General features: G+C 34.3%; 3 protein-coding genes across 3 annotated transcripts in view; all 3 read right to left on the bottom strand.

Moving 5' to 3' along the window:
• Window positions 1-788, bottom strand: part of LOC124938945 (F-box protein CPR1-like) — a 1209-nt gene extending 421 nt beyond the window's left edge. Inside the window, exon 1 of the mRNA XM_047479466.1 lies at window positions 1-788. This exon is cut by the window's left edge and continues 421 nt beyond it. Coding sequence (XP_047335422.1) covers window positions 1-788 — 788 coding nt within the window.
• A 13074-nt stretch (window positions 789-13862) lies between these two features.
• LOC124938947 (F-box protein CPR1-like) lies at window positions 13863-15110 on the bottom strand. Its single transcript, XM_047479467.1, has one exon. The coding sequence runs from the start codon at window positions 15108-15110 to the stop codon at window positions 13863-13865; it is 1248 nt and encodes a 415-aa protein (XP_047335423.1).
• A 12440-nt stretch (window positions 15111-27550) lies between these two features.
• LOC124938948 (F-box protein CPR1-like) lies at window positions 27551-28774 on the bottom strand. The gene has a single exon (XM_047479468.1). It carries the CDS (start codon window positions 28772-28774, stop codon window positions 27551-27553), a length of 1224 nt encoding a protein of 407 aa, XP_047335424.1.
• Window positions 28775-72089: the final 43315 nt, after the last annotated feature.

Raw genomic sequence — 72089 nt, forward strand, 5'->3', positions numbered from 1 at the left:
CTGTTCAAATCCGCGTCTATCGAGATCCAGTGCATCGCTCCACCAGCTACTGAATTTCCAATTCCACTCAAATCCGGATATTGGTTAGGAAATTTATCTGCCGTATGCCACAAATTTGATCTTAAACTATAAACCTTAACCTCGTAATTTATGACAACATCCAGAAGAACCGCAACTCTCACCACTTTGTAGTCGTCGTTGGTGTTATCGTAACCGAATCCATATGTTCTATATTTGTCAAAGCGTCGCTCATCTTTGATCTCTATCGATGCGGAAGGTAGTTCTATAGACTTTTTCGTTGAAGGATTCCATAAAACTACAATGTCTATATAATCTATAACCCAGATCGATCTATTATTTTGGTGAATGTTAGAATGATTTGCATGTCCTACAATTATCCTCGTTGATGGCTTCCATGAAAGGATAGCTTCCTTGGTATTTGACAAACAGAGCAATCCGTCGCAGGTTCCCCAAATACGGTTCTTATAAAGATGATGCCTCAAGGGATTGTCATTGATCTCTACCGGTTGAAGAATGTCATCACCCTCGACCGAATCTAAATCCAAGCGACAGAGTCTGGAAAAATTAAAGATACCGGGACTGACGCAACCCAGGATGAGATTAAGGTTGTTCTTGGTTTTTACTGATTGTTTCAGATGCGATTTGATGAAATTGGGGCTACCGATTAGGGTAAGCCAGAATCGAGATATAACCCTAAAACGGAGCAGAGTTTTGACAGGCAATCGAGAAAGAATTTCGTATCGAATATCATCCGGCAAAATCGACATCTTTTACTAACAGTGACAGAAGAAGAAGATGAACAACAGCTTGTATGAAATTTTGATTTAAGATGAAGGTTGGAGTGTTTCTTCAATCTTGGTTTTCTTGAATCTTAGTGGCGGTTATAGAAGTTGCACTTAATTTTCAAATTCTCAAATTCTCAAATTAAAATTATTCAAAAACAAGTTAGGTTTGATTATTTATATTTATTTGACATAATTACTTTGTAATTATAATAGTTAACTTATGATTAACTAAGCTATTAACTTTGAATCAAGATTTTTACTTATTAACTTTGGGATCAATAAAATAATATGTTTGCTCTTTCATTATCATAATTTAATTTTTTATTAACATTTTCTTGAGTGAAATAAAAGAAAAGGTATTCATCTTGGATAACTTGTTTGATCTATTTAATGTTCTTTTTGTGAAGATAAAAAATTAAATTATTTTAAATTTTAAATGGTTTAATTATTAAAAATGTATTTTTATATTTAAAAGCTAAATTTAATAAAAAAAAATAAAGTATTAATAGTTTAGTTGAAAGATAAATAAATTAATGTTTAAAATGATATTTATATAATAAAAAAGTTCTAAACAATTGAGTAAAATTACAAAAATAAATAATAATAATCCCATATTACACTAGCTATGAGTGTTTGATTACTTAAAAAAACAATGATGTCTTTTATCTAAATCAAAATTTATTGTTATACACTACAACAAAACATATTTACAGCGAGCCAGCGACCCTTATATGGCAACGCATATTAAGTGTGAGTAAAAACTAAAAGAAAATTTTTTTTGCCAACCTTTATATCTTTACCACCACCTTTAATTTTTTTTATATACAATTTTTTTTTTAAAATCTTATAATTTAACTATTTTAAATTTTAATATTTTTTATGTTTATTTTTAAACTTTATAAATATTTTATTTCACAATATAATTTTTCAAATTAAATAAAAATTTTATTAACATTGGCAACTACTTTTTGCAAACAAAATAGTCTTTTTATCTTAACAGCACATTTTAAAATTTAATTATTATTTTTTATATAATATAATTTTTAAAATTTGTATAGCATTATTAATATTTTTATTAACATCGTCTTTTATTTAATTTTTATTTAAATTTAATTAAATAAAAAATAATATAAATTAAAATAAATTAATTAAATTTTATATTTAAGAATAAAAATTTAACTTAGAAATTTTTTATCAGTCTTTTATATATCTTTTAATTCATATTTTTAATTATAAATTTATTATTTTCAATACTAATTTTAACTTATATTCTCTCGTGTTTTTTTTCTTGTTGCTGTTTTCATATCTTATTTTTCTTGTACGAAGGCTTATTGTTGTTCTAACATGTTTTGCTTTTTGAAGTGACAATGTCGAGACTGCAAAGCCTTTGATCTTTTGGGGATGTCCTATCTGTTCCAATTCATGATTCATGTTGATATCAGTTCACTGATCTAGTTTGCGTGTAATCTATATCATGGAAAATCTTGTGCTAAAGGAACCTTTGATTTTCATTGGACAAAGAAAATTTTCTTGTTTGAAGTACAAATTGGGAAAAAGAGTTGGTAAAATTATTCAAAGCCCCTTTAAGAAAGCTGCAGATAAAGGCCTGCCAATGGTAACTAAGAAAAAGATACAATTTTCATGGTTACTTACCAAATTAGCCACCATAATTAGCTATTATACCCTTTGACGGTTGTGGGTGAAGAAAGTGAGAAAATTGATTCCATAAGTCTCAACATATATGAATAGTTAACTAGTGGAAAAGCTGTTCTTTATTGCTAATACTTTTCACATTAAGCTCCTTTAAAATTTACTTTCTCTTATTTGCTTATTAGTGAAGATGAATTCAGGCGTGTGGCATAATGAAGTCCCTGCCAGTGGCAAGAATATTGTTAAGGTAATCAATCACATTAAACTTCGTAAAGCTTATTGTTGAAGACATTAATTTGAGGGTTTTGTTATGTAAAATTTATGCTAAAGGTGGTTATTTATGTATTTTTAATATTATGTCGTAGCTTTTATAAGTCATAATTAGGATCTATAGTATTATTTTTTCTATCAACTGTCTTCTATTTTAACATCTTAACTTTTTTTCAAACCTATTCTTCGTTTTTTGTTGTAAAATTCTCATACATAGACACACCTTTGAATATGGAAGGGTTCCATATTCTTTTCCTTTTATTGTACTGCTGTTAATTCAATGTTGATCTAGTACTGCTAACATTCCATTTTTTTATTTGTTGATGTGTTTGGATTGTCCAATTTATTTGGCTCTATCTTATTAGTTACTATTTTCATCTTAATTTTAATATCACTTGCTCGATTCTTGATATTTACTATTTTGTTCAATTGTTCTTTAATGGTTTGTCTTTTGTCACTCTGATTTTCTTTGTTTAGAGTCCTGATCTTCTTCTTTATCGTGTTGGTATGTCCGGTTTTTCTATTTTTTATACTGATTATAAGCAAGTCTTTTAGCTCCAGTCTTTTGAAGTCTTTAAGCAACTTAAGTTTAAGGAGGAAGTGTTGAAGATATTAGTTCTGGTCTAGAAGTAGTTAGGGTTCTATTAACATTTTTTATTTTGATGGACTTCTGTTTCATTTATTTTTGTGCTTTTAATGGACTTCGTCAGATTTACCATGTACACCAGATTATGGGCAACTTTCTAATACAAGCTTTTTGTGCTGATCCTTTACTCTATATCTCTACTTCAAGTTCTTGCATACTTTGTGATGTGTTTGTTTGAGAAAATTCATTAACCTTTTACTAATAGTAGGAATGACAACCTAGAATATATCAGTTATTTTTTCGTTAGATGCCTTACCTTATTCTACTAAAATGGTACTCATGAATTTACTATAATAATCTGTCTGAAGGCCGCAGGTGGTGGTGCATTCAAGTTTGCTAATCTGTTCAAAGACAAATTCGATATTGTCTTTGACAAAGTAGATGAAATGGAATGCCCTGTTTCTGGTGCAAATTTTCTCCTTAAGGTCGGTTAATACCATCTATTTTGTAATGGTAGATGCATATAGTTCTAGGCATATGAATGGGCAACATTGTCCCTTTTACACCCATAAGTTGTTTTTCTAAATTCAAGGGTTTTTTAATATCTTTCATTGTTTCTAGATTGCTTATTTAGATTAATTAGACTTTACTAGTTGAGAAGTTTCCAAGTAGAACATATTGAGGTAGTTGTTATGAAGTTTGTGGTGTTATATTCATGTATTTCTATTTCGTATAGTGCAAAGAGTCCAGCCTTGAAAACTTAGTATGGGCTTTTGTCAAGATGTTTTGGCAAAGACTTAACTCCTTATTTTTGTTTCTTACACTAGTTTCTATTTTTATTTATATCCGCAGAACACCTTGATTTGGAGTTGATTAATGATGTTGGGAGAAAACAAATTGATGCAGTAAGTAGTTTAACAAGATTATTGTCAATATCGAAATTCCATCTTATTAGAACTTGTCTTATTAAAGGTAGTTAATCGCCTATCCAAGGAGAGTTAAATTTTTGTTGTGTACTCATCTGACATGAAAATGGTTCTTGTTACAATTGAAACCATTGTCAACATTTGTGGTGTAAAAGAGGTATGCATGCCACTTTGTTTTCTAATAGAAGTGCCATTGCCAGAATTTGTTGTGTACTTATTTGACTTGAAAATGAGAATTGTGGATACATTAACCGAGGTTGAGAAACAATTTGAGAGAATTATTGATACATTAATAGAAGCTGAGTCAACTATACTAGTACTCAAGTAAGCACTCAAATTGCTAAAGGATTGAATGAAAGTGTGACAGAAAGTATGAAAGTTATTTCCATGAAGGGAAATATTTATTTGAAATTTAATGTATTTTATTTAAATAAATAGAACATTATATGTAAGTTAACTAATTAATGTTCTTTTTCATTTAATTATTTAAGTTTTTTTTATTATCTTTGAAATGTTGTTTTATTTAATTTATAAAATAAAATAAAATATTATAATATTATCTTAAAGAAGGTAGAAATATAAATAAAATTTTAAAGGAATTGTTAAAATAATAGTTTAAAAATAAACTAGACTTTTGCCGACGTTTAAATTAATATTACCAACGCTTAAATAAGCGTCGTTAAACGTCCTACCTTTTGACAACGCTTAAATTAATAATACCGACGCTTAAATAAGCGTTGTTAAAACTTGCGCCCACCCTGCTTTCGGCGACGCAAGAATAAGTGTCGGTAATATCTTTGGCGACGCTTTTAAAAGTTGGCAGAGATCTTTTTAAGCGTCGCCGTTAGTCTTTTTTGTTGTATTGATAGAATTTTCTTGTTCAAAAAATACTTCAAATTTTTTATAGATTCATTTGTTATATATATATATATATACTCTCTCGATAGGTTTGATAATTAAAATGGAAGTTTATCACAAAATTAAATTATTAAATAAGTTGTTTTTATTCGTCCATCGAAAAATGACTTTAAAAACAAATAGTATAAGAACAATTTTAATTTCCATTTATACTCGTCCAAACTTCCTAGGATGAAAGAGTCTATTGCCTCTCAAGTTTTGGAAAATTAAGTTTTAATTTACTTGACTAATGAATTTAGTGAATGTAGTGTCAATAAGAAAGTGTACCTTCACATTATTTAGTACCATCATAATTAGCAATTGTATATTTGTATTATGGGTAATTGTCTTGTTTTTTTCTTTTCTAAAATAGTCAATTTATATTAAAAAATAATAATAAGGATGGTTTATGGAAAAAAATAAAATTAGAAAATAAAATTAAAAAAATATATCACAAAACAGTAAAATAAAAAATAATACAAACACGGTATACCCTAGTTATTTGTATGTTTATAGAATAATTATTTTACTTACCACTCAATAATTATTCCATACACATAATAATTTATAAAAAAAAAACAAGACTTATAAAAAAATTTAATTTTAGTTTTTTTTATTTTGTATTTAAACTACTTCTTATATATTATATATTGTATCAAACGGATATTCTCAGCCTCCGTAAAACCTAACATCTTCTTTAAAATATGCATACAAAGTCAATAACTAAAAAGGTCAAAGAGGACTCAGAGAAAGGTTAGAACGCCTAACATCCTCTTTAAAACATGCATACAAAGTCAATAATTGAAAAGGTGAAGGAGGACTCTGTTAGGGTCTAAAATCAAGGCCTCGGTCCTAGAATAAATTCCAGCAACCTTTCTCGGCACCCGGTCTCGGTCCTATGGTGCACATGGGCCAGATTTCTGTTTTGTTGTTTTATTATTTTGTTTTGCTTTCCTTTTCTACTTTACAAACCGAATTCTGTTATTTTCTAGTGTTTTGTTGTAACCGAATATTATGGGGCAAGACATCACCTATATAAGGATGATCTTTTTCCCTAAGGACCCATGAATAGAATGATGAAGATGTGACTTCGCCCCTATTCGTCTATTATTATTATGGACTGTTTGGTATAGACCAACAGTAATTCTCTTCGCACCCTTGATTCTTCTATCCCTTCCCCCCCCCCCCAAATTCTCTATCGAAAACCTTCCGCTGCCCTTTGATTGTAGAATTTCCACCGGTCTTATAGATCAAGAACTTGATTCTTGAACCCAAAACACATCTTACGAAACAAGTCGTAACAGACTCATAGAAAGGCAATAATTACTTTTCCAATAAATTAATTTAAATAATTCTATAAGGTAGCGTTTAGTAAGTGATACTAGTTATATAGATATAAATTATAAAGGGGTATAAATTGTAAAAAGTATTAAAAAGTATAAATTATATAAGTTATAGTGTTTTGATGGAAATATAAAAAATGTATAAATTATATAGATTTTATTATATTGTTTTCGGTTGGTAGTATAAGAAATGAGTAAAAAGTGTAAAAGACTCTTTAACCCTTATATAAATTATTTTTAATTATTATTTTAATATTTATTTGAAATTAATAATAATAAAAAATATTATTGTATAAATATATTTTTAAAATAAATAATTATATGGTTTACATTATTTATATATAATTTAACTTAAATAATTATATAAATAAAATATATTTATATATTTATATATTAATTAATATTTAATAATTAATTTCAAAATTTATATATTATTACAAAAAAAATTATATTTAAAAAACATATTAATTATTTTTATAAAATAATAATAACAATTTTATAGAATAATATTTGAAATTAAAATGTATAATTATATTTAGATTCAAAAATAAATTATATAGATATAAATTGTATTAATTAATAATAATAATAATATTTAGTTATAGTTTATTATTATTATATTTTAAAATATAATAAAGAAATTAAAATTTTAATAAATTTATATTTTTGATTAACATTATTTGATAATTATACTTCAAATATTTTTTTCTAAGGAAATAAAAAATTTATTTAACTGCACATTTATTATTATTATTATTTAAATTAGAAAATCAAACACATAAATATTAGTTATAGTTTATTATTATTATATTTTAAAATATGATAAAATAAATTAAAATTTTAATAATTTTATAAAATTAAAGGGTAAAAGAGAATTATAAAAATTTATAAATGTTTATATATTGTGTAACAGGTATGGGTAGGTATTATGTTTATACCATATTCAAGGTATAAATAATACTTAAAATAATATTGTACACATAACAATTAATAAACCAGTTATTGTAATTTAATGTAGATAAGTTATACTTTATCTACAGTCTAATATCCCATACCAAACATAGCTTAATAATAGAAAAGATTATGATGAAAATGGAATATGAACCTCAAGTTGTTGTTGAGGAACTCAAGATGAAAACACCCTGAATTTCAAAGCTGAAATAAAGAATTTTAAGGCCGAAAAGAAGAATTCAAAACCGATATGAAGTTTGAAGCTGAAGTTGAAGATAAGAAAGACAAAAATACAAAAATTCAAGTTAAAGATAACAAAGGTAAAAGCCCTGAAATTCTCAGAAACAATTATTTCTATGAAATCAGAACGGGCTCGTACAAAGAAAGTTAAAAATGAGAAACAACAATACTTATCATCCTCTTCAATAAATCTCTTTTTATTGTTAGAAGAAGAGGAAGAGGAAGAACAAAGGAAAGGGGAAGGGAAAGAAAGCCTCTCAATGAAGATAGATGGCATGCAAAAATCCTAGACGAGCGGGATTGTTAGGTTTGAACGTAGTTTTTTCTGTTTATAATTTCTGTTTGTTTAGAATGTATGAATGTTACTAATTAATATTTTTAGGGTTTTTGATTGTCATCTTTAATCCTAGCTAGGAATTATCTAGCTTTGATTTCTGACCCTCACACTTTTGAGATTTTAATGAATGTTTTAACTGTTTTCTAAAAAAAAAAAACTGTAATTTTAATATGATATTATATTTCTTAATTTCATTTTTTTGATTTAAAAATTATAAATTTAATATTTTTTTTTCAAATAAAATATTTTATTATTTCATCATTACATAATTGTAACTTAAGGAAATCTACACACGTCGGGCGCGTGGTGTGGGTCCAGGGTGACTCTAGGTTCGATGGTTTCAACATTACTTTGCGTGTAAGACATTATTCAAAAATAAAATATTATTTTAAAAAATTTTGATAACACCTTACCACCTTTTAAAATTAATTATAAAATAATTAATTTTATTTAAATTTTAATAATATGAAAATTTACAATAATCAAATGAGGATTTGATTTTTATGAAATCCTAGTTTAAATTAATTAAATATAATTAATTTAAGAAATATTATTTATTTAAAGACAGAGTAGCCAATTAATTTTTTAAAAATCAATAAAAATGTGTACGTGTACAAACTTATATTTCACTAGAGTTTTGTTTTATTTGAAGTTTGGTGATACTTGAGAAATGACTTTCGCGCTTCATCCTTGTACCCGTTTTAAAAACGGTCTCTACTTATAAACTTGGATTTTGAAAATCGGTGGTATAATATTTGAGTTTTAACCAATTATTTTTCTGATCCTAGTCATGTTTCTAGGTTTTAGCATTATTTGAAATATTAAAACAATAATATTTAAATGCTGATATCTGTTGCTTGTTGCTGATGATAACTAATGAGAAGTATACCTGAAGAACATCAGTTATTTTAAGGGTGTTATAGTTTAGAAATAAACATTAAACAAGCCTTAGTCAAAATATTCTTTTGTGGAATTAACAAAAAATATTTTGAAATCATTTTCTAATCAATTGAGATTTTTAGAAATTGGGGTTCCAAAATTAAAAAAATAATTTTGGGTTTTGAAAAGTGAAACCAACATGCCTTAGGATCTAGGTTGAGACTCGAGATCTTCGGTCGGGGTGCCAAAGTCCCTCGGTCGAGGTGGTAAGGATTCTTGGTCCTTGGGTAAGATCCTATTTAAATATTTTTTTAGTGTACGCGTTTTCAAATTGCCTCTCAATAGGATAACCAGTTATTATGGGGATTGCAGAATTGAAAGAAGCAAAATCCAAAACTTTTTCATTTTCAATCTTCCTCTTTAAAGCATGATCATACTACTTAACAAATTGTTTCAATAATCTTTTAGAATGCACATACTCATCAAAAAAAGCATCCATACTTTCACTTCTCTGAGATGTAGACATACATGCCCAAACTTTATCTTTCACAAATGTAAGCATCCATTTATTACGTACTTCATTCAAAGACTTCAACCATACATTATTCTCTAAGTTAAACTCTTCAATCATACTCTACCAATTCTCATCACACTCATCATCCGATAAGTGAGTTATATGCAATGTTCTTCATTTGTTGCTTTATCATTTTATACTGCGCAAGACCACCTAGTTTAGCTGGAATTTTTTTCATTATATGCCAAAGACATAAACGATGATGAGAATTTGGAAATACCTCTGCAATTGCAATTGTCATTGAACGACAGTGGTCTGTGATTATGGCCTTTGGAGCACGTCCAAACATACATATAAACAAAGTTTTGAACAACCATATGAATTATTATGTATCTTCACTAGATATTAGTCCACATCCAAGTAGAATAGATTGATCATGATGACTCACTCCAACAAATGGAGCGAAAGACATATCATAACTATTAGTGAAATATGTTGTATCAAAAGTAATGGCATTAGAAAAATAATCACATGCAACTCTTGATCTAGCATCTGCCCAACAAATATTTCTAATTCGAGATTCACCATCTAAATCAAGCGCGTAGAAATTTTTTGAGTTCCTACTTTGCATTCGACAAAAATAAGAACTCAAAGCTTCAGTATCTCCATTCCCTAATCTCAACCTTCTAACATCTGAAATATAATTTCTACAACATCTTTCATCGTATGACAAATTATCATAGCCTACAGCCTCAACTACAAGTGATTGAAAACTTTTGCTTAAAGTTATTCCAGCTTCATCATTTAGTTTCAATCTTCTCTTTGTAGCTATATCTAATCTTTTATTAGATCTAAAATATCGTGATCTTCCTAGGCTCAATATATTGTTATGTTCAAGGTGTACACCACTTATTACAAAATTTGTATCACCTTGAATAACTATATTAATCTTAGCTTTACAATTTGTCTTAATCGAAGGTCTTGGATTTAGTAAATTTTTTAACCTAGATACTTTGTTACGACTTTTAACACATCCAATGGAAAAATATTTTTGTTTTCCATGGTCTCCATTTCTACTACTTAATTTGGAAATACCGAAACCAATATTCTTCGAATAAGATTTATAAAAATTACGTACTTCATCTTTGGATGAAAACGACATTCCAATTTCAGGAGGATTTACCTCTTTTAAATGTGTCGACCCTTTTAAACTTAGCGACGAGTCTTGATTTGCATAGTTATTATTTTGAAATACCTAATTTTAATCATTTTTTATTTTTTTCATAATAAGTCTTTACCTAAATTTATTAAAACATGCAAATTGCTTTTCTCACCTCCTCCCATATTCCCACCCCAGCCCCACTCCTTAATTAACTCCAAAATTATTTATTTATCCCTATCATTTTTATATATTTACCTTTCTTATCTTATTTATTTTACTTATTTTATTTTATTTTATTTTATTATTAAGTTTTTTATCATTAAATATAATTAATTAATTAATTTTTAATATTTTTTTCTATTTTATTTATTTAATTAAAAATAAAAAATATTATTATTTTTATATTATAATTGTTTAAAATATATAAAATATTAAAATATGTCTTGATTTAATAAAATATAAATATTTAATATTTTATTATATTAATTATATATATATATTAAAATACTTATAAAAATAAGTTGAATGATTTAATTTTTTTTATAAAATAATATCGATTAGAATTTGTATTTTTATATTTTTATTTACTTTGGTGTATTTTTATTAGAATTTATATTTTTAAATTTTTATTTACTTTGGTATATTTTTTATGACATGTAATTTTTTCTAAATCGAGTTAAATAAAGAAATCTAAAAGATATATAATTAGTTTTAAATATTATATATTAATAATAAAATTATAATAAATTAATTAAAATAAAATAATAATTTTATATAAAATAAATATTTTAAAAAGTTAAATATGAAATATTTTAATAAAAAATATTATTAAAAATATTATGCAATGTTATCGTATATATTATTAAGTAAAACATTATATTTAATTTGACTAATTATTAATATATAATATATTAAAGACTTTATCTTATTTATTTGTTAGATAATTTTATTTATAAAAAAAATGTTTTTTATAAATATTTAATATATATATATATATATAATTAATATAATAAAATATTAAATATTTATATTTTATTAAATTAGTACACATTTTAATATTTAATATATTTTAAATAATTATAATATAAAAATAATAATATTTTGTATTTTTAATTAAATAAATAAAGTTAAAAAATATTAAAAATTAATTAATTAATTATATTTAATAAAAAAACTTAATAATTAAATAAAATAAAATAATTAAAATAAGAAAGGTAAATTTATAAAAGTGATAGGGATAAATAATTAATTTTGAAATTAATTGAGTAGTGAGGGCAGGGTGAAAATATGGGATGGGGTGGAAAAAGCACCTCCCTTAAAACATATATACAATTATTAAAAAAAAAGTAACCATAATATTTTACCAAAATAAAAAAGATTATTCACTACTAATATGTTGAGAAACTAAGTTTGATATTTATCGAAATAAAAAAATTACTTCAACTGATATGTTGATAGTTTGATTTTGTTTAAAGGGTTATAAATTATGAGAAATATTAAATAAACATTTATATGTCATAAAAAACAAAATATTCTTAAGTCGAAATAAAAATAAAAATATAAAAAAAGGACGAAAAAAATATTTAATAAATGAAATAATTAAAAGTCATTCAAATAAAAATAATAAAGAAAATATAAAGAAATTAATTAGTAAATACATCATATTATTTTTTATTTAAAGATATTATTAAAATATTTAATGTGAGATATTATTTTTAATTTTTGAATTATAATATTTAATGTGAGACATTATTTTTAATTTTTAAGTTATTTTTATTTAAAAGTGAGATAAAAGATAAATATATGAAAATCAAAATAAGAAACAAGAGAAAAATATAATTATTATTTATATATTTATAATTTAAAAAATATTTTCAATATTTATTAATAAAAAAACTTAATACTATAACTTTAATGATATATATATATATATATATATATATAAAATAAAAATTATAATTACTCCACCTAATTAAATATAGGTTATAGACTAATTAAAGAGGAGGGATAGAGGGAGAGAATTTAGTGAGGGAATTTGGTGAGGGACATTGGTTAGAAAATGTAAAAGTGGGAGGAAAGAGAGAAAAAAGAGAAATTATTTGATTTTTTCAGCGAATAAGATTATGGCACATCATTCCCTCACAAAATTCTCTCACCTAATCATTTCTCCTAATTAAATATACTTTATAGATGAGAGAACAGATTAATTAGTCCTAAATAATTAAAAAATAAATAAATTATTTAATAAGGGAGATAAATTAAGAAGAGTGATAGGGAAGGGAATTTGAGGAAATGAATGGGGAGAGAATGATGTGTGACTATATCACTAATTAGAAAAGTGATAAAAAGTGAGGAGAGAGAGAAGAGAGAGAAATTTTATTATTTTTTTGGCTAATCAAAATTGCGTAACATCATTCCTCATGCATTCCTCTCCCAGTTATTTCTCATAAATTAATTAGTGAGAGAGAGGGTAAATAGAAAATAATTAATAAAATGGATAAACAATAAATAAGTTAATTAATTGATAAAGAGAGTGAGAAAAATTAATTAACAGGAAGAGATAATATTCCGTGTTTAAACTGAATATCTAATATTCACATATTTTCTCGGCCCAAATTAACGTCCCCTCTCGTTACCCTATTAAAAATTAAATATAAACTCTTCCTATTCTTTTTATAACTCACTTCAAATCAATTCTTTTATGATGTTTTATAATGGACTAATTCCACAACTCAAATCACCCGATAACTTGGGCCTCGTTTGATAAAGGGGTTTTTAGGATAAAACCTAATTTTTATCCCAAAACACAAACATATTTATTAATTATCAAATTAAATAATTTTATCATTTAAATATCAAAATTACTCTCTAATTTTATCTTCTCTCTCTAAACTATCATTCTCTCACCTACACCATATCTTCTAAAGTCAAAGGGCAAATTAGTCTTTAAATTTTAAAAACCAATTTTTTCCTACTTTTTATCAAACAAGGATTTTTTTTGGATAAAACCCAGACAAAATCCAAAAAACCCCTTCCTCAAACAAGGCCTTGGAGAGGAAAAAATACTTACTCAAATGTAAATACAAATAAAAAATTTAAATTGCAATTAGAGAAATCATGGGGATGTATTAATGTCTAAATCTAATATGATGAGATATATCTTTTAAATGTTCCAATACTAACCATGTCTTTCTAATTCAAAACTACAATGAAACCTAATGCAGTAATAAATCAAAACATATAATACCATTAATGAATGAATTCTACTTTTACTTTTTACCATCTCCATCATTGATCTTAGTTAACCAGCTTCTGCAACATCAACAGATACTAGACTTTCCAAACAAGACACTATATCTTCAAGTGAATCTTCCACAGAATGAATTATCATCAAATCTTCAAGTGACCCCATTTCTAAGTTATACCAAAAAAGATTAAGACCCATCTCCAAAAGTACTTTCTTACCATTTTTGGAATAAGCAATACATCTCACAAAATAGTCAGACATATCAGGAATATTTTGCTCCGCCAATATAATGAATCTCGACCAAGATTCATTCGCCTCACCATATTGTTTCAGCAACCATGTATCCACGTGCCCCGAATAATGGTGACAAGTTAAAGATAAACATCCTCCGAAACTAGTCAAGTACACATAGAATTCAAGGTCACGGCACACAGGCAGTTGAATTACTCTATATGTCTCCAACCCGAGATCAAATGCAATAATGGAACTGTTTAAATCTGCGTCTACCGAGAACCAGTGCATCGCTCCACCAGCTACGGAATTTCGAACTCCATTAAATTTCGGATCTTGGTTAGGAAATTTATCTGCCGTATGCCATGAATTTGATCTTAAACTATAAACTTTAACCTCGTAATTTCTGACAACATCCTGAACAACCGCAACTCTCACCACTTTGTAGTCGTCGTTGGTATTATCGTAACCGAATCCATAAGCTCTATTTTGGTGAACGTGACTATATTTCGGATCATAATCTTTGATCTCAATCGATGCGAAAGGCAGTTCTACAAACTTTTTCGTTGAAGGATTCCATACAACTACAATGTCTATATAAGCTTTGATCATAACGCAGATCGATCTATCATTTTGGTGAATGTTAGAATGATTTACGGGTCCTACAATTATCCTCGTTGATGGGTTCCATGAAAGGGTAGCTTGCTTTTTATTTGACAAACAGAGCAATCCATCGCAGGTTCCCCAAATACGGTTGTTATAACGATGATGCCTCATGGGATTGCCATTGATCTCTACCAGTTGAAGAATGCCATCACCCTCGAGGGCCTCGACCGAATCTAAATCCATGCGACAGAGTCTGGAAAAATCAAAGAGACCGGGATTGTAGTAACTCAGGATGAGATAAAGGTTGTTCTTGGTTTTAACTGATTGTTTCAGATGCGATTTGATGAAATTGGGGCTATCAATTAGGGTAAGCCAGAATCGAGATATAACCCTAAAACGGAGCAGACTTTTGACAGGCAATCGAGAAAGAATTTCGTATCGAATATCATCCGGCAAAATCGACATCTTTTACTAAAATTTTGACAGAAGAAGAAGATGAACAACAGCTAGTATGAACAACGACTGAAATTTTGATTAAAGATGAAGGTTGGAGTGTTTCTTAATCTTGGTTTTCTTGAATCTTAGTGGCGGTTATTCAAGTTGCACTTAATTTTCAAATTCTCAAATTAAAATTATTCAAAAACAAGTTAGGTTTAATTATATATTTATTTGACATAATTACTTTGTAATTAGGATAGTTAACTTATAATTAACTAAGTTATTAACTTTGAATATAGATTTTTTACTTATTAACATTGGGATCAATAGTTCACCTATTAAATAAAATAACATGTTTTCTTTTCATTATCATAATTTAATTTTCTATTAACGTTTTCTTGATTCATTTTGGTTATTTAATGTTTTTAATAAAGATAAAACATAAAATTATTTGAATTTTTAATTGGTTTAATTATTAAAATGTCTTTTTATACTTAAAAGTTAAATTAAAAAAATATATAATGAGAAATTAAATATTAAGTGATATAAGAATAATGTTGTATTTAGGAGAGTAGTTACTATTTATATTAAATATGATGTATAAATTTTATAGAAATATAAATTTATATTAATTATAAAAATATAACAAACAACATGTTAAAACACTGTTGGTATAATTTTTTGGGAAATAAAATAAATAACAAGGAATTATTATTATAATTTATACTATACCAGTAATGTTATATTTGTTTCTACTCTAATCAAAAACACACCTAACAAATAAGTCTCCATTTGTTAAGCATCTTAGTTATACCGTAATAGTTTAATTTTACTATTATTTTATACACTAACAAATAATATTTAAACTAATTAGGTACATTATTATTTTAATAAATAATTAAAATATCATTTTAATAGACATTTATATGAAATTAAAATTTCATTAATTATTTAAGTTATAATAATTAAAATTATAAATAGTATTATTATTAGTATATTGTATATATCTTGTTACCTTGTTTAGATTCCTAGATTAGTGGGTTACCTTGTTTAGATTCCTAGATTAGTGGTTTACCTTATTAAGAGTCTTTTGACTAGTATATATTGTAACATTGTTTATCAATAATAACCATGGGATTAATCTCTATCATGGTATCAGAGTAAAGATCCTCTCAAGATCATCAATCGAATTTTTTTTTCTCTTCCTCCCACCTTGCTGCCTCACGCACAAACTTCTAATGTCTGTCCCACCTACTAATTCAGACTCCTCCTCCAATCAAAGTCAGACGCCCACCACCATGTCTGTTTCTCAATACCACTCTGCTTTCTCTGTTAACAATCTCCGCTCCATAATTCCTATCACCCTAGAGATGGGTAGCGAGGAATATCTCTCTTGGGCAGACCTTCTCGAAAACCACTGCTTGATTCACAATGTTTACGAACATCTCAAACCAAAAACTCCCAACGCCTCCGAAACACCTTCAACATCTTCCGAGACCGACTCTCTTCTGTGGAAACGCCTTGACGCCCTTGTCAAGCAATGGATATTTGGAACAATATCCAAGGATCTACTAAACACGATCCAAAAACCTGGTATGACGGCTGCTCAGGCTTGGGAACGTTTAGCGAATATATTTCAAGATAACACAGGTTCTCGCGCTATGTATCTTGAAAATAGGTTTTCTCAAATTCGTCTCAATGATTTCCCAAACATGAGTGCTTATTGCACTGAATTGAAGATGATTGCGGATCAACTTGCTAATGTTGATTGCCCCGTTTCTGAAAATCGACTGGTGTTGCGTCTACTTGGGGGTTTGAATGAAAACTACGAAACAATCGCCACCATAATAGGTCAAAAGAAGCCTCTCCCATCTTTCTACGATGCTAGATCTGATTTGCTCCTTGTTGAAACAAGGAAGGATGAATTCGTCCACACAAACACCTCTTTTATTGCCTCGGACGATCGTAGCCAAGGCCGCGGAAACAACTCTAGCCAATCAGCCCGTGCTACCGGCCAGCAGCAGCAGCAGGGCACCTCTAGCGCGCAGGAACAGGCCGGCCAGGGCCGAGGACGCAGCCAGCGCGGCAGAGGACGCGGTCGCAACACCAGCCGCACATACCACCAGCAGCAGCAATTCTGGGCACCTCCTGGCCAACAGCAATGGGCACAGTGGGCGCCTGCGGGCTGGACAGCACCCCCTTGTCCCTACCCGACACAACAGATCTGGCCGCAGCAGCAAAGCGCCCCCTGGCACGCATCTGGTCAACAGCAACAAGGCGCCTCCTGGCGCGGTTCTGGCTATCAGCAGCAACACACTCGGACAGCAGGAGCAGGCGTACTCGGTTCTCGGCCACAGCAGGCCTACATGGCTGAGACGAGCCAGCAGCAGCCCCAAAGTTACGTTGCAACCGATATCAATCAGGCGATGCACACTTTATCCCTTACTCCGCCTGACGATACTTGGTACATGGATTCGGGAGCAACTTCACACATGACACCCAACTCAGGTAGTCTCTCGCCTTATTCTAATTTAAATTGTGTTAAAAATATCATTGTTGGGAGTGGACAGGAAATCCCGATTCGCGGTATTGGTAAAACTAACTTAAAACCACCCTTACCACCCTTACTTCTGAACAATGTTCTACATGCTCCCAAACTCATTAAAAATCTTATATCTATTCGTCGGTTTACTCGTGATAACAACGTCTCTGTAGAATTTGACTCACTTGGTTTTTCTGTAAAGGATTTCCAGACGGGGAAGGTTATCATGAGGAACAATAGCTCGGGGGATCTCTACCCACTCTCTCTGTCGAGCCAAAGCCAAAAACCCCCAACTAATTCTTCGTTTACTGCAATTTCGTCAAATTTATGGCATAATAGATTAGGACACCCCGGTGTCGATATTTTGCATTCTCTCAATAAATCAAATTCTATTTCTTGTAAGCCCGTTTTAGGGTCTAAACTCTGTGAGTCTTGCATCTTTGGTAAACAAGTTAAGTTACCATTTACCAATTCTGTCTCTTATACTACTTCCCCATTCGATATTATTCATAGTGATTTGTGGACGTCGCCTGTGCTAAGTACAAATGGACATAAATACTATATTCTGTTTCTTGATGATTACACAAATTTCCTTTGGACTTTTCCAATTGGAAACAAATCCCAAGTATTCTCCGTCTTCTCTACACTTCAAAATCAAATTCAAACACAATTTCAAAAGCCCATTAAAACAATCCAATGTGACAACGGAACTGAATATAACAACAGTCAATTTCGTACATTTTGTGACAAAAATGGTCTACAATTTCGCCTCTCTTGCCCCTATACTTCTCCTCAAAATGGTAAAGCAGAAAGAAAAATACGCACCATAAATAACATGATTCGAACATTGCTTACTCATGCTTCTCTCCCGTTAAATTTTTGGCATCACGCCCTCGAAATGACCACTTATCTCCTAAATATTCTTCCAAATAAACAAATTCGAAATTTCTCACCCACTCAACTTCTATATAACCGAACTCCTTCTTACTCTCACCTAAAAATTTTCGGTTGTCTTTGCTATCCTCTTCTTCCTCCAACCACTATTCACAAACTTCATAAACGCTCTACCCCTTGTGTCTTTTTAGGATACCCCTCTAATCATCGCGGCTACAAATGCTACGACCCAGCCTCAAAAAGATTTATCATCTCTCGTCACGTCATTTTTGACGAAACAAAATTTCCCTTTTCTCTTGTCCAAAACCCAAACTCAACTCACCCATCTCAATCCGAACCAATAACCATCCCAATACACATCCAAACCCCGCCCATCACCGAGTCCATTTCCCCACCAAACAACACTCCATTACCGAGCCCATTATCAACTCAACACACTCCACCAAACCCACCATCACCCATCACCACTTCACCAGGCCCAAACCCAAACACGACCAGCCCGTCCACAAGACCAAACCGTCCAAATCATTCACCAACCATCATCAATCCAACACGGACAATACGAACCCGCGCAATGGATGGGATTGTCTGTCCAAAACGCATTTTCAATCTAAACACACTCACATCTCCATCGCCTATTCCCAAAAACCCAAAGTTAGCTTTATCAGACCCGAATTGGAAAGCCGCCATGGACGATGAGTTTAACGCTTTAATTAGTAATAAGACTTGGGACTTGGTTCCGCGTCCTCAGGGTGTTGATATTATACGATGCATGTGGATTTTTAAGCATAAAACTAACTCTGACGGCTCTTTTGAGAGGCATAAAGCCCGTCTTGTTGGTGATGGCAGGTCTCAGCAGATTGGAATCAATTGTGAAGAAACCTTTAGTCCTGTTGTCAAACCAGCCACCATACGAACTGTTCTGAGCATTGCTTTATCGAAGTCTTGGTCCATTCACCAAATGGACGTCAAGAATGCATTTTTACATGGTAATCTCAACGAAACAGTTTACATGCATCAGCCTTTCGGTTTTAGAGACAAAATCTTTCCCGACCATGTTTGTTTATTGCGCAAATCTTTATACGGCTTAAAACAAGCTCCTCGTGCTTGGTATCAAAGGTTTGCAGATTTTGTCTCTACAATCGGTTTTACACACAGCACGACTGATCATTCGCTTTTTATCTATCAACATGGGTCCGAAATTGCCTATCTACTCTTGTATGTTGATGACATTATCATTACGGCTTCGTCTGATCAGTTACGTCAGACTCTCATGAAAAGCTTAGGCGCAGAATTTGCTATGAAGGATTTAGGTAAATTAAGCTATTTCTTGGGAGTTGCTGTATCGTATACTAAGGATGGACTTTGTCTTAGTCAGAAGAAATATGCTGAAGAAATTATTGATCGTGCTGGAATGTCTACTTGCAAATCAACACAAACGCCGGTCGATACAAATGGCAAACTTGGAAAATCAACTAGTCCACCAGTCTCTGACCCCACTCATTACAGAAGTTTAGCCGGAGCACTACAGTATCTTACTTTCACACGTCCTGATATTTCATATGCAGTCCAGCAAATTTGCCTCCACATGCATGATCCGAAAGAGGCTCACTTGGCTGCCTTACACAGAATCATTCGATACTTACAGGGTACAAAGCACTATGGCCTTCATCTTTACAAATCCTCACTGTCTACACTCGTTTCATATACTGATGCAGACTGGGGAGGATGTCCAGATACCCGTCGCTCTACATCTGGCTATTGCGTCTTCCTAGGCGATAATCTTCTGTCTTGGTCGTCAAAACGGCAATCCACACTTTCTCGTTCTAGTGCTGAAGCTGAATATAGAGGAGTTGCCAATGTTGTCTCCGAATCCTGTTGGCTTCGCAATTTATTGTTAGAACTTCGTATCTCATTGGACAAAGCCACACTGGTCTACTGCGACAACATAAGTGCGATTTATCTCTCCCAAAATCCGGTCCAACATCAACGTACCAAACACATCGAAATGGACATACACTTTGTAAGGGAAAAAGTAGATAGAGGTAAAGTTCGCATTCTTCATATGCCTTCTCGTTTTCAAATCGCTGACATATTCACCAAAGGACTTCCGCGCATACTATTTGAAGATTTCAGAGACAGTCTCAGCGTCCGAGAATCTCCCGTTTCGACTGCGGGGGTGTATTAGTATATTGTATATATCTTGTTACCTTGTTTAGATTCCTAGATTAGTGGGTTACCTTGTTTAGATTCCTAGATTAGTGGTTTACCTTATTAAGAGTCTTTTGACTAGTATATATTGTAACATTGTTTATCAATAATAACCATGGGATTAATCTCTATCAATTATAAATACTAAAAGTAAAATATTAAATAACAAAATAAAATCATAAAACAGACGTTTCAATTCATACGATTCATGGTCGCATCTGCAAACACGTTTTCCCGTGGGCTGATGCTTCGGACGAAACCAATTCCCAGACTTGTGGCCCACGCCTCCTATTTGTTCAGGGCGGCGTGAACTCTGATTCGATCCGGGTATTCAATCCTGCCGCTGAGATGCTCAGTAGACTCCTTAACCTTGAAAGCCACAAATTGTAAGGTAATACCTTGTAGCCTAGGTCTCTTGCATACTTGAGTTCCTCGCTATAGTAGATTAAAAAAAAACATTCTTATCAGTAATTTTAGTTTTTGACAAAAAAAAATAAAAATAATTGTATTTAAACTACTTATTTTATATTATGTATTGTATGAATCATATAATTATATATATATATATATATATAATTTATATATTTTATATATTTTATTGTATGTCACAACAAATAAGAATAGATTAAGTTTATATCTTATATCCCTGTAAAATATATGACTTATTAAACGATTATAATTAATTCCGATGCAAATGGAATGGACTCTTTTTTGTTTTGAAATATAGTTATTGAAAATGGGTCGGATTGATTTTTTATTTATCCCATTTCGACTCCGCACTCAATTCATCACCACTTATTAGAAAAAAAGGATGATTCTACCACTTATATAAAAAAGAAAGTCTATTATATAATATCACTAATTTATTTATTTGTTTTCTAATATTTTATAAGAATGTTTTTTTAATATGATATAAATGATATTAGTGAATTGTCTGACAAAAAATGTATGGAAAATACATGATTATATTGAATCGTATGTGTTACAAAGATGTTGAGACTTCTTATCTACTTTTACACGTTGTTGCAAATATATGAAGTCTTTTATGAAATTTGACTGGAATACGGTTAGAAATTAAAGTAATAATAATAATAATAATAATAATAATTAATGTTTCTTTATGTTATTCAAGAGTCTTTTGGATTGTCCAAGTCTCTTGATCTTATCCCTAGTAAATGAGACTCTTCATGTCTTGTAGTTTAATGTCTAAGTTATGTTTTATTTATAAGTTCTATAATCTGTTCTTATTTTAACAAGTTCAATAGATAGAATTTCATTCTAATTTGTTTCATTATCTAGAGTTTCTATTTACTTTCTAATATATTTCTTGACGGTTCAATCATCGAGGTCCTGATTGTGACTTCGTTACATGGTATCAGAGCTTTGGTAACATTGGTGAAGAAGGTGTCGTTGTTATTCAATATGGAAAGTGGTGATCGTATAGCTGGACTCGGTTTGGAGCTGTTAAACCAGTCAAACTACCGGATATGGAAAACTTGTATGGAATCATACCTGGTCGGGGAAGATTTGTGGGACATCGTCGTACACGATGATGATGTAGCTCCTAAGGATGTTGCTGAAAATGCGGAAGCATCGAAGAAGCGGAAGAGACTCAACGCGAAGGCAGAATTTGTGTTAATGAGGTCAAACTCCCACAGTCTATTTGAGCACATCATCGGTTGTGGATCTGTTCGTGAGATTTGGGAAACGCTTGATTGTCTTTTCAACAAGAAGAACGAGGCTCGTCTCCGGATGTTTAAAAACAAGTTGACTGTCTCAAAGAAAATCAGATTTGTCTTGGAGTTCTTTATAAAGGTAAAGAACATATGCTCAAAAATTTATTTATTGAACCCATATGAGAAAATCTCAGAGGCTCGAACAAAGAGGCATATTGTTCGAGGAGTTTGACCTGAATATACACCATTCGTCATCTCAATTCAAGGTTGGGCTCAACAACCTTCACTCGAGGAGTTTGAAAATCTCTTGTCATCTCAAGAGTCGTTGGCCGCACAAATGGCTCGAACGAGTATATAGGAGGAGTCAAATAGTGCGTTGTTCGTAAAAAAAATTGAGCTGGAAAAGGGAAAGTGGAAGAAGGAAGAAACATGTCAGGATTCTTCGTATATTCTTAAAAATCCCCTTAAATGTTTCAGGTGCAACAAGATTGGACACTTCAAGAGAGATTGTCGAATAAATTTGAATGAAAATTTTGTTAGTTCAAATCTCGGAGAAAAGTCTAACCAACGTGTTGAGGAGGACTAGGAAAAGGCTTTTCATGTCATTGTGACGACTTCGAAAGAAAAGAAAACAGAGGTGTCTCATGGTAAACATGAAATTGATCAAAGGTGGATCGTCGATTTAGAGTGTGGACATAACGTTACTAGAGATGATTCGTGTTTTCATCGAGTCGAGTTCATAATGGGGGCGGTGACATTGTCACGCCAGATAACTCAGTTCACGAAGTTAAAAAGGAAAGATCGGTAGTCATTGATAACGAAAAAGGAGAATCTATTACTCTAAAGAATGTCTACCATGTTCTAGGAATTCGGAAGAACCTTTTCTCGGTCGCAAATGTTGTAGACACTAGAAACCTTGGGTTGTTCGTTCCACACGATGTGAAGTTCTTAAGGAACGTGAAAGAAATCAAGGCGGATGTGGTTCACACTAAAAATCGAGTAAATGATCTTTTTGTCCTTTCAACATCAAATTCGTACATAGAAAATGTGAACGACAAAAGCACCTCCTTTCTATGGCATGCAAGGCTTGGGCATGTCAATATGACTAAGCTCAATGTTATGTCTTGAAAGAAACTTGTCGAAGGTCTACCTGAAGTTCTGGGAATTAAGGAGGGAAGTGTGTGTGAAGAATGTCAATATGGGAAGGCTCATTGACTTCCATTCAACAACATTGTATCGAGAAGTAAGGGTCCTTTGGATAGAGTTCATAGTGACTTGATGGGACCAACTCGAACTGCCTCATACTCGAGAAGTAAATATATGTTTCTATTTATATATGTTTTTTCCCAATTCACTTGAGTGTACTTCGTGAAAGAGAAGTCTGAATTGTTATCTAAATTTCTCGAGTTCAAGGACACGGTAGAAGGAGAACAAGAAAGGAAAATTTGAGTATTGCGGACGGACAATGGTGGAGAATTTTGCTCAAAAGAGTTTGAATTGTTTTGTAGGTAAAATGACATAAAAAGATAACTCTCTTGTCATGAGACCCCACAACAGAATGGGATAGCCGAATGGAAGATTCGACACCTTACATAGACTTGTAAGTCGTGGTTGCATATGAAGAATATACCAAAGAACTTATGGGCAGAAGGCATGAGTTGTGCTACCCATGTCATCAATCGAGTTCCGCTTAGCCCAAATGAATTCAAATCTCCATTCGAGATGTTTTTTGGTTTTAAGCCAAATGTTTAACATTTTTGAGTTTTTGGATCTACTTGTTATGTCCATATTCCAGACCCGAGAATGAGCAAATTGGATGCAAAGGCAGTCAAATGCGTGTTCGTCGGCTATGACCAGAGAAGGAAAGGGTGGCGGTGTATGGATCCATCAACCCACAAATGCACTGTGTCGAAAGATGTTGTTTTCGACGAAATCTCTTCGTACTACATGAAGGATGTTGAGGACACTATTCAAACTAATCTTCCCATACCCACGTCTACGGGAAGCTCCTATAGTAGTGATAATAGTGACAGGGGAGCCCTAATTTAGCTCAAGATACTTCAGTCGATGAAGGAACAAAAAGTAAAAGCTTACTAGGAAGTCCACATTAAGAAGAATATAGTCAACAACATAATAGGGAATTTCGACCAAAAAGGAACATTGTAAAGCCCTGTCGATTCAGGGATGAGTATTTTGTAACAACTTTCTCTTATTTCTTGGAAAACGCAATAGACGACGAGGAACAACCTTCTTATAATGAAGCAAATAATGTTAAGGAATGGGTGGCAACAATGGAGGAGGAAATGCATGCTCTCAAGAAGAATGAGACATGGGACGTCGTTCTGAAGTCTCCTAATACTCAAGAAGTCACATGTAAGTGGGTGTATCGAATCAAGCGAAAGGCTAATGGAAGCATAGATCAATACAAAGCTAGATTGGTTGCTCGAGGATTCTCGCAGAAGTATGGAGAAGATTACAAGGAGACATTTAGCCCAGTTGCAAAGATGACGTCAATTCACACTGTGTTGGCCTTAGTAGCAAGTTCTCAATGGAAGTTATGGCAATTGGACGTCAAGAATGCATTTCTCTACGTAGAACTTGATCGCCCAATATATATGGAACAAACACCTTGATTCGAGAAGAATGATGGTGACCAGTTGGTTTGTAGACTTAAGAAGACACTATATGGATTAAAGCAAGCTCTACGTGCTTGGTATGGAAAGATTGCAGTCTATCTTATTTTATGAGTATAAAGCTTCAGAATCCGACTCAAGTCTATTTATAAAGAAGAATCAAGGACAGATGGTGGTGGTGCTTCTTTATGTGGATGACATAATCTTGACGGGCAGTAACTATGATGAGGTTGCTCTTCTACAAGATGAGCTCTCGCTTTGCTCTAAGATGAAGAAGCTTGGTGAACTTGGAACTTTCCTTGGTCTACAAATCGAAAATTTTGATAAAGGTTTGTTTGTATCACAGATCAACTACGCAAAGAAGTTGGTAGAAAAATTTGGTATGACTGATGGTAAAAAGAGCTATACTCCTCTCGATATAAATCCCAGACTTAGTCGAGATGAAGGAACATGTCTACTAAATCCTCGTTCGTATCGTGCTCTTGTGGGAAGTCTGATTTATCTAACTATAACAAGGCTCGACATCTCTTATACAGTTGGAGTGGTGAGTCGATACATGCTGGAGCCAAGGAAACCACACCTCGAGGAAGTTTGAATATTCTTAAGTATATTAATACCTCACTAGATATTGGTCTACTCTACGAAAAAGATGCAAAATTAGTCTTGTAAGGATATGGAGATGTTGACTTTGTTGGAGATCAAGGCAATCGAATGTTCACATCTAGGTTTGTTTTTCTTTGTAGAAACACTAACATATCTTGGAGTAGCAGGAAACAAGGATCGATATACTTGTCTACAACAGAAGAGGAATACAAAGAATCAACTCACGCAGCACAGGAGTGCATATGGCTTCGTAGACTCTGGGAGAATTTTTATGTCAAATTTGATCAACTAGTTCCTATCCATGGAGATAATTTGAGTGCTATTAAATTGACTTCAAATACTGTGTTTTATGCGAGGACAAAACACATTGAGTTGGGGCATCACTTTATTCGTGAAAAAGTACTAGAGGGAATCATTGAGATGGTTCCAGTAAGGAGTGAAGACAATGTTGCTGATATCTTCACAAAAGCACCTCCTAAAGGTCCTTTCGAAGATCTACGATCTAAGTTGTGACTAGTTCATCGTACATCACTTTAACGTGGAGTGTTAAAAATTAAAGTAATACTAATAATAATAATTAATGTTTCTTTTTGTTATTCAAGAGTCTCTTGGATTGTCCAAGTCTCTTCATCTTATCCCTAGTAAATGAGACTCTTCATGTCTCGTAGTTTAATTTCTAAGTTATATTTTACTTCATATAAGTTCTGTAATCTGTTCTTATTTTAACAAGTTCAATAGAAAGAATTTCATTCAAGTTTGTTTCATTATCTAGAGTTTTTATTCACTTTCTAATATATTTCTTCACGGTTCAACCATTGAGTTCCTGATTGTGACTTCGTTACAAATACAATGTGTTATGTCGGAAATCGTTAGTGGCTATTGGGAGACATGGATTTGGGCGATTAAAAATGAGAGACTTAGAATACGGGTCTCTATCTCTATAATTTTCTAGTTGGAAAGAAATCGGAAAATTTTTAACAACGAAAATAAGCCGTTAAGGATTATTTACAATGTCATTATCATGACAATGTCGGAGATTAGATCCGAAAAAATGTGAATTCGTGTAGAGATATTATTGTTTTTCTTGAAAATATTCGAGTCAATGAATTATTTTAATGTATAAAATTTTACATAACTTTTTTCATTTTATGCATTTAATCGTTTTGTTTAAAATTTTTTTTTTATTAAATGAATCATTTTCAAAATATATAGTAAAGATAATATACATTAAAATAAAATAATATATATTTTTAAAATAAAATTTAGAATTGTGTTAAAGTTTTTTAAGTTCTTCAAATATAAGAAATTAAATTTGAAATAATAATTTTGTGGGATTAGAATTAGAATTCTAATAATAATTTTAATTCTTTGATTTGGTTTAGTATTATTTAATATTGTTTTTTAATTAATATTATTTTATAATAAATTGTTATCATTTCAAATAAAAATACTGTTTTATATACACTGTTTGAGATAGATTTTAAAAAAATAAATAAATATAAATAAAATATTATTAAAAATTAAAATATAAAATCTTCCCCTTCCCCTTCCCCTTCCCCTTCCCCTTCCCCTTCCCCTTCCTAACCCACTTCAAATGGATTATTTTATGATGTTTTATAATGGTCTAATTCCACAATTCAAATCACAAGATAACTTGGAGAGGAAAAAATACTTACACAAATGAAAATAAAAATAAAAAAATGAAATTGCAATTAGAGAAATCATGAGATGTATTAATGTCTACATCTAATATGATGAGATATATCTTTTAAATGTGCCAATACTAACCATGTCTTTCTAATTCAAAACTACAATAAACCTAATGCATTAGTAATAAAGCAAAACATATAAAACCATTAATGCATGAATTCTACTTTTACTTTTTACCATCTCCATCTTTGATCTTAGTTATCCAGCTTCTGCAACATCAACAGATACTAAACTTTCCAAACAACACTCTATATCTTCAACTGAATCTTCCACAGAATGAATTAACATAAAATCTTCAAGTGACCCCATTTCTAAGTTATACCAGACAAGATCAAGACCCATCACCAAAAGTACTTTCTTACCATTTTTGGAATAAGCAATACATCTCACAAAATAGTCAGACATATCAGGAATATTTTCCTCCGCCGCCAATGTAATGAATCTCGACCAAGATTCATTCGCCTCACCGTATTGTTTCAGTAACCATATATCCACGTACCCCGAATAATGGTGACAAGTTAAAGATAAACATCCTCCGAAACTAGTCAAGTACACATAGAATTCAAGGTCACGGCACACAGGAAGTTGAATTACTCTATATGTCTCCAACCCGAGATCAAATGCAATAATGGAACTGTTTAAATCTGCGTCTACCGAGATCCAGTGCATCGCTCCACCAGCTACGGAATTTCGAATTCCATTAAAATTCGGATATTGGTTAGGAAATTTATCTGCCGTATGCCACGAATTTGATCTTAAACTATAAACCTTAACCTCGTAATTTATGACAACATCCTGAACAACCACAACTCTCACCACTTTATAGTCGTCATTGGTGTTATCGTAACCGAATCCATAAGTTCTATAATGGTGAAGGTGTCGCCCATCTTTGATCTCTATCAATGGGAAAGGCAGTTCTATAGAACTTTTCGTTGAAGGATTCCATAAAACTACAATGTCTATATATTCTATAACGCAGATCGATCCATCATTTTGGTTAATGTTAGATTGATTTAAGGGTCCTACAATTATCCTCGTTGATGGGTTCCATGAAAGGGTAGCTTGCTTGGTATTTGATAAACAGAGCAATCCATCGCAGGTTCCCCAAATACGGTTCTTATAAAGATGATGCCTCAAGGGATTGTCATTGATCTCTACCGGTTGAAGAATGCCACCACCCTCGACCGAATCTAAATCCAAGCGACAGAGTCTGGAAAAATCAAAGAGACCGGGACTGTAGTAACTCAGGATGAGATTAAGGTTGTTCTTGGTTTTAACTGATTGTTTCAGATGCGATTTGATGAAATTGGGGCTACCGATTAGAGTAAGCCAGAATCGAGATGTAACCCTTAAACGGAGCAGACTTTTCACAGGCAATCGAGAAAGAATTTCGTATCGAATATCATCCGGCAAAATCGACATCTTTTACTAAAATTTTGACAGAAGAAGAAGAACGGCTAGTTTTGATTAAGGATGAAGGTTGGAGTGTTTCTTCAATCTTGGTTTTCTTGAATCTTAGTGGCGGTTATTGAAGTTGCACTTAACTTTCAAATTCTCAAATTAAAATTATTCAAAAACAAATTAGGTTTAATTATTTATATTTATTTGACATAATTACTTAGGTAATTATAATAGTTAACTTATAATTAACTAAGTTATTTACTTTGAATCAAGATTTTTTACTTATTAATTTCTGGTCAAGGATCAATAGTTCACCTATAAATTAAAATAATATGTTTGCTATTTCATTATATCATAATTTAATTCTCTATTAACTTTTCCTTACTGAAATAAAAGTAAAGGTATTCATCCTAGTTTGTTTGATCTGAGTTATTTAATGTTTTTTTATAAAGGTAAAATTTAAATTATTTGAAATTTTAGTTTGTTTAATTATTAAGATGTCTTTTATATTTAAAAGTTAAATTTAATAAAAATAAAGTATTAATATTTTAGTTCAAAGATAAATAAATTAAAGATTAAAATAATATTTATATAATAAAAAAATTCTAAACAATTTAATAAAATTATATAAAATAATAATAACCCCATAATTCAAATTGGAATATCACAAAATTAAATTATTTGATATAAAATTGTTTTTATTCGTCCATCAATTAAAATGATGTTAAAAACAAATAGTATAAGAATAATTTTAGTTTGGATTTGTACTCGTCCAATCTTTGTAGGACGAAGGAGTTGATTGTACCTCAAGTTTTTTAAAAATAAGTTTTAGTTTACGAATTCAGCTGTCAATAAGAAAATGTACTGGCGCATAATTTAGTGCCACAATAATTAGCAATTGTATATTTGTATGGTGGGTAATTGTCTTATTTTGTTTTTTTATAAATAGTTAATCTATTTAAAAAAATATTAAGGATGGTTTAAATATAACGACAAAATATAACATTACAAAATAAAATTAAAAAATATATATCACAAAATAGTAAAATAAAAAATAATACAAAGAACACTAGTTATTTGGATGTTTATAGAATAATTATCACAAGGTGTCATTTATAGTAACAATGAAACCCTAATGGAACAATGGGGAAAAATAGTCTAGAAAAGGTAACATCAAACATTCATGACTTGTACTTTCTCAAATTCAAAAAAAGATCAGATCTCGAGAGTATTATGATCAACGTGCACACATTCGTTGGGAAAAACTACATGAAACTCGAAAAATGGCCAGAAGGTATGAACCTCTTCAGCAAGCCCTGAGAAATTGTGTAAATCTAGTTCTAATTGCGCAACATACCTCCCCACATGTACAACCCTGAAGCATTAAGTCACTTTGCGAGCATATTGGGGAGTCCATTCTACATGGACCCAACTACAAAAAAATGTGAGCATATGACTTATTCTAGGATGTGCATTGAGATACACCCGAGATTAAATTTTCCATACCAAATGACGGTAACGAACAGAAAAGGAAAACCCACATTTATGAGAATTTCATATGAGTGGAGGCTGAGTAGATTCTTTGACTGTAACACATTCGTACATGTCTGTTACAAGTGCCCGAAAATGATTGAAGAAGAAATGAAGAAGAAGATCGAGCAAGGGACAAAAAAAACATAAAGAAGAATAGGAAAGTTTGGAAAAAGAAAAGGTTGAGAAAGAAAGGCAGAAACAAGTTACTAAAGAATCAGTATTGAGTAAGTATAAGAATCAAGATAAGAAAGTAAATTCAGCACAGTGTTTTGAAGAACAAGGGAAGGAAGATATAGAGTGGTAGGAGATTCAGAATCAAAGACTAGGAATGAAGAAGTAACAAATAAACTTGACCCAGAAGCAAGAATCAATACTGAAAAAGCAATGGAAAAGGAAAGCGTGAGAGAAATCATGAAAGGGGAAGTGGGTGAAGGAAATGAGAAAGATAAAATAGAGGTAGTTGAATTGGGTGAAACTGTGCAATCTCAAATTCAGAAGAAGGTTGATCAGAGAAACACGAAAATCCCAAAACAGCAATGTAAGCAAATTAAGGAAAATACAATTCCTTACATCCCTATTATATGGAAAAAATAAAAAGGAAGAAAAGGTAAAGGAAGGGGAAGTAAAGCTGGAACATCTTTTTTTCCATTAATGAACTTAATGACGTGGAATATTAGAGAGTTAAATGACCCTATAAAGAGAAGAGAGGTTAGAAGAATAGTAGAAATGAATGAAATCACAGTATTTGGAATTATTGAAACAAAAGTTAGACAAAGTTAAATAGAGAACGTTGCCTAGGGCTGCTTTAAAGAAAAATGAGAATTGATTCATAACTCTAATGGAATTAAAAGCAGAATCTGGGAAGGATGAGATAAAAGAAGGTTGAAATCAAGATTTTTTTTGAAAGCAAGCAAGTTATTTTGATAGAGGTTATTAATCTGGTGACAAGGGTAAAAATCTTTTTTGCGGTAGTCTATGCAAGCAACTCTGGGACAGAGAGAAAGACATTTTGGGATGATTTGAGAAAAAGCATTAAGGACGATGAACTATGAGTTATTATGTAAGATTTTAACGTTACAAGATTCAGGAATGAAAGAGAGCCTAAGACAGACATAACACAAGACATGTATGATTTCAATGAATGCATTTGAGACATAAGCTACATTGAACCGTCTTCCTCAAATAATATATTTTCATGGTCAACTTCAAGAAGGGCGGACAACATGAGAAATAATAGAATTGATATATGCCTAATGAATGAAAAATGGGTGGAGTTTTACCCAAGAAGCCAAATCTAGGTTTTACCACGAGGTATCTCTGACCACTGCCCATTGAAATTTTTTTGGGAGAGGGAGAAAAAATAGAAAAATACTTTTTAAGTTCTTCAACTTCTGGATGAAAGATGAAGAATTTAATTAAATCTTTAATGAAACTTAGAACATTAGAATTAATGAAACAAAGATGTTCAGAGTTTGTGAGAAACTAATATTACTAAAAAGAAAGCTGAATAAGCTAGACCGGAAAAAATACACTGGGATTTCTAAAAGATTGGAAGCCAGAATGAAACTGGAGGAAATACAAAGCAAGGCACGAAGAGCCCCAAATCTACCTTATAACAAGGAAGAGGAAAAAGAGCCTCTTACACAATTCAGAGACCTCTGTTCTAAAAAGGAAAGCTTTGCTAAGAAAAAATCTAGAGAAAATTGGCTTTAATTAGAAGACAAAAATACTTCTTTCTTCTATAAAAAATGCTCATCAAGAAATTTTAGAAACTAGGTCTTAAGGCTCACAAACTTAAATTGAGATGTTTTATAGGGAGAAAAAGTAATTCGTGTGGAAACAATAAATTTCTACAAAGGGTTGATTGGAACAGAAACGAGCACAATAATAGAGGACAACCAAAGATTGCTTCAACAGATTGTGCAACCAAAGATTGCTTCAACAGATTGTGCAAAGGAAAATCAGTGAGAAAAGTTGTAACCAATTGATTACAAGAGTCAGTATGAAAGAAGTGATAAAAAATAGTGTTTTCGATGAGAGGGGATAAAAGCCAGGGACAAATGATTTCAACGCAAACTTCTTCAAAGAAAACTGGGAAATAGTGGGTAAAGATGTAAGTGAAGGGGTTTTGGAATTCTTTCAAAACTGGAAAATATTGAAGCAATGGAACATCACAGTGTTGAATTAGATTCCTAAGAATTCAATTCCGTAAAAAATTCAAGACTTTCATCCTATTTCATTTTACAATGTTATTTACAAAATTATTTCCAAAATTCTTTCGCAACATTTGAAAATAGTTATTGATAAGCTTGTAGGATTAGGGAAATCAGTATTTATTCTTAAACTATCTATTTTCCATAACATCCTACTCATGTAGAGCTTATTGAATGGATATGGAAAGAAAAACATATCACCACGTGTGGCTTTCAAAATTGACATTAGAAAATCTTTTGACTCGATTAGATGGGATCAATCCATGAATTCCTCTTTGGTGTAGGTTTTTCAATCATTTTCACTAATTGGATGATGTAATGTGTTTATGGAGGCCTCTTCAAGGGTGAAAGGGGAGTAAGGCAAAGAGACCCTATATCTCCTTACCTATTCGTCTTAACAATGGAAATTCTTGACAACATTTTTAAAATGTTTCTGAGAAGTCATCATTTCAAATTTCACTCGTACTGCAAAGAAGAAGCAATAACCCATATATGTTTTATATATGATCTATTTTTTGTGGATTATGCGGATTTTGAATTTATTAGTATAATCAAAGAAGATCTAACAAATTTTTCGAGTATTACAAGTTTATACATCAATGAGGACAAAAGTCTGGCTTTCTATGGAGGGGTTAATGAAGAAAGGAATGAAAACATATTCAATATTATGAGAATCAAGGAAGGTGAACTACCAGTGAAATACCTTGGAGTACCCCTGTCATCAAAACAACTTCGATATAATCACTTTAGACAACTCGTAGAAAAGGTTAAAAATTATGTCTTGGGTTGGGCTATGAAAAAATTGTCTAATGCAGGTAGAGTCGTGCTCGTTAAAATAGTCATCTTTGGACTTATTGGCTATTGAGCACAACAGATAGTCATCCCAAAGAAAGTATTGGCTAAATTGGATAGAATCATGAGAGATTACATTTAAGGAACACAAGGCAGATGAGGCAAAAATGTCAAATGGGAGGATGTTTGCACTCCCATAGAAGAAGGTGGACTAAGAATAAAAGTTGTGTTGAATGGAACAAATCCCTCAACATCAGGAACCTATGGGTGTTAGAGTAGAAAGCGGACTCCCTGTAGGTCAAATGGGTGCATACAAGATTTATGAAAGACAAACAGAGTATCTGGACACGAGGCATCAATGAAAGAATGACATGGTCATTGAAGAAGATCCTAAAAACAAGAATATATCTTTCAAATGGTGCAAACTACAATTGAAAATGGAAGAGGGGTACTAGTCTGGCATGATCATTGGCTAGATAATATTCTCATTATGTTCAAAGAAGAAATTCAAGGAAGCTGAGTTAGAAGAGAATGCATCAAGTACTCATTTAAAGACGTCTATGAAGGTAAATATGATTCACTTTTGAGGTGTATTCCAAAAGGTGATAAAATCATAAACCTAATGAGGCAGAATCAACTCAATGAAAGAAATGAATATGCTAGAAAACAGAAAGCAACGAGAAGTTTATTACAGGAAAGACATGGGAAATGGTTAGAACAAGAGGACATAAGGTACATTGGTATAATGTTGTATGATCTCCACAGATTAATCCTCATCACCAATTTATTCTCTTGCTGGTATACAAGAAAATGTTGACAATAAAAGATATAATTCGAAAATACATAAACATTCCTGATATCAATTGTGTCTTATGTTCAGGAGTTGAGGAAAACATAAACCATTTATTTAAGGAATACTCTTTTATAATACAAATCTGGAGGAGTTATGCTGCAAACATGAACATCATCAACTTTCCAGGAACATGGGAAGAAATCCAAGAGTGGATGAAGAATAAAGCAAAAGAAAGATCCTTCTATGTAAGTATGTTTAAATGTTACTTTATAGCAGTAATCTACAATATCTGGAAAGAAAGAAATTCAAGAACTCACAATAGAAGAAGTAGAACTGCTGAAGATATTTGGGGAGATATAACTTTAGATGAAAATTCACTCATTCAATCCTAGAGAGGAATCAAAAGGAATGAAGAGAATAAAAGCTTTACTAGATATGAGATATTTTGTTTGAGAAAGTGACAAGTAGAATTAAAGTAAAAACGCTATAAGCACTAATTGATTGTTGTTGATGTTTGTAATTTAGTTCTTGTTTCACTGTCAAATCTAAAATTGTCTAGATCTGATCTTAAACTTTTGTATTTTTTTCCCTCTTTTGGGTTTTTTTTAATGAAATGACACTAAGTTGTTTCCCCCCAAAAAAAGATCTCTTGTGACCTTAGATCGCACCCAATGACACACCAAGATAGATTGGTGGAATGACATCAATCCTGAACTCCAAGAGATTTGACAACGACATCATTCTCCTTACCCAAAACAAGTATGATAATTTTATTATAGTATGTTTTATAAAAGTTGTATCAAATTGACTCTATGTTGTTGATTTATTTGAAGAAAATAATTTAGTTTCTCATTTATTCTTTGTTGTTTTTATTAATTTTTTTAATATAAGAAACTAGAATATACTACAATGTCATGACTTTCAATTTAATTTAAGGTGTTTTAAGTGAGAATCGAATCCGTGACATTTGTTCATTTAAAAATTATTTTTATCACTTTGATTATCTTAGTGGAGTTGTTACTCTTATTAAATTAATTAATGGTTAAAATAGATATTTTTATTATTAAGAGGATAATTTGAAATTGGGTATGTTAGTCTTTTAAAATTTGGAAGAAAAGAAAATTAATATATATATATATATACTTGAATGTCTATTATTAATTTGTTTTTTTTAGTTCATGTAACGTCTATAAACGGTCGATATCTTAAAGTGTTTATTCGACTCGATAATTTTTGCTTCATAACTTACCATGCTCTCAAATTCCGAGTGAGATGAGGTACTAAAATAATAGGCTAAACTAGGGTCCAACTTAATGTCGATTTCATTAAATCTCGTGGCTTACATTCCTCTCGAACCTTCTAAAACGAAACGAGAGTATTACTTCCTCAAAACTCATCTCGTATAAAATGTTCCTCTCGAACCTTCTAAAACGAAACGAGAGTATTACTTCCTCAAAACTCATCTCGTATAAAATGTGGTGAGGAACCAAAATAGGATTTAATGATATCTATTAGACTAGCTTTGAATTTTTAGAGTCACCACCCAATTTTCTCTTTAAGAAATAGGAAGAAAAAAATTTGTGCGTTATCGAACGCAAATAAAATAGATTCTGATCAAGGTTCGGGGCTTTGTTACACGTGAGAAAGGACAAAAGCAATATGTCTCTTATGTCCATCGAATGATGGTCTCTATTATAAACTATTGGTCATTTTATACAAAATATATCTTTTACACTTCATTTATTTAATCCACTCTAGTACACGCGTCTAATAATAAATCCAAACATAATCATGCGACTAAATGTTTGTATCAATTTGTTCTGAGTGCATGCGTCTAGGTTATTGTCATGGTACGAGAAAATAAATAGATTAAATTGAGATGAATACTTGTAAATGAATGCATGATCTCAATAGTACCTGAAAAAAAGGAGATATATCAAAGTTAAGAAAAATAGATAGATTACAAACTAGGCCAAAAGCCATTATTATTTTATATTTTTGTTGGAAAATACTTATTCCACATTTTATTTTATTTTTTAGAATTTATTAAAAGGTCTCAAAATAAAAATGAACAAAGTAGGATAAAATAAAAGAACCAAACAAAGCTTAAAAACCATGTAATGCGTGTCAAACCGACTAGATATAGCCTCAAGCACGAACAAGTTGACCAATGTGTAGCTTTGGCTTGGAAGCTTTAAGGTGCTATTGGGTATTGAAGTTCTCGGATTCAAGTATTGACCAGGCATGTTTTTATTTTATTTTTGGGAAGATATGAAGGGGCATAGACTATATCAAGGAGAGATTAGACAAAAGGATTTGTTGGCGTAATGACATACAAGGCAGATAGTATGTGAAAGTTGGTGTGTTCAATCATGCAAACAACACTTCATTTGAAAATCATCAAGATAGTCATATAAAAGTTGTAGTCATAAAATAGTCCCAAAGCAGGTCATCTACTTAATTGGTCTTTCTTATTCAACAGAAAAACCACATCATAACATCCAAAAACTCGATCCTTTACTTAAGCATCAACAGACACATAAGAGCATTCAAGACTAAGAATGGAACACAATAATCAAATCCAAACTCTCAAACCAAATTAAGATTTATTAAACCCAAACTCAACATATTCAATCCCATATCACAAACTGATAAGTGAAACATACCACATGTGTTTCATTCATCATGCAAACAACACTTTATTTGAAATTCATCAAGATAGTAATATAGCAGTTGTAGTCATAAAACAGTCCCAAAGCAGGTCATCTAGATACTCTTTCTCATGCAACAGAAAAACCACAATATAACATCCAAAACTCAATCCTTTCACTAAGCATCAACAGACACATAAGAGAATTCAACAAGACTAAGAATGAAACACAATAATCAAATAATTTTTCATTGAAGGTTATAAATAAGTCTCACATATAAAAGAACATATGTGTGATCGATTTTTTAAAAAAAATATTTTTTGATCAACTAGTTTGAAAATTCTGGGACACTCTTAAAAAAAAATTTGAATTTCGAAAACGTGAGGAGAACTAATTTTAATGTTAAAAAAATTAAGTTTTAAAAACGAGGCTTTGTAGACAACTCCATAACTTACATTCCCGTCGAAATTGGGAGAAATTGATAGTTTTTTAATGGGAAGTATGTCATAGGCCTTTTTTAACTTTTTTTTCAATATTAATTAACCTCACGACTAGAGAGTCGCCACCTAGGGCTGAACAATTGGGTAAAACCAATTTGTTTTGTCCGATCCGTATTAAATCCAAACTAAATTTATTCCATCCGTAATCCAAACCATTTTACTAATTAATACAGATCGGATACGAATTGGATTGAAAATGGTTTGGATAATCCAAACTAAAAAATATTTATATATCAACTTGAAATTAGTCAATAAATTTTTATTTTTTTATAAAAAAAAATCGAATTAATTATTATTATTAAATTTGAATCTGAAAAAAATAATAATAATAATAATAAAATAAAAATAAATATCGTTTTCAAAGTGATGATAAGTAAAATATATTATATTAAGATTAAATTTAATTTTTAAAAAAACTTAAAAAATATATTTTTATTTAGATAGTTTAGATAATTTGGATAATTCTAATCCAATCCGATTTAATTCAATTTGAACTCAATCCGATCCGATCTCAATCCAATCCAAAATATTCAATCCGAATTAGTATTTAGGATTCGGATTGGATTGGATTTCGGATTAATCCACACAATGCTCACCCCTACCACCACCTAATTTCAAAAATTAGTAAATTAAGAGATGTGAGTTCGACGTTTGGTTACGTGTGGGAAATTGATTTTTAGACGCTATGTCCCTCAACGCTCTTAAGATCTCTACTAATTAATTTTGGCCATTTTTTTTTAAAATTTCTTACGCTTTCCATTTTAAACATTTAAAGGGTTTGCATGAGAAAATAAAATAAAATAAAGAAAGACAAAAGAGAACTAAAACAAATAAAACTGTACAAAGAAAATAAATTGTTTTTTATTTTTTATTTTTTTTATTTAGGTTCTTCAAATTCAAATGGCCCTTAAATTTTTACAAAAAATTATTAATATATAATTCAATATCTTAGATCTATTTATTCAAATAATAATAATATAATAATAATAAATTAAACTATACAAAGAAAACAACTTTTTTTTAACTTCTTCTTTACATTAAACTTTATGTTTTTTTAGTTATATTTTATTTACATGTTAAATATGTTATTAATTGTTTACATAAATCATACATAAAGTTAAAAAGACCTATTTAGCTAATAATCATACATACAATCATATTATATAATAGAAAAACCAAAAGCAAATCTTATTATATGAAGACTAAAACTAAAGGTGAAGTCAAGAAGATTACAAAGATGGTTAATCTTATTATATGAAGACTAAAACTAAAGGTGAAGTCAAGAAGCTTACAAAGATGGTTGCTTTCTTGACTCAAGTGGATGGACTCTTTTATTTCAAAGGGGCAGCCTAAGGGCACTTGAATATTAAAATTTTGGGTCTTGAAAAGAAAAGGAATGTTATGTGCAATGTGAAAAGAGATAGAGGAAGCACCTTTGCTAGGATGTTAAGAGGCCTATTTATAGGCAAAGCTATGAAACCCTATGGTCCAACCATTTACCACACTTGACCGTTGGAAAAAAAACTATTTCAAACATTTACACATGTTTAAAATAATGGATCAATCTCCACTTGACATGTCACTAAATGTCAAGTTTTCATCCAATGTGATTTAAGCTTTTAATAATAATGATGTAATACTTGGTCATTTTAATTTTTAATTAAAAAATAATGACCAATCCTTCATGCTCACGGTTGAATCTTTCTTTCTTTCTTGCAACTTTTTTATTGAATCTTCCCTTTCTCTCTTTGACCACATTTCTTCTTTCATCTTTTTTTTAACTCACGTTGTGGAGAGATTTCACGTTCTTTTTAATGGTTAATTTTTTTTGCACTGTTATCCCTTTATCCTACAAAAGAAATAAAATTAAAACAAACAATTAAAGAAATCAATTTTATTATTATTAATTATTCCTATGTCTAAGGAACAAATTAATATAATTATAATAAAATTATAACTCACTTAAAAAATAAAATTGCAAAACCTAATCTAACAAACTTTTATAAAAAACGTTAATACATATTTTGTAAAATATATATTTTAAATACTCAAGTTAATTAATTAAATAAAACCCTAAATATTCTAAGTATAATAACTTCCCTAAGTGTTGTAACATACACAAATTACTACCTTAACTTATTAAGAATTCAAAATCAATTATTTTCGAAACTCAATTGTTTTAAAAATAATCATCTTTAAAATAAATCGTGCAATAAGTCCCTGAATGAATTCGTGAAACTTGTATAGACTCGGATTTATTAAAAGCATAAACTATAAAATTGGCGGGGTAAAAAATGAGTGTCTACAGAATGTCCCACTTGGACAAAATTTGTAGAAAACACTCTATTTAGAAAAATGCATGTCCAAGCTTGAAAATAGGCACTACATTTTGAAAACACCCAATTTATAGTTTATTTTTGGCTTCCTTGAATGAAATGAGAACAAACCTAACGAGTCTCCCGAGAGACCCGTGTAATTTACCATCCACTCGTTGACGATTCAACTATGTTTAGAATATGCATCGCTCCTGGTTTATCGATCATGTAGATCGAGCCGGGTGGTTTCGACCATATTTCTACACACCTCGCCTAGTCTTAGGATTGTACATGAGTACACATCTTGACTCATTTTGCTGATTGTGTTTTTTTAGCGAAATACTATTTAATCACAATTCTGCTTAGTGATTATATAGATTTAAGTTTCGCTGGTCAATTTAGCGAAATACTATTTAATCACAATTCTGTTTAGTGATTATATAGATTTAAGTATCGATGGTCAGTTTAGCGAAATACTATTTAATCACAATTCTGCTTAGTGATTATATAGATTTAAGTGTCGCTGGTCAGTTTAGCGAAATACTATTTAATCACAATTATGCTTAGTGATTATATAGATTTAAGTATCGCTGGTCAGTTTAGCGAAATACTATTTAATCACAATTATGCTTAGTGATTATATAGATTTAAGTATCGCTGGTCAGTTTAGCGAAATACTATTTAATCACAATTCTGCTTAGTGATTATATAGATTTAAGTGTCGCTGGTCAGTTTAGCGATACTATTTAATCACAATTCTGCTTAGTGATTATATAGATTTAAGTATCGCTGGTCAATTTAGCGAAATACTATTTAATCATAATTCTGCTTAGTGATTCCGGTTTCGGTAAGGGTGGCCGCTTACACAACACACAACACTTTGGTGATAATCCGGTTAGAGACTATAACCGTTCTCAGTACTGCACAAACTGTCACAGACTCTTGAACCGGGTTCAAGGGCGGAAATGTCTGTTTCAGGTTGAAGCAACGAATGCGACTTTAGATGATGTTTTAGAAGGAGTCGGTTTTATGGATGTGAGTGACCGGTTTTAGGAGTATGATTAGTTTGAGGTTAGGCTGAATAATAAAAGCAAAGGAAAGAACACGAGACAATGATTTGTTTATGGATGTTCGGAGCAAACCCTCCTACGTCACCCCTTCTTCTCGGGTTATGAGAAGGATCTCCACTAACTTTGATAGTTACAACAAACACTGCCGGTCGAGCCCAACTCGCTACTCGCCGGTTACACCAAACTCACACTTTGATGTAATACAATAACTCAACAAAAACACACACAAAAAGCTTCCGGTTTTAGACACACCAGTTTTACAGTATAGGACTTTATCTCTCTAGAACTTTAATACTTTTCGTAGTTAATAATCTACAACTTTCAGAACTGATGATGCTCACAACTGTTGCATTAAATGAAGACGTTTGATCTTCCTTTTATAGCTGAAAGTAGCCAACGGTTACTTTCTTCTCTCTCCTCTGGATTGGGTGATCATTATCACGCCTGATGCAGAGAGGTTGCTTGCACGCTCCATTTTCCTCAACACCTGGCAATCATGCAGGCAGTTCTGAGCAGAAGATGACGTAGCCGGTTTTCAGATTTGGACACGTGTTGGGCATGCACCTCCGGTTGTCAACTTCGGATCAATAAAGCATCATTGCTTTCCTCGCATGCTTCCGATCGGATCTGGTCTTCTTTTATTCTTTCAAGACACGTTTCTTTCGTCATGGTGCGTCACTCTTGAAGTTTGAATTTTCCGGTTTTTGTGTGTTGTGCTGTATTATCCGGTTGGTATGTGAGTTTATGTCTTGGCTAATCGGTCGCTTGAGAAAGTGAAAACCGGTTCCTCTGATCTTTAACTTGATCACTTGAAACTGGTTTCTTTGAAGTATAGTAGCAACCAGTTTTGATACGCCAACCGGTTCATACGGTTTTGATCTGTACCTGCACATGAAGGTTGACAATTGTTTAGTTCGTCTGGCCGGTTCCAAAAATTAACTTACTTAATTTTTCTATCAATTTCTCCCTTTTTGATTATTTAGAATAAATATTCAAAACTTTTACTGAGTGGCCGGTTTTAAAATTAATCTACTTAATTTTTCTATCAATTTCTCCCTTTTTGATTATTTAGAATAAATATTCAAAACTTGTACTGAGTGGCCGGTTTTAAAATTAATCTACTTAATTTTCTATCAATTTCTCCCTTTTTGATTATTTAGAATAAATATTCAAAACTTGTACTGAGTGGCCGGTTTTAAAATTAACTTACTTATTTTTTCTATCAATTTCTCCCTTTTTGATTATTTAGAATAAATATTCAAAACTTGTACTGAGTGGCCGGTTTTAAAATTAATCTACTTAATTTTTCTATCAATTTCTCCCTTTTTGATTATTTAGAATAAATATTCAAAACTTGTACTGAGTGGCCGGTTTGAAAAACATGTGTTCGATTGTTTTTGAAGAAGATGTTTCAAAAGCATGAGTTTGATTGTTTTGAAGAAAATGTTTCAAAAGCATGAGTTTGATTGTTTTGAAGAAAATGTTTCAGAAGCATGAATTTGATTGTTTTGAAGAAAATGTTTCAGAAGCATGAATTTGATTTTCTAGCAAATATGTGAGAGCCTATCAGAAAAAGCAAAGTAACCGAGTTTTGAAACATAGTAAGGCATAATTGTTTGAAGTAAATAAAGGAAGAGATTTAGGGCTTGGATGGTCCCCCCTTGTGAAGCTCCTTTTCCAGCTCTAACTGTCTTCTCTCTTCTTCTTTTCTTGCTTTCCACTCTCTATCACGTCTTTCGGCATCAATCAGCACTCCAGCCCATACACTTGAGTGACCGGTGCTCTTATTCTTGAACCCAAAGTTGGCACAAACTGGTTTTGGTGGTGGAGGTGGTGGAACATCAACTGGTCTGAAGCTTGGAGTTGAGGTTGAACCTAGAGTTGCCCTTCTCTTCCGTTGGTTAAGCTCCTCCGGGCCTTCTTCTTCTTCTTCATCAAGCGGTTGTGCAGTTATCACGACCGGTAAAGCTGTTCTCTGTTCTGCCCGCTTCATCACGTTCTTAACTGCGCTTCGCTTCTTCTTGTTCCTTGTATCCATTGAGTGGGACGATTGAACCGGTTGGAGTTTCTGGATGTTGGCATGTTCTTCCTCGTTGCATTGTTGGGCAAGCGCGTAGTCTTTGTCTTCAATCTCCTTCTGTAACCGTTCCCTTTCTATCTCTTCCTCTTGCAATTTCTTTGCGGTTTCAGCATCCATTTCGATTTGCGTTTGAGTTGTGCTGACTTGAACCTTGGACATTTCCCCGATTTGAATGGCCATTGCTTGCAGCATGTCCAATAATGGAGCAGTTGCGGTTTGGACGGACTCGGCGATCAAGGCTTTTACTGTTGTCTGCATGGCCGTATCCATCATTGACCTTAGAGAGTTTGACAGGTTGGCCTCAGCCGTTGCGATTCTTTCGTCGGTTGTGGCTTTAAAATTTCCAAGGCATGAGTCAACTGTTTCAGCCACCGCTTGCTTAATCTGATCGATTTCCGGAGCTTTGACCGGTTGAGAGGATTCTTGTTCCAGGTTTTCAGAGGTTCCGGATGTCTCTCCACCTATATAGAGTGGCTTACTTTGATATAAGTCGGCATTGTTGAGTTGGCGTTGGCAACCTTTCCTCCACTGCATGTCAAAACGATCAAGATTTTGTACAAGCTGTTCTCGCACGGCAATAAACCGTTCGGCCATCCTCATTTCAATCGGGTTTAGCGTCGATCCTTTAGTTTCTTGAAAGGCGTTCTCCACTGCCTGTAACCGAGCGTTTTCAAGGATGACTGCAGTTTTGCTAAAAGCAGGTTGAATGAGGTTGGTGTTAGCTAACTGAAGTGCCCTCTCTTCTAGCTTGACGAGCCTGTCCCAATGCTTATTATCGCTCAGACCTGGAGCCATGTCAGATAATTTCGTTTCACATCTGAGCTTCACCCATAAGAGGTATGGAGCTAACGCATCGTTTGCCCCTTTGTTCATGTCTCGAATAAGTTCCTCGAAGATCTCATCTTCTTGTTCTGCGGTGAAGAGGACCTCGTCTCCGGTTATGGTTTCTTGTTGAGGACCGGTTTGCAGCGTACCTTGTCCGGTTGCGGTTGAATCTTCAATAAGGATCCCTTTGCCTTTGTTTACTTGAGTGGAACCTTCAGGTGTTGTGGCTGGTTGGATTTCTGAGGCTGTCTTCACTCCTGCGGAACCGGAAAGTTCCTGTTCTTCAAAATTTCCCTCCTGAGCCGGAGGCGTAATCTCTGTTGCATTGGCCACTTCTTCGGCCGGTTGAACTTTTGTCTGATCAGGTATCTCAACCTGATCAACTGGCTTCCGACGACTTGAAACATCGTCCTCTTCGGTTTCCTTTGTGATCTCTTGGACCACATTATTAATTGCTTCTGAGGTATTCAAGCCCACATCGACTAATACCTCTTCAACTCGTTTACTTGGTGAATTGAAGGTTTCAGAGTGAATGCTTACCTCTGCTTCCTCCTTGGAAACGGACTTGTTTACTTGGCTCCCCGAAGATTCGGTTTGCCTTGGAGAATTAGATGGGACGGGAACGGGGATAACTGTGTTGATGGGAATGGGTTGAAAGACGTCTACGGTTCTTTCCGGTGGATTGTCCGAGGAAAGCGTTTTCTCGGAGTCCACCGGTTTCTTTGAACTTTTCTTCGCAGCTACCTTCTTCCTCCTCTTTGGTTCTGGTGGGACTTCGGCTTCGACCGCTTTTCTTGACGGTTTCTTTTGTCTGGTTTCTTCTTCAGCCGGAACCGAGGAACTGGCTCCCTTGGATGATTTTGTTCTTGAGGATTTAGGTTTGATCGTCTTCTCCGGTTTTTCGATCATTGACTCTGAATCGAGAATAGTGGAGATCGGAAGCGGTTTGCCTTCACCTAGTTCCACATTGAGGAACTCAAAGATTTTAACGATCTGCATAGCATAGGCCTGCACCCGCCATCTTTCTTTATCACCATTTGGCAGAATTCTTCGTAAATAACGTATCCCCAGTCCACCTTGTCACAGTGGACAATAGCCAATAGCATTCTGAGTTTCAATTTCGTTAGGTTGTCGAAATTACCTCCCCTTCCCTGGATTGACCGGGCGATGACAGTCAACAGCCATCTGTACTCTGGTTTGAGCTTATTCCTCCGGCTGTTGTGGATCACCAGATCCTGACCTGAGAAAGATACCACCAACCGGGCAGCATTTGATTCTGCATCGGTTAAGTCAATCTTTAGGTCCGAACCTGTGTTGGGCAGACCGAGAGCTTCAGCAAAGAACTCTTCGGTGATGAGAATGGCCTTCCCGTTGACAGTCGCCGAGACCTTCCTCTTCGACAGTGTCGCCGTCGCCAAGAACTCCGTCACCGCCGCCGGATAGATGATGAACGGACCAGACAGAAACTTTTCCAGCCCAGAATCCCTTAGAAGTTGAAGAACAGCCTTGTTCTTGTCTTCGGCATCTTCAACAATATCTGTGAAATCCACTTGTAACATCCATTGGAATGGAGCTTTGGTTAGATCCATGATGATTTTGTGAAGAAGATATGAATATCGATGAAGATTGGAGAGATGAAAGCTTTTGAAGATTTGAAGATTTGTAGAGAGAGAAAGCACAAGTGTTGAATAGGATGATATGAACTTATATACATGGCGGTTCTGAGCGGTTTGAAGATGAACCGTCAATTTGATGCTTTTGGCGCCAACTTTCCCTCCAAAAGTTACTGCCGTAACTTTCGGCGGTAAAAGCAGAAATTCAATGGGCGGTAAACTTTGCGGGGTAAAACCGTGGGCGGTTAATATTTTTCAAATTTTCACTTTTGCTCGAAGTTCCGGTTTCACTTGAAATCTTGTTAACCAGAAGTTTTTAAGATAATTTTATAATTTTGGAAAACCGGAAGGAAGGATATGAATAAAAACCTGAGACTTTTGAAAATTAACTATTTCATTAATAACGGAAATGATTAACATCGAGCGGTTTTGGTCGTACAGCAAAATGACCAAGAACCGGAGAATAAAAAGAAAGAGAATTTAGTCTTCTGTGAACCATCCTCCTTCCATCCTCCTTTCATACCACTTTTCAATGGTGTTTTGAGGAAACCGTTCCTCAATTCTTGATAACCACCTATGTATAATGGGTATGGTGATGGTGTTAGATGGTCCAACCGGAACACCGGTTCCAAGGTTGCGACGCTTGGACATCAGAAACCGGGTGATTTGAGGGGCGTAACTGATCCTTCCTCTTGCAGCGGTCATGAGCTGCTTCAGTTTGTTGTAGAGGTAGGATGCCCAGTTGATGGCGGAGTTGCGAATGATGGCTATCATAATGTCGAATGCCTCCCGGCTGTAGTTCTGGTTCGGCATCCGGCCTATGATAGACCTTTGGACCAAATCATGAAAGAGTTGGTAGTGAGGAGCGAGATTTTCTTTCTTCCCAAAATCCTTGATATGAGTGTAGGAAGAAGAAAAGATCTTGAAAAAGTCTTCCTTAGCCGGTAGGTACGGCGTCGGGAAATCAGAAAAACCTTCGGTCGGAAGGTGAAAGAAGGTGGTGAATTCCTCCTCGGTAAACTGGAAGAATTGCCCGTCGACGATGGTGCGGATGCTGCCATCATCTAAGATATGACCATTGTTGAAGAATTCACACACCTCCTCTACGAGGATGGTGTCTGAACCCTTAAGAAAGCCTTGCAGTCCAGAATCTATGATATGCTGAAAGATGCAATCATAGTATAGGCTATCTTTGATATCTTCAAAGTCGATGATAAGTGTGTTTCTTAGTTCGGCAGACATGATGAAGGTGATTTGAGAAAGGATTTTTCTTAACTTTCAAGTTTTAGAGAGAAGGAGTGCTTGGAGGCGTGTTTTGAAAATGAAAGATTGAGCCTCCTTTTATAGCTTGGAATGGATGAGAGCATTTAATGAGAGGATTTGAAAAATCTAGCCGTTTATGTCTAGTCATTAATGTCTTTGTGATTTTCCAAAAGAATAAAGGCGTGTCTTGTCCAGTCAAGTCAGGCATGCTTTTTGATAATGAGAATTTGTGTTTCCAAGAGTGATATGATTTTATTTTGATATGGCACATTGAATATTTTAGATTTTGATTTGAAAAAGGAAGGAAATCTGATTCATTAATTGAGGTACAAAACCGGTAGTACATCAAAATTACCGGTTTTGTGAAAAAGAGATAAAAGGAAAGAAGAAGGAACAGGTTAGACATTTGATGACTCAGCCGCTTGAGCGTTTGATGCCTCAGCCGCTTGATTTCTTCTGGCTTTGACAGCTTCCCACCGGTCGATCATCTCTTGTACTCTTTCCTTGGTGAGCACATGCCTTGGATGAAGAGTGACGAAGGGTCCGGAGTGGATGTCCAGACTTGCACAGAAACCGCTCAGCTGAGGAGCGTAGCCGGTTTTGTTGGAGAGGAGCATCTTCTTCAGGTTACTGAAGATGATCCAGGACCAGTTAACCGGTGTCCCAACCGTTACAGCGATCATCATCTCGAAGAGCCTTTGAGTGTAATAGTAACTTTTCTCTCTGCACAAGACAGATTTTCCCAGAATCTCGCAGAGAAGCTGGTACTTATGAGAAAGTTGACTTTGGCACCCTAGGGTTTAACCGGGATATCTGATCCTGAGAACCGGCGACACATCTCTTCCATTGTCACCGGGGAGTATGTTAGGTCGGTTACCCCTTCATTGGGCAAACCGCAGTATACAGCGAAATCCGTCTCGCTGAATAGAAATTTTTGACCGTAAACTTGTGCAACGATGATATCTCGGTGCACTTCCTTTCCGGTTTGGAAGAGTTCTTCGACTACGAGGTAGTCAAGGATGAATATGTTCTCAAGGAAACTTCTTAGTCCGCTTCTTTCTACGGCTAAGAACATTTCTTTGACTTCATGATCTTCATATTGGTAGATTGAATCAAAATCTGCCAATAGGATTTTCTTTGCTAAGGAGTTGGTGTTCATGTTTTTGAGAGAGAGAATTTATTTCAAGAATGAAACTTGTGAATAGTGATCTTGTGAAGTTTTGTGAAGAATTGTAGTTGGTTTATATAGCCCGGGGTTCGGCTGGTTTTAAATGAGTTTAAGCATGCTTGATGATGTCATCAGCTACTTAATAGACTATAACTTGTTGAAGTAACTAATGGTTATTTCCAAGGTAAAATCTAATTATTACCAAGATAACAATGATGACAAATATCTATTGACAAGATGTGAGTCTCCCTCTCTTGATGATGGACACATGTCGTCATCTTGATTGTGGTAGACTTGTTTTTATTTATTACAGGCTTCATTTTTCAAAATATGCATAAAAACTCGGTCAGTCATCCCAGGTTAACCGGAGAAGTTCATTCCATCAGACCAGAATGCATTTGTACTAAGCGGTTTTCCATGACCGGTTTTAGTAGGATATTTTCTTCCAATTGTGAAGAAATGTTGATTTTCGTCAACACTTGTTCAACTTCGGATTTACCTTATCCACTTCAACTCGGTCATTTCAACCGTATAGTAAATATACATTTGATTTGAGATTATGAAGTAATCGGGCATAACCGGAGACTTCCTCCCGGTTAGCATTTTTGACCTATCAATGGCCTATCTGAATATGGTTTGAGAAGCTTTAGCTTCTCCCTAAACACATATCCCGGTTTCTTACATGCATACATGATTATTATATCAATTGATTAAGATTAGTAAGTCCTAAGATATTTCGAAAGTGAGAAAACTTAGCTTCCTGTAGCGGTTTTGTAAATATATCCGCTACTTGTTGCTCGGTTGAGACATATTCCAGCCGGATGTGTTTCTCCTGAACATGCTCCCGGATGAAATGGTGTCGGATGTCGATATGCTTTGTTCTTGAGTGCAACACCGGATTGTATGTAATCGCTATGGCGCTGGTGTTGTCACAGAAGATTGGAGATTCCTTGGCTTCTATTCCAAAATCCCTTAGTTACTGTTGGATCTAGAGGAGTTGTGCACAGCAGCTTCCAGCTGCTATGTACTCCGCCTCTGCGGTTGATGTTGCAACGGATGTTTGTTTCTTGCTGCTCCAAGTGACTAACCGGTCACCCAGAAACTGACAGGTTCCACTTGTACTCTTTCTGTCGATTTTGCATCCTGCGTAATCGACATCTGAATAGCTTATAAGTTTGAAACTTGAGTCTTTTGGGTACCAAAGTCCCACTTCTTGAATTCCCTTTAGATATTTTAGAATTCTTTTGGCCGTCGTATAATGAGATTGCTTTGGATTTGCTTGGAACCTCCCGCACACTCCAACCGCAAACAGAATATCAGGTCGACTGGCTGTTAGATATAGCAGCGATCCGATCATTCCTCGATAGGCTGTGATGTCAACGGCTTGACCATCATCATCTTTGTCCAGCTTCACGGAAGGACTCATTGGCGTAGCCGCTTCTGCACATGTATCCATCCCAAATTTCTTCAACAGTTCGGCTGTGTACTTCGGTTGGCTTATGAAGGTTCCGGCTTCAATCTGCTTAACCTGAAGTCCTAGAAAGAAGCTCATTTCCCCCATCATACTCATTTGAAATCTATCAGTCATCATTTTCGAAAAATTTTCACATAATTTTGGATCGGTTGACCCGAATATGATATCATCAACATAAATCTGAACAAGTAAAATTTGTTCCTTTCTTTCAAATTTAAAAAGTGTTTTGTCTACCGATCCTATTGTGAATTTGTGATCAGATAAAAATTGTGTCAGAGTATCATACCAAGCTCTTGGAGCTTGTTTCAAACCGTAAAGGGCTTTATTCAGCCGGTAAACGTGATTTTCATGTTCTGGATTTTTAAAACCTGGAGGTTGATTAACGTACACCTCTTCATTTACTTTACCGTTTAGAAAAGCACTCTTAACATCCATTTGATAAACTTTAAAGTTTTTAAAAGCTGCGTATGCTAAAAATATTCTAATTGCCTCAAGTCTAGCTACAGGGGCAAATGATTCCTCAAAATCAACGCCTTCTTCCTGTTTATAGCCTTGAGCCACTAACCGGGCTTTGTTCCTCGTAACTAAACCGTCTTCATTGAGTTTATTTCTGAATACCCATCGTGTTTCTATAACCAGTTTGTTTTTCGGTCTAGGGACTAGGTACCAGACTTTATTTCTCTCAAACTCGTTTAATTCCTCTTGCATTGCCAAGATCCAATCTGGATCTGACAATGCTTCATCCACCTTTTTCGGCTCAATTTGTGATATGAAAGCAGAGTTTCCATAGTGATCCAAATTTTGTTGCCTAGTTCGGACGGGTGAGTATATGTTACCTATTACTAGTTCAAGAGGATGATTTTTGTTCCTTCTGAGGTTAATCCGAGACGTGTCTATCAAGCTTTCGGCTGGCTGATCAAGGTTAGACTGATCGGTAGGTTGAACAGAGTCAGACCGACCGATTTCTTCAGTAGAAACTGAAGCGTCAACTTTCTGCGGTAAAGCAGCTTGATCAGGCTGAATTTCAGCATCAACCGCTTGGTCCTTGACAAAGCGTCTAAAAACCGGAACCTCGTCTTCATCATCAGAATAGATATTAAAATTTTCCATTCTGTTGTGAAGGTCGAAGAGTAATGCAGTGTTTCATCAACCGATTCATCGAAAACAACGTGTGCGGTTTCTTCAACTGTTAAAGTCCTAGTATTGTATACTTTGTAGGCTTTACTCACAGCTGAATATCCCAACATTATTCCCTCATCGGATTTAGCATCAAAAGCGGTCAAGTAATTCTTGCCGTTATTGTGAACAAAACATTTGCTACCAAAAATTCGAAAATACCGTACACTTGGAACTTGATCAAAATAAATTTCAAAAGGAGTTTTAGAAAACCGTTTAGTTACCAAAGATCGATTTTGTGTATAGCAAGCGGTGTTGATAGCTTCAGCCCAAAATTTCTGAGCGATACCCGAATCGGCTATCATTGACCGTGCGGCTTCCTTGAGAGTTCGGTTTCTTCTCTCAGCCAGGCCATTTTGTTGAGGAGTTCTGGCACTAGACAACTCGTGCCTAATACCGGAATCATCAAGAAAAGTAGTTAAGTTACTGTTTATAAACTCAGTTCCTCTATCACTTCTAATTTTATTTACTCGAATGGATTTTTCATTTTGTATTCTCAAAATCAGTTTAATCAGGTTTGGAGTTGCTTGAGTCTTAGAAGCTAGAAAAGTAACCCAAGTAAATTTGGAGTAATCATCAATAACTACCATAGTATAGTGCATGCCTCCTAAACTAGTTACTTTAACCGGACCAAACAGATCCATATGCAAGAGTTCTAAGCATCGTTCAGATTGATAATTTCCTTTATTTTTGAAAGATGATTTCACTTGTTTGCCCATTTGACATGCGGCACATACTTTGTCTTTTGAAAACTTAACGTTTGGAAAATCGTGAACTTGTTCCTTGGAACAAATAAAGTTAATCGTTTTGAAATTCAAGTAATTTAACCGTTTATGCCAAAGCCAGTTTGGATCATTTCCGGCTATCATACACACAGGTTTTTCGAAATCAGTTTTCCAATTTACTTTGTAAATGTTTCCTATCCGGTTACCGGTTAGCAAAGTGTCATTATCTTGATTTTTGACTAGGCATGAGTTTTTATGAAATTCAACTTTGTATCACACATCACACATTTGGCTTATGCTTAACAGGTTAAAGCTTAGGTTTTCTACCAATAATACATTACTTATGGATAATTCACCATGGACAATCTTACCCTTGCCCACGGTTTTACCTTTTGAGTTATCCCCGAATGTGATGACTGCTCCGGTTTCGTACTTGATGTCGGTTAGTAGCTCCTTGTTTCCGGTCATATGCCTTGAGCATCCACTGTCCAAGTACCATTCTGAATTCTTTAGCCGGTTGCTTCTCCTGACCTGTAACAAACAATTATTTACACCTTTTTGGTACCCACATTCAGTTGGGTCCATGGTTGATTAGTCCCTTCGGGATCCAGACTTGAATAAGTCGGATCACCTTTCCGGTATTTGTTTTTATAATATTTGGCTTAACTTCTTGGTTGTTGCTCAATAATGCCTTATGTGGTGATGGGCTTCTTTGATGTCGGGTTTTATTAGGTTTACTTAGTTTCCGGTTGACTTTCCTTCTCTCAGGATGAAGCCATTTTTCAGATTCGTTAGGACTTACATACTTAAGCGTTTCTTCCGGTTTTAGGTCATTTTCGGTTTGTGAACTCTTGACAAATTTTATAAATGGAAGATTATTTTTCGTGAGTTTCATCCCGTTAGACTATTTTGTTTCATTTTGTTTATTTGGTTCATAACCGATACCATACCTACACTTCGGGTGTCTTTTATTGTTACACATTTGTTTTACCGCTTGACATGATCTCTCCCACGCAGCCGTGACGTACATTGCTCGTTCATCGGTTTCGGTTACCGGTTGAACTGTCTTCTCATTATCTGAGAATAGTTCATCTGGTTCATGCATTTCGATTTCACATGTTTTATCATATACATTATTTATTTGTTCGATTTTAGGTTCTATTGGAGTGGGTATGTAAGCAGATATGTTTCTGAACTCAGCAACCATTTGGTTGAGTGCAGAAACCAGATCTTCTTTGGTAAACTCATCAGAGGAAAAGTCAAATACCTCTTCGTCGTTTGCCATGAAGCAGGTTACTTTCTCTTCACCGTCTTCATTATCGGAGTATGCCCACTTGCTTCCACCGTCGGATGCAATGAGCGCCTTTTGAATCTCCTTTCCTTCATCAGCATGTTGATCATCGTTTCTTCGGTAGTCATTTCGTTGGTTGTTGTTGTTTCCCCGATAGTTGTTCCTTTGGTAGTTGTTTCCCTGGTACCGGTTGCTTTGGTAGTTATTTCCCTGATAGTTGTTTCCTTGATAGTTTCCTTCCGGTTTTCTATCGTCTCTTCTTGATTTCTACACTCTGACCTGAAATGTCCAAAACCGTCACAGTTATAACATCTCTTGTTTGATTTATCTACATAGTTATAATTAAAATCGTTATTAGATGGTGGCTGGCTCTTCTTCATGAATTTCCCGAATTTCTGAGCTAGCATCGCCATCACATCTTCAGTTATTTGATCGGGGTTTTTGACTGGAGCCGGTGCGGTTGATACTTGGACCGCCGGTTCCACCGATGTAACCAAAGCTCTAGTTGCGGTTGATGTGGATGCTTCATCTTCGATCCGAGACTTGATCTCGAACTCGTAGGCTTTTAGATCCTCGAACACATCATGCAACTTCATCTGCCCAATGGTGCTTGACTCCCTCATCACGATGGTCTTGATATCCCACGTGCTTGGCAAAGATCTTAGGTCTTTGATGATCACTTCTCGGTTGTCATACTTCTTTCCGAGTGTTTGAAGCTCGTTGACTACACTGGTGAACTGGTTGCTGAATTCCTTCATATTTTCTCCCGGTTTCATCCGTATATTTTCATATTTTTGTGTAGCCACCAAGATTTTATTTTCCTTGGTTCTTTCGTTTCCCTCGTGGATCTGAATGATCGTTTCCCAGGCTTCTTTTGCATTTTCACACTCTGATATTTTGTTCAAAGTGTTATCATCTATAGCCTTATAAATGTGACTCATGCAATGGTTGTCCAAGTTACTCCGTCTTCGATCTTCACTCGTCCATAGGTTTTCCTCCTTGTTGATCTTGATCGGTCCCTCTTTCAGGACTCGGCTCATCTCATCATCTAACGTAATCAGATGTAGATACATCTGTTTCTTCCAACTGCTAAACGCTTCGCTGTTTAGTATTGGTGGCTTGTCGCTGTGGGTCATGCTTCCCATCTTCTTTGGTTGCTTGAGTGCTAAGAACCTCGCTCTGATACCACTTGTTAGGATCGGGGACGCCCTTGGAGGACCGGGGTGTTTCCGGTTTCGGTAAGGGTGGCCGCTTACACAACACACAACACTTTGGTGATAGTCCGGTTAGAGACTATAACCGTTCTCAGCACTGCACAAACTGTCACAGACTCTTGAACCGGGTTCAATGGCGGAAATGTCTGTTTCAGGTTGAAGCAACGAATGCGACTTTAGATTATGTTTTAGAAGGAGTCGGTTTTATGGATGTGAGTGACCGGTTTTAGGAGTATGATTAGTTTGAGGTTAGGCTGAATAATAAAAGCAAAGGAAAGAACATGAGACAATGATTTGTTTATGGATGTTCGGAGCAAACCCTCCTACGTCACCCCTTCTTCTCAGGTTATGAGAAGGATCTCCACTAACTTTGATAGTTACAACAAACACTGCCGGTCGAGCCCAACTCACTACTCGCCGGTTACACCAAACTCACACTTTGATGTAATACAATAACTCAACAAAAATACACACAAAAAGCTTCCGGTTTTAGACACACCGGTTTTACAGTATAGGACTTTATCTCTCTAGAACTTTAATGCTTTTCGTAGTTAATAATCTACAACTTTCAGAACTGATGATGCTCACAACTGCTGCATTAAATGAAGACGTTTGATCTTCCTTTTATAGCTGAAAGTAGCCAACGGTTACTTTCTTCTCTCTCCTCTGGATTGGTTGATCATTATCACGCCTGATGTAGAGAGGTTGTTTGCACGCTTCATTTTCCTCAACACCTGGCAGTCATGCAGGCAGTTCTGAGCAGAAGATGATGTAGCCGGTTTTCAGATTTGGACACGTGTTGGGCATGCACCTCCGGTTGTCAACTTCGGATCAATAAAGCATCATTGCTTTCCTCGCATGCTTCCGATCGGATCTGATCTTCTTTTATTCTTTCAAGACACGTTTCTTTCATCATGGTGCGTCACTCTTGAAGTTTGAATTTTCCGGTTTTTGTGTGTTGTGCTGTATTATCCGGTTGGTATGTGAGTTTATGTCTTGGCTAACCGGTCGCTTGAGAAAGTGAAAACCGGTTCCTCTGATCTTTAACTTGATCACTTGAAACTGGTTTCTTTGAAGTATAGTAGCAACCGGTTTTGATACGCCAACCGGTTCATACGGTTTTGATCTGTACATGCACATGAAGGTTGACAACTGTTTAGTTCGTCTGTCCGGTTCCAAAAATTAACTTACTTAATTTTTCTATCAATTTCTCCCTTTTTGATTATTTAGAATAAATATTCAAAACTTGTACTGAGTGGCCGGTTTTAAAATTAATCTACTTAATTTTTCTATCAATATAGATTTAAGTATCGCTGATCAGTTTAGCGAAATAATATTTAATCACAATTCTGCTTAGTGATTATATAGATTTAAGTATCGTTGGTCAGTTTAGCGAATATTATTTAATCACAATTCTACTTAGTGATTATATAGATTTAAGTGTCGCATGTTAGTTTAGAGAAACACGTTTTAATCATAATACTACTTAGTGATCATATAGATTTAAGTATCGCTGGTTAGTTTAGCGAAATACTTTTTAATCACAATTCTGCTTAGTGATCATATAGATTTAAGTATCGCTGGTCAGTTTAGAAAAACACTTTTTAATCTTAACTCTGATTAGTGATTTAAGTTCAAAGTTAGACTTCTTTAATTTTCAAAGCACTAGCGTCTTCTTCAGCGGTCTTGAAATACTTTCAAGAATTGGTTCCATACTTTCTTCCTTAGAGTGTGTCGAGAGGAAACCACATGTAACCGATGTTCTTCGAGACTCATGCTGTCACTTTTAGGGACTTGTCTTTCGCTGAGACGTTTTGCCCTGAGTTTTTCGAGGGATTTGTTCGCTCAAATGCTTAATCTTTCAACCACGCGTCATGAGGTTGAGTCTCGCTTCTAAAATTTGGAGATTAGTATGCTTAAGATTCTAAGGCCTTGGGCTCTTTTATACTCAGGGTATATTTAATAGAATGAGTACATTCTTGTTCTTGCATTGGCAATTTAGACAAGAGTCTAGATGAACAACAAATGGTGATTTCAATATCTTTAACCTCTTCGAGTATTATTTTATTTTCTCTGGCCTCTTTTCTTTGTGACCGGGGTGTATCAGATAGATTCAAACACTTTGTCTTGTTTGGCAATTAGATGGAATCTAAATAAACAACAGTATTATATTTCATATCTCAACCAACACAATCTTTTATTAATTTTACTTGACTTGAGGTCTGAGATCCTCTGCACTTGACCTCTAATTGAGACGAGACATCGCCTTGGTTGATGACATGGTTCCGAGTTTGGGCATTCATCTTTTTATGAGCTCCCTCTTAAACATTAGTAGTTTAAACTTTCTTCTAGGCTCGAGGTAGATCCATTTGCGAAGCGCTTTACTCGGATCCCAGAAGTTACATTGATTCGTCAAGAGACATTCATTGTGGAGAAACGTATTTTCCCGCATCCCTACTTATTTCTTGCACTCTTTCATCAGTTTGCTTGGCTCGAGAAAAATTCAGGGATCTATCTTGTTTTTATCTTCTGTAAATGCCCCTAGTTTCGACACAAGGGGTTTGATTTTTTTGGATAGATCTGTGATCCCAATTTCTCATTGGCTTGAACTCTATGGGGATGTATTTTGTCCTACTTCAAGATTTGTCTTGATGGGGAATTGGGACCGTACTTGTGAAAAGTTGCCTACGTATTCTCATAAAAGGAGAAATCAAGTTCGAACATAGTTCCGAAATTGTATCATGAATAAATCATGATTCCGCATTTCGTTGAGGTTGATTTCTCAAGTTCTTGTTGGAGTTGCAATTGACTTGAGTTGTGGGAATTTCTTAAGTGTTTGCTGGAGTGGCAATTGACTTAAGCTGGGGAGGTTGTTTAAGTATCTACTGGAGTTGCAATTGACTTAAGATGAAAATCTTTTAAGATCCTAAAGTGCTAGAGAATAAAGTGCTTTAGCATGTGTTAAACGTTATATTTACTCATTTAAGCTAACTCTGTGAGGATCTTTCAATCATTTCATTTTCATAAAATGCCCCTAGTGTCAATACAGGGTTTGATTTTTGAAAATATTTAGGACCGGGCTCATACAAGCTACCTACGTATCCCATAGCTAGGGGAATTCAGATCCAATGTAGTTCCATGCACATGCTTGTGAAAAATGTTTGTGTGTGAATCTTTTGAAAATCTTTTGAGATCATAAATCGAAGAGAAAAATACTTTAGCTTTGGGCGTTATATTTTCTCAAGTGGGACTCTGTGAGGATCACGTGCTCATTTAAAAAAAATGCCCCTAGTATTGCTATAGGGTTTGGTTTTTAAAAATGTTTAAGACCGGGCTCATACAAGTTGCCTACGTATCTCATAGCTAGGGGAATTCAGGTCCAACGTAGTTCCATGCACGTTGTTTGTGAAAAATGTTTGTTTGAATTATTGTGAAAACGTTGAGATCCTAAGTCGAAGACAAAAGTACTTTAGTTTTGGGAGTTATATTTTCTCAAGTGAGACTCTGTGAGGATCTTGTAGTCATTTTTATTTTAATAAAAATGCCCATAGTATTGACTAGGAGTTTTTGGTTTAGGAGTCAACTCAAAGTATGATTAACTCCCTTTTTAATGTATATGCAATGAATGTATGCGATGTGATGTGAAATGAAATGTCAATCCACTTCTTTCGATAATTGATAGTGGTGATCGCACCCTGGATGGGTTGCCTACGTACTCTCGAGAGAGATCAGGTCTCACGTAGATCACAACTTATGAGTTATGAACTTTGATGTATGTAATGAATGCATGTAATACGAAATGTCTATCAACTTCTTTCGATAATTGATAGTGGTGACCGCACCCTAGATGGGTTGCCTACGTACTCTCGAGAGAGATCAGGTCTCACGTAGTTCACAACTTATGAGTTAAAAACTTTGATGTATGTAATGAATGCATGTAATGCGAAATGTCTATCAAATTCTTTCAATAATTGACAGTGGTGACCGCATCTTAGATGGGTTGCCTACGTACTCTCGAGAGAGATCAAGTCTCACGTAGTTCACGTCTCACGTAGTTCACAAATTGTGAAGTTATGAACTTTAGTTGTATGTGTAATGAATGCATGTGGTGTAAAATGTCTATCAATTTCTGTCGATAATTGATAGTGGTGACCGCACCCTGGATGGGCTGCCTACGTACTCTCGAGAGAGACCAGGTCTGACGTAGTTCACAACTTGTGAGTTATGAACTTTGATGTATGTAATGAATGCATATAATGCGAAATGTCTATCAACTTCTTTCAATAATTGACAGTGGTGACCGCACCCTAGATGGGTTGCCTACGTACTCTCAAGAGAGATCAGGTCTCACGTAGTTCACCACTTTTGAGTTATGAACTTTGATGTATGTAATGAATGCATGTAATGCAAAATGTCTATTAACTTCTTTCGATAATTGATAGTGGTGACCGCACCCTAGATGGGTTGCCTACGTACTCTCGAGAGAGATCAGGTCTCACGTAGTTTACCAATTATAAGTTATGAACTTTGGTTATATGTAATGCAAAATGTCTATCAACTTTTGTCGTTAATTGATAGTGGTGACCGCACCCTAAATTGTTTGCTTACGTACGAGAGAGAGAGAGAAAGAGAGATCAAGTCTGACGTAGTTCACAACTTGTGAGTTATGAACTTTGATGTATGTAATAAATTCGGTTACACACGCTTTTGACGAAGTATCTTTTGAGCATGTCGACATTGAAGGGTGCTGAGAGTTCTTCTCCGTCCAAGGTGGTCAATCTCGTGGCGCCGTCTGAAAAGACCTTCTTGACGAGGTAGGGTCATTCCGTAAGTTCTTCTTTAAGACTAGATCGCCTTCTTCAATGTTCCTAGGTTTCACCTTCTTATTGAAAGATCTGGTCATTCTTCTCTGGTATGCTTGCGTGTGACATAACGCGTCTAACCTCTTGTCTTCCATAAGAGCTAACTAATTGTACTATGATTTACACCAATCCTCTTCTACTACTTGTGTCTCGAGTAAAACTATTAAAGTAGGAACTTCGATTTCGATAGGTTGCAATGCATACATTCTGTAGACCAATGCAAATGGCGTTTCTCTCGTTGACGTTCGAATGGTTGTTCTGTATGAGCTCGCCATAATTGATAATGTCATATTTATTTCTCATTCTTTTACACTCTTCTTGTGAAAATGTCAATGCTCTCTTTATCACCCAACTTGTCAATATTTTCAAACTTATTAAACTTTTGGGTAAATCCCAGGTTAATTTTAATGTCCATTTTTACCTTCTCTTGCCAAAAATAATATAGTTGTTTGCCAATAGTTTCACGCGGTGCACCACTATTAAAGAACAATTGCAAAAAAATCTCATTAGTTCACAAGCACGAATCATACAACCACTAGTAAATTATGCACAATTAACGAGAATTGTCACCGAGAGAGAAATAATGCTCTCAGGAATACTAATATCACATAGAGCAAATGGTTAATTACCCTCGGTGAAAGTTGTTAATATTATCGAGAGCACATGTTTCCCTTAATGATAATTATTATTAACGAGAATAACTGGATGAGCTATATTCATTTAATATTATCTTCAAGAGAACTCAACAATATCCTCGGTAAAAATATTCTAATTTTGCCCTAGTCCGCGACAGTCTCTTTCTTCTTTCTCTCTCTTCCTCTCGGCCGCTCCTCTTCCCGGCACTTTCAAGCTCTTGTGCAATCTTATGTTTGTTTAATAGATTAGTTTGTGGCTTCTCTAGACCTATGTTCTTTAGGTGAATCTGTTGCTTCTAACCTAACACTGAAGGAGAGTCTCTTCAACTTTCAGCAAATCGGAATTTCTCCTTTCTCCACCATTCTTCTCACTCACTCTAGTATAATTAACCGATATTTAAGATTTTCATTTCAAGGATCTTTTTAGGTCAAAATCCTACTCGTTTCTATTTAGATAGGGATATTTGTTTGTGAAACATACATAAAGGAATTCAAAAACGGTAGTACATTTTCTTATAAAAATCATGTTTATATACCACGTTCACTACAGGTATTGACATGAAATGATATAGAAGCTGACATACCATTGTGTGCGTGCTTACTCAGATCATCTCTATATAATTAGCAAGAGAGTAGTGAATCGTCCAAGAAGAATGAATGTTGTAGAATGGCTGCAAGTAAGTGTTTGTTTATGTATTTCAATGAATTCATTGATGTATTTGTAAATTGCAAAGCTATCTGATATTTAGGATAACTCACATTGCACAAACAATCCACATTGCAGGTTTTCTCTCATTTTTTAGAACCATTGTGAAGTAATTGATCCTCAATGAAATTAATTTCTTCATCTTTCAAATTATTAAACAAAATTGACTCGTATTCTACATATTTTTCAGATTTCAGTAACACAAGTTATTTGTTAATCTTACTATTTTACAATATATAATATCTTGATGTAGGGGATTAAGCAATATCTCTAGACTATCTCATTTGGAATTAGCAAAAATTGCGCAGGTATTACTTTCTTTTCTAGTTCTTTTTTCAAAATTTAGGAATGTAGCACACCCCCACACTAATGATCCTCACCTCAATTTAGGGCAATCTAATACTCTTTTCAATTGAGTTATCCTAGTTAGTTAGTTACATAGGTATTACAAGTCAGTATAACCTTAGTTTGGTGTTGAGAAAACTGATATGCTGCTTGTTTGATTCTGTTTGTGCTTAGATCTTGTTAGAATCCAAACCACAATAAAAGAGAATAAAAGCGATAAAGAAGAACGAACACCAAGATTACGTGGAAAACCCTTTACGGGTGAAAAACCACGGGCAGAAGAGAAGATTTCACTATAACGAAGATTGTACAGAATTTTGGTGGACAACGTAAAACTGTATATGAGAAAAGACGGCCGCATTCTCTATATATTGTCTAACCCTAGAATATGATGTAAATTAAAAGGGATCAGACCCATTAAGACTACATGTCCATACAGTGTGGACAAAGCCCGCTGACCCAACAAGAATTCGGGCCACAAACTCTAACAATCTCCACCTTGAAACGAATTCCAATCTTTGATAGCATAACCACAAAATTAAACCTCTTCCACCAAAGCCCCTAAGGGCATAACTCAGCAATGAAGACCAACCAAGTTCAAGCAATGCTCAAACTTGGTAATAGGAAGTGACTTGGTCATCATATCTGCAAGATTATTGTGTGTACTCACCTTGCTCACAACAATATCACCACGAGCAATCACATCACGCACAAAATGATATCGTACATCAATGTGCTTAGTCCTCTCGTGAAACATCTGATCCTTTGTCAGAAAAATAGCACTCTGGTTATCACAAAAGATTGTAGAAATCTGTAAATCATCACTAAGTTCGCCAAACAAGCCTTTCATCCAAATTGCTTCTTTGCAAACTTTTGTAATCGCCATGTACTCTGCCTCTGTAGTAGACAAAGCAACTGTAGCCTGCAACATAGCCTTCCAACTAATAGCGCAACCACCAACACAAAAAAATGTAACCAGACAATGATTTTCTCTTATCAAGATCTCTAGCGTAATCTGAATCAACGTAACCGACAACTCCATCTTTACTTTTCCCAAACTGTAAACAAACATCAGTAGAACCACATAAGTATCTGAGAATCCACTGAACTGCTTTCCAATGTTCCTTACCAGGTTTTGCCATATATCTACTAACAACACTAACTGCATATGCTAAGTCAGGTCGTGAACAAACCATAGCATACATAAGGGAGCCAACGGCACTAGAGTATGGAACTCGCGACATATAATCATCATCACTATCTGACTGTGGTGACAAAGAAGACGAAAGTCTAAAATGAGCAGCTAGTGGAGTACTTATCGGCTTGGCACTTTGCATGTTAAACCTACTAAGGACTTTCTCGATGTATCTCTTTTGACTTATGTATAATTTACCAGCCGGTCGATCTCTAAGAATCTCCATTCCAAGCATCTTCTTTGCTGCACCTAAATCTTTCATCTCAAACTCGCTACTCAATTGTGCTTTCACCTTTCTGACCTCTCTCTGATCTTTAGTGGCAATTAACATATCGTCAACATACAACAACAGGTAAACGAACGACTCATCAACACATACTTTAAAGTAGACACAACTATCGTAATTGCTCCTCCTGAAATCATGAGTGGTCATAAATGTATCAAATCTCTTGTACCATTGCCTCGATGATTGTTTCAAACCATAAAGAGACTTTTTCAGCTGACATACATAGTCCTCCTTTCCTAAGGCTACGAATCCCTCTGGTTGCTGCATGTAGATGTCTTCCTCAAGTTCTCCGTGTAAGAATGCAGTTTTTACATCTAACTGCTCAAGCTCAAGATCGTGGTATGCCACAATACCTAGTAAAGCCCGAATAGAACTATGTTTCACAACTGGAGAAAATACATCAGTAAAATCAACACCTGAAGTTTGACTATATCCTTTTGCAACAAGCCTGGCTTTATACATGGCTTCTTCAACTCCCATTGTACCTTCCTTTCTCTTATACACCCATTTGCAGCGAACAACCTTCTTGCTCTTTGGTAACTTCACTAGATCCCATGTAGCGTTCTTGTGAAGCGATTCTATCTCTTCCTGCATAGCGATCATCCACATACCAGAGTTTTCGCAGGTAATCGCCTCTGAATATGTCGCAGGTTCTTCTTCTGAATCAATCTCTTCAGCCACATTTAATGCATACGCAACTAAATCAGCCTCTGCATATCTCTGAGGGCGTCTAATTTCTCTACGAGGCCTATTTTTAGCAATTGAATGTTGTGGAGGTGCTTCTGAGGAGCTAGCATCATCCATTAAAACTGGAATAGACTCTGGAGTTTACTCTGGTGTAGGTTTCAACCCAATCTTAAGCTCCACCTCAATACTTGACTTCTGTTGATTTCCCTCGGAGGGAGTTGAAGACGGAGACCCCTGAAGCATGCTAGTCTCATCAAAAACAACATCTCTACTGATGACGACTTTACTAGTCTCAGGATACCACAACTTGTATCCCTTCACACCTTGCTTGAACCCTATGAACACACACTTCAGCGAACGAGGCTCTAACTTCCCATTATCCACATGAGCATACGCAGGACATCCAAAAATTTTTAAATCAGAATAACTAGAAGGAGAACCAGTCCATACCTCTTGTGGAGTTTTCTTATCAATAGCAGTCGAAGGAGAGCGATTAACGAGATGACATGCATACGCAGCGGTCTCAGCCCAAAACGACATCGGCAGCCCAGCATTAAGGCGCATACAACGCACCTTCTCCATCAAAGTCCTATTCATCCTCTCTGCAACTCCATTCTGTTGAGGATTATGTCGAACTATATGATGCCTCACAATACCTTCAGTTCTACATAAAGTATTAAACTCATTAGAACAAAACTCCAATCCGTTATCAGTTCGGAGATGCTTCACTTGCCTCCCTGTCTGCTTCTCAATCATTAACTTCCACTCTTTAAAGGTAGAAAACACGTCACTCTTTTGTTTCAAAAAGAATGCCCAAACCTTCCTGGAGAAATCATCTATAATAGTCAACATATAGAACGCACCACCTTTAGATGGTACTCTAGAAGGCCCCCACAAATCAGAATGAATGTAGTCTAGCGTCCCCTTCGTATTATGAATACCAGCCGAGAACCTAACTCTTTTCTGTTTACCAAAAACGCAGTGTTCACAAAACTTCAGCTTTGTAATACCCTGCACATCAAGAAGCCCTCTCTTGTTCAATTCGACCATGCCATTCTCACTCATGTGACCTAGACGCATGTGCCATAATCATGTTGCATCCGAATCAGACAAAGACGAACTAGCAATAGCAACATCACCTGTAATCGTAGAGCCTTGCAGAACATATAAATTGGCAGTTTTCTTGAGTCCCTTCTTCACAACAAGAGACCCCTTGCTGACCTTCACAACTCCACCTTCACCGGTGTATTTATACCCTTTAGAATCAAGAATACTTAATGAGATCAGATTTCTCTTCATGTCAGGAACGTGCCTTACATCACCAAGTGTTCGAATAGTGCCATCAAACATCTTAACTCTAACCGTACCAATACCAGCAATTCTGCAAGATGCATTATTACCCATCACAACGGTACCTCTAGAGACCACTTCATATGTAGAGAACTAGTCCCGATTAGGACACATATGAAACGTGCATCCAGAATCAAAAATCCATTCGTCGCTCTGTTTCGAATCAATATCAGACGTAACGAGGAGTTCTCCATTATTGTACTTTTCAGCAAAATCAGCTTTGCCATATTTCTCTGGTTGATTGCTCTTATGAACCTCACCAGCCCTTTTATTCTTATTCTGTAACTTATAACACTCAACAACAATATGGCCTTTCTTCTTGCAATACCTACATGTCTTATCTCTATTCTTGGATTTTGACCTGCCACGATTATTGTTGCTAGAATACCTCTCCTGCTGTCTGCCTCGTGCAAGAAGGCCTTCAGCCATGTTATCTGAACCAACGAGTTTATGCATCTTCTCTTTCGAGAAGAGTGCATCATAAACCTCATCTAGAGTCAAAGTCTCACGACTATAGAGAATGGTATCTCTAAAATTAGCATACGAAGGAGGTAGTGAACACAATAATATCAGTCCTAAATCTTCTTCATCGTACTTAACCTCCATAGATTCCAAATCAGAGACTATTTCTTTAAAAACAGTTAAGTGATTTTCTAAAGACGTACCGTCAGACATACATTGGGAATACAAGCATTGTTTCAAGTGTAGCTTGTTAGTCAGCGTTTTCGTCATACATAATTGCTCCAATCTTAGCCAGAGTGCAGCAGCTTTTTTCCTTCAAACAGTCTTGAAGAATCTGATTCGACAGATGCAGATAAATCTGCGATAAAGCCTTACGATCTGCTCGTTGCTTCTCTTCATCAGTCCACGAAGACGGCATCTTGTCAGCGCCATATAACGCATCTTCTAGAGCCATCTGTGCCAAAATAGCTCGCATCTTCACTTGCCATAACGCAAATCTGGTGCTACGATCCAGCAGCGGAATATCGTATTTCATCGTGGTCATGACCAAAAATAAAACAAACAAATTTGGCTCGGATACCAATTTGTTAGAATCCAAACCACAATAAAAGAGAATAAAAGCGATAAAGAAGAACGAACACCAAGACTACGTAGAAAACCCTTTACGGGTGAAAACCCACGGGCAGAAGAGAAGATTTCACTATAACGAAGATTGTACAGAATTTTGGTGGACAACGTAAAACTGTATATGAGAAAAGACGGTCGCATTCTCTATATATTGTGTAACCCTAGAATATGATTTAAATTAAAAGGGATCAGACTCATTAAGACTACATGTCTATACAGTGTGGACAAAGCCCGCTGACCCAACAAGAATTCGGGTTACAAACTCTAACAGATCTAAATAGGTCAGATTAGGTAATCATCCATGATCCATCCATATTGACTTATCAGATAACTAGATTTGACAAATAAAAATAGTTTTGGTTATTCTTTTATGTTCATGTTTGTATTATAATAATATTTGTTAGATCTACTATCGATATTGATAGAGATTATATATTTATTGGGTTAGGGACGTTACAGTGGAAAATGAAAATTTTGGACAAAAGTTGGATGCTCGTACGTCGAGATCATCCACAATATATGAAGGGCATTGAGAAATTCCTAAAATGTGTTTAATGCGCTATGGAAAGGAAAAGGATTGTGTGTCTTTGTGTTCAATGTGCAGATAGACATTATGAGAGTGTTAGTGTTGTGTAGACACATCTTATTATACACGGTATAAGAATGGACTACAATTTTTTATTTTTTTTGTTTTCACAGTGAAAGGAGGTCTACAAATTCTATTATTGATGATGGCGTTGATGATGTTGATAATGATGATGATGTTGACAAATCAAATATCGAAAATGATGTTAATGAGAATATTATAGAAGAATAGAATACAGTGTTTAGCAAAGAAATTGTTAAATGTTGTGATGACCAGTATATGGAAGATATTCTCAATGATTTGTATCCCAAAATTCAACACTCTAGTTTTGAAGATCTGGTTGACGATTAAAAAATATTCTACAAATTTTTGGATGATTCAAATCATCCATTATATGAAGATTCTCGAATTTCAAAGTTTTCAACATTATTGAAGTTGCTTAATATTAAGAAGGTTGGTCAATAAACAAATACATCATTTGACATATTGCTAAATTTTCTCAAAGATGAGATTTACCATTAAATCCTCATTTACCTAAGTTATGAGTGTAAAAAAAAAATTACACATATCGATCTTACATGTGAAAAGTTCGACGTCTGCAAATAATAATTGTATGCTTTACCGTAAGTAGGATAATGATTTGTAACATTGCAAGGTGTGTGTCATCTCGAGATGGAAGATTGATAAGTAAAGTGGTGTAGTTTAAAAAAAACATGATAGAAAATACACACTAGTAAAAAATTCATTTTTAAGGAGAGCAAAAACCCTCGGAGAAAGACAAAATATCTTCGATGATTGTGTTCACCGAGGGTGATAAATGCTCTTGCACTTTCTCGGTGATATGATTGTCGGTGAAGAAACAATTGATATCGCCGAGAGCATTTGTTATCCTCGGAGATAATTAAAAATTTTCTACCGAGAGCATTGAGCTCTCTGTGATAATCAGTTATTCTAAAAAAATATATAATCTAAAATATCCATCCGAATAGTCCAGACTCAATGGATCTGAGTATTTAAACAGAAAATACTCCAACAAATAACAGCATGATCAAAACTCAAACAAATATTTGATTAAATCTGATGTACAATCAATATAAATATAAATATATATATATATATACTACAACAACAAATTAAAAGAGAATGAAGAAGAAGAACAGTTGAGATTTTCCGGTAGAAAACAATAAATAGAATGAAAAATGTATACCAAAATTCAGATATATAGTTTTTCCTCGTTTTTCTTCTATTTCTTCAGATATGTGCGGATAGATTTGGAGAGATCAAAACTTCACAATAATTTATGCTTCTTCAGATCTGTAATGGCATCATAATAAGTTCTGCTTTTTCAGATCTGATGAGATCAAAGCGACATAGAAGGTTTTGAAGTTACTAGATATGCTAGAAAGAATAGATATCGGAGTTTTGCGGCATTAATGGAGAATGTCTTACCAATTTGTTAAAGAAGACTCTAAAGGTGTCGACGACGGTGATGGAGAACGCAAAGACGATATTGTGGAGTCTGTGTTGCATTTTCCGAGATGCAGTGGCGCCGAAGACAGTGACGATCGGCAATAGAGGAACGAAGATGTTATATTGATGCAGGATAATTGTTCGTCGGCGGTGAAGGCAGATGACGAACATTTGCTGAAAATATTTAGGGTTAAGTCTAGAGATTGTGATGAAGAAGAGAGAATAAGAGAATAAGCTAGAGTTGGGCGACTAAGAGAGGTGCGCGGCTAAGAGATGAAGAAGAGAGAGAATAAGTGAATGAAGAGAGAAGAAGAGAATAAAGAGTTAAGAAGTTGAAAGACCATATTAATTAGGGAAAAATAAAACTCTTTTACGAGAGCAAACCTTGCTCTCGGTTATCATCATAATTATCACCAAAGGAAACCCTTTACCCTCGGTGATATTAATATTACCGAAAACATTTATTCGCTCTCAGCGGTAATTCTCGGTAATTGTGAATTTTTTACTAGTGACAATACAACTAAAGTGCTACATTATTTTTCATTGACACCAAGGCTGCAAATGTTATACATGTCTTCAAAAATGGCTCCATTAATGAGATGGCACAACGATAATCGAGTAGATGACGAAGTCTTGAGGCATCCCGCAGATTTTATGACCTGAAAGTTGTTTGATGAACACTACATTGATTTCTCTTCGGAGCCCCAAAACATAAGACTTTGTTTAGCTAATGATGGGTTTCAGTAATTTATTAATGGAAAACAATCATACATCATTTGGTCGGTTGTTATAATACCTTACAATTAACACCGAAGATATGTTTGGACTCAAGTAATTTCATGTTATCCATGTTGATTCCTCGCCCTAAGAATTCCGGTGATGCAACAAATATTTTTTTGCAACTATTGATTGAGGAATTATAGGCCTTATGGTATACAAATGCTCCACTTTTGATGCATTCACTTCATAATATTGTAACATGTGTGTTACATTGTTATGGACAATTAACGACTTCCATGCTTATGTAAATCTATCAGGTTGGTGTACTAAGGGAATATTTGATTGTCAGTGCTGTAATAAAAGTATCGTTTCAATGAGATTGACAAATTAGTAGAAAGAGTGTAATATGTGTCACATGAGTTTTCTTACCCATAATCATAGATTCCGGAAAAATCGTGAAACCTTTGACGATAATATAGAATATTGAATGGCCCCCACTATTGTCAAGTACGAAAGTCTATATGCAAGCTCAGAATTTATAACAAATTATCTATATTCTTTACACTACTATATTGGAAAACTCTATTGTTGAGACATAATCTAGATGTCATGCATATTGAGAAAAACATTTGCGATAACATTGTCTGAACAATGATGGATGTGAAAGAAAACACGAAAGATGGACTGAAGGCTCTGAAAGATTTATAATTGATGGACATAAGATACTCATCACATCCCGTTGAGGTCGATGGAGTTCTCCAATGTCTCGGTGCCTCATACGCACTTTCTCCTAGTCAAAAGAAAAAATATGTGAGTTTTTGAAAATATTAAGGATGTCGGAAGGATTATGTTCTAATATTGCGGGTTGAGTTGACTTGGATGAAAAAAGATTTAGGGTTTAAAGAGTCACGATTGTCATATCATATTAGAATATCTTCTTCCTCTAGCGACACATGGCTTAATTTCGGAAAATGTCTACGATGCAGTTGTGAATCAATCGAAGTTTTTCGGGTTATTATGTTGTAAGTCGTTGAATAAACGTGAGTTTGATCAACATCAACTTGATATTTTTATAACGATATGCAAGCTCGAAAAATATTACTGCCATCTTTTTAAGACATAATGGTTCATTTTCCCGTACTTATAGCGTTTGAGGCTTTTCTTGAAGGACTCGTACACTATCGATGGATGTATCCTATTGAGCAATACATTGGTACATTGAAGAATTATCTTATAAATAAAAAATATTCCGAGGTTCAATCATTAAGAGTTATCTGATGAATGAAAGTATTTGCTTATGTGCAAGATATTAAGAAGATCAAGATCCCCGCATACTTCAGTGCGAGATTCAACCATATCTATAATTATATGTTTGGAAGAGTTATCAAAGGGAATTAGTTACATGTACGAACCGGGTGATCGAGAGAAGCATCATTCATACATATTAAAGATTTGTCCCGAGGCAGAATCTATTTATAAGTAAATGCTCAATTACTTATAAGTGTTAATATGAACCGCACTTTGAAAATCAGAATCATGAACTGTTTATCTTAGCAAGTCGAGCGAAACAAGTGTTTTACGTTCCAGATATGGCATAAAGATCGGGTTGGAAAATTGTGAAGACAATAAACCCACGTTATTCGAACATCTAACTAAGGTTTCATGGTATTTTATTTTAGTTTAATTAGTTAAAATTATGTAACATTTTTTTTAAAAAGGGAGATGGAACCTAAGCAGAAGCAATCAACCTATAGAGGAGGTATGTCTAGGCAGCTTAAGGATCTCTAGAGGCGAACTGATCTTCTCGAGGAGGTGACTCTAATGAGCTAGATTGTTCACCCGACTAGTCAATCCAACATTTCTGAAGGTTGAGATGATGACAACATCATCCTCCCAGTCAGGTATATTTTATAATTCTTTGAATACATAAAAATTCAATTACTAATGTTGTCTAATACTTTTGTAGGATCTACATCAAAGAGAAAGGGTCGGGGCAAAAAATAAGAACACTTCCCTCTCAAAATTAACCCCGGGTCAGAAAATAACAATACAATTCTCTCCAATTGGAAAGGTGTGTTATGACAACGGTACGATATGGTCTATACATATTGGGATCGTGGTTCGGGACCTCACTATGATATCACATCGCCTGCTGAATTTGTTAGACTTGAGCTCCACCTACAAAGAGCATATTTAGAAGTCGGTAACGATAAGTTTTTAAACTTTTATTTAATTAACTTTCATTCTCTGATACATAATAATAATTAATGAATAAATTAATCCCGTGTCTTTGCAGAATCGCTTTAAGGTAGTGGAGAAACCTATCGAGCATTATCAGCAATAGATAATGGAACATCCTAAGGTGTCTCGGGATAGGTTCCGATGTTATATCAGCTAAAATCATTTTAAAGCTCATGATGGGGATGTAGCATCTACGGGTAAGGCGTCATCACACATTGACCTTTTCTACAAGACACACAGTAGAAAATGAATAGGAGAGGACTCTACTCGTGTGGGAGATCTCCATGTACAAGAAAAGATTGTAAGTGTACTTCATATTTTACTTATTTATTAATGTTATAATTAACTAATCAACTTTTATTTTACTTTGCAAGATGCGATGCATCAGACGATAAAGAGAAATCCTGATATGTTCCAATATGAGCTAAACGAGAAAGTTTTTGGACGAAAATGGCATGGTAAGGTCATTTGAATGGGATTCGGGGTGAGGCCCACCCAGTTTCAAGGAGATTTTTGGAGTGAAAGTCAATCGCAGAAGAGGGAGCAAGAGATTAAGAATTTGCACAATGAATTACAAGTTGAGTCTTCAAGGAAAATAGAACATCTGGAGTCTCGATTACAATAGCAAGCACTTGAGACACAAAGATAGATGGAAAGACAAAGAGAAGAATTCCAGAAATAGTTAGCGGCGTTTATGGAGAAATTTCCTACACCTCCACCTCTGGATTAGTCTGAGATATATGATATATTATTTAAAACTAGATTTTATCTTTTAGAACTTTGACTGGTATATGATGAAATTTTTGCATGACTATAATTTTAGATGAATTGGAATTTTGATTTATTTGTATTTTTTATAATTTTTGTATGATTTCTGAAATTGTTTAGGTTTAAATAGGTAATAATCAGTTTTACAATCATTTTATTTAAGAAAAAACAAAACTCATATCATCGAGAGCTAAAGAAAGGCTCTTAGTAAGTATTTAAGATTATCATTAAGAGCATTGGCTCTACTCTCGATAGAATAATTGAATTATCGTTGAGAGCACTAATTACTCTCGGTGATAATATTATCTCAGAGGGTTGCAAATATTCTCGGTGATACTAATTTTTCCTTCATTGATACCTTCCTAGAATATTTGTTTCCCTCGGTGAAAATTATCACCGAGGGAGAATACGCTTTCACCAAGAACTTTTTCCCTCGTTAAAAGTCATTATTTTACTAGTGAATCACAATTCGAAGGTGCTCCTATCGGATACCTGTATACATCATTATTAAAAAATTTAGAATTAGACATAGTATCAACCATCGTACTTTTTTGTGTTTTGGGTCACAACCAAAACTTTAACGACACTTATCGATTTGTTCATCGAAATGGTAGCTACAACAATTTATATTTTTATTGTCAACATGTTTTGTTCGTTCATTATCTCCAAGATTATCCCGGGTCTCCTCATGAATAACTTCTTCATCAATCACTTTTGTATTCTAACACTTTTCCAACATCATCATTTCCCCAATGTTCCACTCCAACCTCGTTGATATATAGTTTATTTATCGTGTCTTTCTTAATGTTGTCTCTCAATATTTTTGTTTTTGAATTAGATTGTCATTATCATACTACAATTCGTCATTATTTTCTCCCCCGTAATCTCATCAACTTGTACTTTCAGAACAAAGCTCTCCACTTCCATCAACTTCAAGTGTTTCATCTTCATGTTTGCGCTCCAAGATTGGGTTCCCCCTTCTATTCTTCTATAATGACATATTCTTGTGTTGACAAAGCTAATCTCGCCCACATCATTCAAATCAAGATATCTTTTTTTCCTCAATATTTTTTCGATAATTTAAAAAGTCGCCCTAATTTTCATCTTATTTTTTCCTCATGTTGTGCACATCTGTCAAATATAATTTCATTCTTAACCCTGAATAGGGTTTGTGTAGAGTATATATATACATGAATATTCTATAACCTAATGGGCCGTATCTCCAGCCCATTTAATCATATATAATAATATAATATCAACTAATATAACATAGTCTAACACCCCTCCTCAAGTTGGAGCATGCAAATCACAGATGCCCAACTTGGATTTAAAATGGTCGAATAATTATTTCCCAAGAGACTTAGTGAGAATATCATCCAATTTAGAAATCGTGGGAACATGGGAAGAAACAATAGTCTCATCCTGGATATATGATCCCGTAAGAAATGTAAATCCACTTCAATGTGTTTGTTACGCTCATGAAACACTGAATTCTAAGCCATGTGAAGAGTTGATTGGCTGTTTAAGTACACATGCATACCCGATTGAGGTACTCCAAGGAACACCATGACCCCTTGTAGCCACTTTAACAAATCAAAGTTACTGAAGATCGATACTCAGCCTCAGCGGAAGATAAGGCCACAGTTTGCTGTTTCTTGGACTTCCAGGACACGAGAGAAGAGCCAAGAAACACCAACCAC

This window comes from Impatiens glandulifera, chromosome 5 (assembly GCF_907164915.1).
Source record: "Impatiens glandulifera chromosome 5, dImpGla2.1, whole genome shotgun sequence".
In the NCBI taxonomy this organism is placed as follows: domain Eukaryota; kingdom Viridiplantae; phylum Streptophyta; class Magnoliopsida; order Ericales; family Balsaminaceae; genus Impatiens; species Impatiens glandulifera.

Bases quoted from the DNA above. Each gene is read 5' to 3' on its own strand.
- LOC124938947 (XM_047479467.1), bottom strand. From the start codon at position 15,110: ATGTCGATTTTGCCGGATGATATTCGATACGAAATTCTTTCTCGATTG.
- LOC124938948 (XM_047479468.1), bottom strand. From the start codon at position 28,774: ATGTCGATTTTGCCGGATGATATTCGATACGAAATTCTTTCTCGATTG.